The sequence below is a fragment of the Amblyomma mixtum genome, chromosome 2 (genome assembly GCF_055824585.1).
Source record: "Amblyomma mixtum isolate Tamu chromosome 2, ASM5582458v1, whole genome shotgun sequence".
In the NCBI taxonomy this organism is placed as follows: domain Eukaryota; kingdom Metazoa; phylum Arthropoda; class Arachnida; order Ixodida; family Ixodidae; genus Amblyomma; species Amblyomma mixtum.
Genome location: NC_143013.1, coordinates 149,045,799 through 149,117,253, shown reverse-complemented (window position 1 = coordinate 149,117,253; position 71,455 = coordinate 149,045,799). Strand labels below are relative to the sequence as shown.

The following is a 71,455-nucleotide window of genomic DNA, read 5'->3' as shown; positions in this document are numbered from 1 at the left end:
TTGAAATTACACCATACACTATTACATTTCTGCCTGTTGGCAAAAACTCTGTTGTGCCTTATGATCTGTTTGTGTTGATGGGACTATTCAGTCTTTGGAAAAGCCGTATGATGGACAGACATGCCGAGCCACCAAGATCGTCCAAATCTGTGTTTCGTGAACAGTGTGCTTTGGTGAGGAGTGTATATCCTGCACGCGAAGAACCTCCAAGCTGGCTGCCGTGCCTAGATACATGTGTGTGCCTCCCTGAATTTTGTTGTTTTGATGGGGATGCAGTGTTGAGTTAGGGCTATTGCGGGCTCGTATCAAGCAGCCCGGCAACTTGAGACGCGAACCAGTTTGATTGAAGTTTTCCCCCTGTTTACGGAAGTTCTTCCACAGAATAAAGAAAAAAAATGTTCTGTGGCCGTGTGGTCTAACGCGTCGCTCCGTGCAATGGGGGTGCGTGGGTTCTAATCTCGGATGATGAAACTTTTTTTCGCTAATTTTTTTTTTCATCGCAAGTTGAATTTCGCGTGACTTGAATGAGAAAACTCGTTTTGTTCAAAATCGCTTGAATATAATGGAGTGTTGTGAAATTAACTGCATGCATCTGTTCATTTGATGCATACCGCGTTAATGTGAGCTGTCCGAAATTCGTTGTCAATGAGCTCGCACCGGCTTTTGGTCAGCAGTGGCGGTTTTCATCCCGATTCTGCAGGATTGTGACTATACTTTTTAGATGCAAGCGAGAGGTTTGTGCGAAAGATGACGTTCATTCGTTGGGTTTAATTATTTAGCACAGTCGTGAGTGTTCCGCCGTGGCCCGATTAATAAGTGGCCGTCTGGCATGTTATGAATTTCTCCGTGCAACCGGTTAGCGGCTGATCCAGATTTCGCCAAAAGAGTCTGGGACCAACTTTGGCAGTGCTGTAGAGTAGCACAAAGGACTTGGCGAGAGCAGTTATTTTTTACTGATCGCAAAGTTCAGAAGCAAGATATCTGTTAATTTAGAATGCTGTTTTATCACGCAGGAGCGCAGAAAACATATTGTAGACATCTTAATCGCCTATTTTCCGACTGTATATGTGTAACATTCGCGTGGATATCTGCAATTCTTTTGTGTTTGTTAAGATATCTTTCGTTCTTAAGCAAAGCGCGTTTTCCTTTGTCACTGAAGAGTGCTCTATAACTTGGCTATTATATTCGGCAAAAGAGCAGCATATTTAAACTTATGGGTCACATTATTTTTACAGACACCACCTCATGTCTTACCACCTCATGTCTTACCATGACACCACCTCATGTCTTTCCCATGTTGTCTTAAATTCAGAACGTAGTGTTGATTCACACAGTGACAGAAAACAGTACTGCCTCAAGAGTTACAGATTTGTTGTCATGCACAAATGTATATGAAGGCAATACAGAAGCAAGTAAGCTTGTTTCGATTTCCCTGCTCTCCTAGAAGAGCAGAAGCTGCTCAGGCACGATTTTCATGCAGTCAGGTAAAAAGAGTTCCAAGCTGTGGGAGAATCAAGTAAGAATGCAGAAAAAGTTGCAAAACGCTAGGTAAAAACATTTCGAAAGAGCAAACAATAAATGAGCCAGAACAATAAAGAATGCTGACCCCGCAGTGTTTGCGAGATATGGTTTATTCTGGAAACAGCCAGTGGCATGGATTACAGTGCATACAAATTAAAGGACATGTGCAGTGGATGTACACCAACACACAATAAGTAAAGTGCTCCAAAACTGGAAGAAAAAAAATGTGCAGCCTTCAAACAAAACTATTTGATAAAACGAAAACCTGACCAATGTACTAACAAAGACATGACCCAAAACAAACAAATTCACACTGAACTGAGCAAGAGGCGGCTTGAAATCATTCACACCTCCGAAAAATTAAGGACAAAACATACAGTACTGGCTACCTCAACACTGGCACTGCGTAACATGTCTAAACGACCAGATTGACAGTAATGCAAGACAACACCAAACTAGGGCTCCCTTTTCAGGACATAAAGATCAGACACCCGTACATACCATTCCCAACCCTCACACACAAAATGAGGCCCATTCCTAGCGGTTTGTGAATGTTCGAGCTTTTTGGAAAGCACACTGAATAAATTTTTGTGCAGTTAGTCGAACGAATCAAACAGCACATGTTGAAAATTATTTTAAATGAATCCAATTTGCTCTCAAATTTTCAGATACTTTTCGAATAATTGACACAACGCTTGATTAAGCTCCACCGTATTTTTCTGCAATGAATCTTCCAAAAACTGCACACATTGACGACGTGTACCAGTACTCATATTCTAATTGGAAAAAGTACTATTTGCACTCCCTTACAAATTCTACTCCTATAGATCTTTTTCAGTTTTAGCCTCGCTCCCAGCGCGCCGAACACCGCCTTGTTTCTTTCCTCCTCTCTGGCTGGCTCGGAAAGGCGGTGTCCGTGCGTCCCGTGTGTTCTCTGCGGTTCTCCGTGTTTACTGTATGCGGTTGCTTAGCTGTAGCAGCCCGGTTTGGGTGTATGTGCGATTAAAGCTGCAACGAGGTCTTCGGGAAACCACTGCGCAGTCGTCTGCTGTTTAAACAACTACAGGAAGCGAAGGCGGCTTGAAGCGGAGCAGTGTGAAGAACACAGAGAGCCACGGCGGCAGTGCGGTTGAGGGCTTCTTCAGCTACACATACCTTACACGCGAGCACCTACTGCTGATGTCGCTAAGATATGTGTCGTCTGTGACCCTTGCAAAATCAAAACATAAGTAATAATTTGGGTAAATGATGCAGCAGCACTGCGGGTTACGTGAAAAATTTCTGCTATAACTCCCGACACTGACGACTGATTATTAACGACAACGGCACTGTAAACATAGCTGTTTGACAGTGCTTGAAAACCATGATGCATTGCACAAATGCCACAGCTGTTTGCTTGCAGTAAATATCCGATAAACCAGCATGACTTAAAAAACTGAAGGCCGCAGCTTTGACGTGTCCACCTTGCATCGTGACACCTCATGCTTCGACCAAATACTATTTTCAACTGACGTCATAAAAAAAAAATGTGCCTACTAGGGACGTGCAATCAGCAGGCACGCTGTGCCCACCCGACCACACGCAAGCGCTTTCTAGCTCTTTCGGCATTAAGCAGCGGCCGCACCCGAGGCGGACCAAGCAGATACGCCCCTCAGGAACTGTCACAGCAGGTGCACCAGTTTCGAGTGTATAAATTACATCGCGTTCGAAGGCCAGATGGCTCTCTACTGCATCTTTTTCCGAGTTTAGCGAAATGTCAGACGACGCGAAGCTCTACATCCAGTTTCCTCTGTTCCTGCGACATTTTACTTCGACGCGCGGCGCCGACGGATGCACTGGCGCTCCGAAGAGCGCTGCCACACACTCGCATATGCACGCTAAGAGTGGACCACCCTACATTTGCACACTTCACCAGTTAATCAAGAAACTTGTGCAAAGCCAAAAGCCGCCACAGAATTCTGTGCGCTTATGCGCTCCAGCGGTGCCTTCTGAATGTAGCACTACAGAAAGTACCGTTTTTTAGGACAGTGCACAGGGAAAATGTGGTGAAAGACGCGGTCGAACGCAGTTTCAATCTGTTCGTGTCACCGGCGCAATGCAGAGCAGACCGCTTGAGCGCTTGACAGCAGCACTGCTGTTAGCTCGGAACGGAGTGGTTTTTCTTTTATAATTGTAACTACAACATAGAAGCGCTCAGCAAGTCTCGTGCTCGCACTAATAAATGTCTCCATTATAGATACCAGAAAGCCCTTAAATGAGTTGCTCACACTTGCGTAGAAGCGCACCTCCGATGTCGATTTCGGCACAACTTGCAGGGAAACATCCGCGTCGCCGCTCGCCGAAGCACGGGCCATTTTGTTCACAGTTGCTCAGTGCGTACAGTGCAACACTTTGCAGATCAAAATCATCCAAAAATCAACACTCGGATCAGGCTGAACAGAGCGGCGAGTACTCGCTGGCTGTATTGCAGCGGCGGCCACCCAAGCCAACATGGCGGAGAAATCGGCCAGACGCAAGACGGCGCTCCTGTCGCAAGATGGCCGCGCGCAACTGAATAAGGTCTATACAGACACTATTAACACGGCCACCTCACCACCTACACTACAAGTTACTGCCCGATACAATTTGATGCAATGAATTGCAATGATGCAATGATTTGTCGGAAATGTTACAATTTTTGATGGAAATGTTACAATTTCCTCGTTAGACTGATCAACACACACACACCCACATGCACACATATTTCACCTTTCCTCCAACACACGCACAAAGGCGATCACAGCATGCCGATGAGTCCTCTCTCTTTCCTTGGTAGCATGTGTATTACACATCAATTCGAAGTCAGACAAGTTCCTTGATGCCACTTAAATCTTCATCACTGAAATCAGTACTCGAATCATCACAGGAGGAGTTGTACGAGTCATAAATGCTGAAGACAACCGGTTCAATTTCAGCGTCAACAATCATATCGCGTTGGCATGCTTCATCCTCAACTTGCTCCAGTTTTGCCAGTTTTCGTGGCTTACAGACGTCAATTCTTCCGGCAGGAGCTTTTGCACTTCAGCCTAAGTGAAACATTTGTGGCGACTTGCGATGTATCCTTTCACCCCGCTCCGAACAAGTTCTATGGGATTGAACTTGCAGTGGTACGGTGGTAAAGGAAGCACTTCGCGGCCATGGGTAGCCACCAGGGTGTTGATGCGGTACACAACGCTGGGTATGTTTACCTTTTGAGAAAGCTCCGGCAGTTCTGCCCTCACCACGTCCTGTGACCACAAAACACCTTTCTTTGTGAGCCAAAGCTGAATGTCAGATTTGCGCGTAGACTTGGTAGGTGCTTTATCAAGAGCCACGCTATGATATGGAACATTGTCCATGACGACAATGCTACTGGCCGGAATGTTTGGAAAAAACTTCTGGGTGAACCATTTCTCAAAGTAGTCGCCATCCATCTCGGAGTGGTAGTCAGTGTGGTTTCCTTTTTTTGCTCTGAAGAAGTCAGCAGCGTCTTCCACGAGTTCTGTTGCACTGATCCCACCATGTACAAGGATCAAACGGGCCCATTTGCCCGAAGGCGCAGCCAATCCTGTTGTTAAACCTTTCAGGAAGGCATCCTGAGACGACTTTAGAGTCTTGTCCTGTCAGACGTATTATTTTGTGTGCCCTGCGTTGACCCAGGTTTCATCTAGGTAGATGATGCACCTGTAAATGCAAAACAAATGAGCGCACGAGTCAATGCTTGTACGTAAACAAACACACTGCAGCATGTAAGTAGGCAATGCACGGCAACAAACACACTGCTGACCCCTGTCTGACAAACAGCCGCTCAAAGACACTCAAGAAAAAGAATTATATCGGCTTAATTGCTCCCTTGCTCGGGCTTATATTTCACGCCCAGGAGGCATTTGGTAGCCAGTTTATATTCACTGTATGTTTGCATAAGGTACTTGACTAATTCGGCAACGTTTGAAATCTGCTGACTCACGGAGACTGCGAATAAATATTGCCAACGCTCGCAGTAGTAGCGCCAGTAACTCGCACCACCGGAGCAACTGGCAGTGTACAGTGGGTGTCCATTCGTTACGGTGACGACGAGATGGCACTCCCCATTCAGTGCTACATTTTTGGTAGTTTTGTTGCTTTTGCTTGCCGCACCATTTGGGATTTAGCGATTAAATCTGATCCATGCAGACACGTGCCCCACTGAAACGTCGCGCAAAACTGGTCGTGAAACGTCATCTCTACGCAAAAGGTCGGCAACACCAACGTGGTTAAGACGATTTCTTCTAAATGTGTTATCCTGAAGTAACACTCACTGTTACGACTCCGAGCTTGCAAAGCTAACATCAAGCTCTATGTGAAGGCAGTCTAAATGTGCTGCGTAAGAAAATAAGCAAGGAACGACCCATACCTTCCTTGTCCTCTGTATTCCTTGATCGCCCCCAGGTACCTGCGACTTGGTATTGATGTGGTATTTTCAGCTACCTTCAAGCTTGCAAAGCTTTGCGCTCTGGCAGATCATGACAGCGTCAAGAATTCCGGGTGTAGCACAAAACACAAGAAGCCGCACATCTCATGCGCCACAGATATTGTTTATCAGATCCCTCTCCGCTGCGGAAGTGTGTACATTGAGCAGACGCGCTGATGCCTAAACGTGAGGCTGAGTGAACATGCATCATCGTTTCGTCAGCAAACTGATGAGCACTTGCCAAAGCATTGCAAGAGCTGCACAGGTTGCTTTCCCTCTTTGAACCGCACGAACATCTTAAGAAGGGGTAAAGATCAATTGGGGAGAGAAATCTTGGAAGCTCATGAAATATCACAACGCAGTAGTGACACGTGCATTAGCACACCATCTATTTACCTAATGGAAAAAGAAAGAAAGTTTCTAAGACGCACTTAATGTTTGTGCAGCAGTCTTCATGAGCGGTGGCTATTCCTCCCCTTTTCGACTCTTTTTCTTTTACCGGATTTTTCTAGATTACCACAGTTTTGCCATTCTTTCAAGTTTGCGCATGCGTGTCTTTGCTCGAGAAGGGATCTGTCTTTCGTTGATCGATTTCATTCAGTTGTAAGTTGCAGCCCCGTCCTGTCCTCATGTTTCTGTGTACTGTTTGAACGCTACGTTTTTTCGTTCAGATTAAGTACCTGCGACGCCAGGCAATGATGTCACTTCGCTCGATCAGTGCAAGGTTCCGTTTGCTTTTATGAAATCTGAATCCGATTTGCTTCATCAACCTCCACAATGTGGTTTTCTTGAAGTTCGGCAGGTCGTCGTCCTCATTGACAGCCTTTAGCACACTGCCCAGTGTTAGGACTTCCCTCTTTGCGTACAGGTGCCCCAAAAGTAATACGCAGCATGCGAGCGGTGGCCGAAATGGAAAAAACTGCATGCCAGCCCGCTCTATCAGCAGATCCGCGGCAAAGTCCGAAGGGGCGTCGGCACATCCGGCTGACCCATCTCGATAACTTGGTGCTCGCGTTATCGCCGCCACGAGCGAAGTTGCGCTGCTACCATCAGTGCTCGCCAGGGGCACTTTCAATACATCATACAAGCGTTTGTTGTTTGTCCGCGCCGCGTAGAAAGTGGCATCCGGCTGGTTGCACTTTTTGCTTTTTAAGGAATGCCGCCATTTTCAGCCTGCGAGACCGCCGTGTTTCGCTGTTCGCTTCGCGGCGAGTTTGTGACAGTGAAAACTGAGCAAACTTTACGAAGGACAGAAAAAGGGAAGACGAGACACAGACGCTGATATAACCATGGAACGTCATACCCTGATCGTCTTCCCTTTCTGCGTTCGTCATGAAGTTCGCGCTGCTTTTATAGTGATGAACAAGCTCATCATGTGTTCGTCGAGTTTGTGCGCGAGCTGTAGAATACAGATGCTTCGTCCGTCGGTTTGACAAGTGTGATCAACTTTTTCTTGGTTCAAGGAAGTGCACGAAAAAAAAATAACATTCATGTGATGCCCTCGCTGCTTACTTTATAAAGATAGAGGCTCAGCAGTATAGCAACTGAACTAATTAAGGATCACTTCCCTTGGCACAAATTTGCTTTCTTAGAATGGAGGAAAAAAAGACAAAAAAAAAACGAGCTTGTCTCTCATTTAGTCGTCCCCTATCGGTTATATTTGCAAACCTGCAAAGGAGAAAACGGCAACAGGGTGGAGGCGATTAAAAAAAACAACTTCCAATGGCACTTTTCATGCAAACTCAAAGTTTAATAACGGGTGAAGCCCTCGGTCACGTTAATGACATCGACCATGCGTCGAGGAAGGGACTCGTATAATGAGTCGACGAATCCGGGTTGCTGTCGAAGGTTGTCCAGTGTAAGAAAGTGAATTTGTGTGGAAGAAAATGGTCTTGAATGGCCCACTTACTATCCCATTGAGCACCTATTTTTATCAAAGACAGCACATGCATGTTATTGTTTTTTTTTAAACGTCTTTATTTCTGCATTTAGTAGGCCGATACCTTGCGGCAGAACTAAGGTGCTTCATGGAGGTTGGGGTGGGGGAGTGGTTAAGGGTGGGGGTGAGGATGGGGGTGGGGGTGAAGGTCGGAGTGCGGGTGGGGGACCGGTGTCCGCTTCTTCCTCGAGGTAGTGTCGTCCCGAGGTCGGCTCCGCGAAGTGATGGCCTGGCCCTTCATCTTCCTTGAAGTAGGAAAGAAAAGTTCGCCATAGCCGGAGTGCGTCTGATGGCCCGATGTGCGATGGCGGATCGACCCATTCCTGCAGGGTTCCAGGTCGAAGCCCGCCCAGGGACTTGAGTGCTCTCTCCCGTAGTGCGTCAAACGTAGGGCAGCTCCACAGGAGATGTTCGGCCGTGCCTCTGGCAGGGCACGTCGGGCACTGAGGAGTCGGGTATGAGCGCGGGTTTATGAGGTGCAACTTCGCTGGTGATAGAAGCTGGCCGGTCTGGGCTCGGCGAAGGAGCACTGCCTCCACTCTCCGGAATGCGCTATGTGGACGGCGATATAGTTGCTCAGGGTTGACCAAGTGCTGGAGTATGCTGCGACGATAGCGTTGTGCGCGATGCCATGTCTCCGCCCTATCCATATGGGGCGACGACGGGTGCGCAACGTCATCAGGGGGCCAAGAAGCGGAAACGAATGTGGATCCAGGCAAAGGTGCGGAAAGAGCTACTGCGCGCGCTGCCTGGTGTGCCTTTTCGTTTCCAGTGATTCCTTCGTGCGCAGGAATCCATTTGATAATGACAGTGTAGTCCTCCTCTCGCAGGCGACGGGCTTCTGTTCGAATAGTGTTGAGAACGGCATAGTCAGCTCCCCCTGCGCGGCAGGCGGTGTACGCTGCTTGTGAATCTGTGTAAACATGGTAGGTGCAAGGAGCCGGATCTTGTCTTTCTACTATTCGAGTAATGGCAAGTCGTATGGCAATGAGTTCGAGATTGGTTACAGTGTGTTCCTCGGAAAGCCGTTGAACTACAGAGGTATCTGACACAAAATCGTGACAAGCTATAGCGGCGCAATGTTGAAACTGAGCGGCGTCTGTGTATAGTTGGATGGCTCCTTCCTGGGCTAACTTGTATGATGTCTTCTCGTGCCGTTTGGCGGCAGCTTTGCGCCTTTGAGGATTAGCCGAACTCATATTCTTTGGTAATGGCATACCATCTACTAATTCGATCAGTTCCCATGGCGGGGCAGCGGACGAAAGTGGCTCTAAGTTGTCAACGTTGTAGCCTAATGCCCGCAGGATCTGTCGGCCAGCCGCCGTTGTGGAGAGACGGACTCGCTGGGCTAGCGATTGCTGCTCTGCCAGATCCTGTAGGGCATTGATTTTGCTGCATGCGTGTAGGTTCACTACTGGGCAATACTGCGGCAGACCAGTAACCAGACGCATCGCCTTGCGATTGATTCGCTCAAGCTGAAGGCGTTGGGTTGCGTTAAGCCGCATGTACGAATATGCGTACAGGATTTTTGATGTTATGAGTGCCAGGGCAATCTGACGGAGCCCCACCTCCTTGATTCCCCATCCACGCGCAGAGACGCGGCGCATAAGGTGTAAAGCCTGATGACAGCTATGCATCGTGTTATGAAGCCAGCTTTTGGCTCCTCCATCCTCGTCAATAAGCATGCCGAGTATACGGATTGTTTGTTTCTGGCAGATAACTGAGTGCCCTAAATGAAGAGAGATAAGTTTGCGTTCGGCCTCGGCCCGTACCCGCGAACCATTTAAGACAACCACATACTCGGTTTTTTCGGGAGAGGTTTCCATTCCACACTTCTTGATGTATTCATGGACGGCATTAAGGCCTGTTTGTAGGGCTAGTTCTTGCTCTGCAGGGGACCCTGAATTAGTCCACAACGTTATATCGTCCGCATACACGGCAAAATTAAGACCGGGTATCGACGACAACATTGGCGGGAGACCTGACATAGCAATGTTAAAAAGAGCCGGTGATATGACAGCGCCTTGGGGGACACCTGTTTGGTTATGTTGCCATTCACCCTGAGTATCTCCAACCCTTACTGAGAACGTTCTTTCTGCAAGAAAGGCTTTAACGAAGCGGTAGAGGTTGCCGCCTATTCCCACTTCCTGTAGCCGGCGAAGTATGGTCGAGTGGGGCACGGAATCAAACGCCTTTTTGACGTCTACCCCAACAACCACTCGGAGCTGTGCGCTGCTAGGGTATGCGAGAACGTCGTTATAAAGCCTTCTGAGAATGTCTTGGGCACAGAGCCCTCGACGAAAACCTACTTGCATAGGAGACAGGACGTTGTACTTGTCTAAGTACCATTCAAGTCTTCTTAGAGCCATACGTTCCATGACCTTACAAAGGTTGGACGTCAGTGATATTGGCCTGAGGTCTTGTAATGTTCGACTTGGCTTGCCAGGTTTTGGAATTGGTATTACCACTGACTTCTTCCAGGCAAGAGGAAGATCACCGTTGGCCCAGTACTTGTTCATCTCTTTCAAGAGGGCAACTTTATGTGACTTGGGAAGGTTCAGAAGTGTTGAGTAGCGTATATCATCCGGCCCTGGGGCGCTATTGTGATTGGAGTCATACAGAGCTGCCTCCAGTTCGTCTAATGTGAAGGGAACGTCGTAATCGTTTGATGTACCTGATACGGGGTCCGCAGGCAAGGCATCTGCATTTTCAGGTTGGAGAAAAAATACCTTCCCTGCTTGTATAGCTAACTTCTCCGGGGAGACATTCAATTTCAAGGCCATGCATTGGGCAGGGGAAATTGGCTTCTTGCGTCCAAGGATAGCTCGAAATATGTGCCAGGCCTTCGATAAGTTAGCTGCTCCATTGAGTGAGTGGCACAGCAGCTGCCAGTCTTGGAGAGCGAGCTGCAGAGTATACTTCTCAACTTCTTGACTGATGCGAGTGAGAGCACGCCTCCGATGGGGTGTCCGGCCTGATCGACGATACGCCTTGAGAGCCCGAAGCCTACGATACCACAGATTCAAAAGGTGGGAGTCCGGCTTTGGGGCATCAAACTTGACTGAAAGCTTCGTTGTAGCTTTCTTCTTGGCATCGCTGATCTGAGTAATGAGCTCGTCTAACCCTGTGGGAGCGTTCACCGTACCCAGCATTCTACGAAAATCGTCCCATGAGACGTGCTCCTCTATTCGACGGCGTTGTTGCCGCTGTAATGACTTTCGCCCTCGAGGAGCCCATGAGACAACCACGGGATAATGATCACTGCCCATGACATCATCAGCCCTCGACCACAGGATCTCACTGGGATGAGACACTAGTGTCAAGTCTGGGGAAGTGTCTTGTTGACCTTTGTGCTGGCCTAGGCGAGTAGGTAGCGTGAGGTCGTTGGCTATGGTCAGTTTCGCTCTGACAATTTGCTGCCAAAGGTGCCTTCCCCTAGCATCTGAGTGATGATATTCCCAGCTGCTGTGCATGGCGTTAAAATCACCCCCAACGACAACGCGATCCTGGGGATATATCCTTAAGAAGTGTTCTACAAAAGACATATCTACTCGATATGTCGTAGTACCGAATGATCGCGCATAGATTGAAAAAACTAAGGCTTGTTGGTCGCCATCTAAGCTAAGGCGTACTCCCGCTACCTCCTGCGTCTGCGTGCACCATGTGGAAGTATCTAGTTCAGCGTGGGCCGTGCGCGACAGAACAAGAACGCATGCTTGCCCATTGGCCATTGGAAGCGCAGATCGCGATCCTGGCCCGGGACGCCGGTGCTCTATGGAAGGGGTGCAATAAGGTTTGTACCCTATTAGATTGGGCTTATTATTGCCAGTCTCCTGAAGCAGAACAGTTAGAGGAGGCATTGGCGTGATGGACAGTCTCCTCTGAAGTTCAGCTTGTTTGCGACGGATTCCCCGGCAGTTCCATTGCAAGAACCATATAGGAGAGTCCGAAGCAAAAATGTCATGTGGTTTCGCGCTAATTCCTGCCATTATTAAACTGAAAAGTACGCGGAAGTGAAGATGATGTGTGCCCAATTTCGGGCTCTTGATTCGGAGAAACCTGTGACATTCCCAAGAGTGGGAGCATACGCTTGATCACCTCGGCAGTGACCAGTTCGATAATGCGCGTGAGCTGGTTTTCATCCAAGTGTAGCGTACGCGAACTATCTTTTGCAAGATTCGTTTGCGCGCCGCGTTGCGTATCACGGAGTGTATCAGCGTAAACCCGATGAATGCGCGCTTGCTTTGGTGCCGTCGCGGTATGCTCAAAAACTGCGGTTAGAGATGAGGTGGCATTCCTTTGACTATTGCTCTCAGATTGTGTGGAGGGCTTGTGCGCGCTTTGCCGTTTAGTTTTATTTTCGCTGTCTCGTGTCTTCTGCAACGGCTGACTTTGTAGTGGAGGGAAGTCCTGATTAACAAGCAGAATTGACTCCGAGGCTGATTGCTGTGTACTGACAGGGCTCTTGTGCGCCGTCGTCGACACCGTTTGGTTACCACGTAGAATCTCGGCTTGTTGTTTGCGTTCTTTTCGTCGCGATACTCGGATACGACGGAAAATGCCATTCCTCAAGGTTTTTGTGGCCTGCCGCCGAGCAGGGCACTTTGGGTCCGTGGCTACGTGGGGACCTCTGCAATTGCGGCATAGTGGTTCTATCGGACAAACCTCGAGGTTTCCATGTGCAAGACGACCGCAGTACGAGCATCGACGTTGGTCGACTAGTGGACACGAAATTGCCCTGTGTCCGATTTTGTGACAGGTCTCACATATGATAGACTTCGGGTGATAAGGTGTCACCGGAAGGAGTATGCTGTACAGATGAATTTTTCGGGGAAGTCTGGAGCCCTCAAACGTGATTAGAGCTGCTCCGTTCTTGCCCATAGGCCTGGCGTTTATTATCCTGCACGAGTAGCACGTGAGGTTTGCCATGAGCTGTTCGCTTGATAACCCGTTGGCACGATAGATGACCCCGCGGATCTGGCCGGGGCGTATGGTTTCATAAGCTTGGATAGGTGTCTCCTTTCCAGAAATTAGGAGAGACTGCAGTCCAATCAAATGGTCTCTGGCATGCATATGCGATATGTCGACAGCAAACTGATTGCTTCGTTCAAGAGGCCGTACTTGAAAGCCAGAGTGAAAATGAATTTTCCGAAGCTCATTAGCAACAGCTTCGTGCAGCCAGTGTGCGGGGAGTGTCCCTAGTTGTCCAGGTGAGGTTAGCTTAATTATCACAGTGTATTTAACACTGATTGTATCGGCGGCTGCGGCCTTGTTCTTTCGCCTAACAGGCTGCCAATCATCTTCTTCAGTATGTTCATTATCAGCCAAGTGATCGATTCTGCCCATTGGGGTGACTATGGACGCTGAGGCACAGCCTAGCGATCGATAATGCGCATCCGTGAAGCGAGCATTTATAGCTATCTGCGAGTGGGCATGTTTTACGCCGTGTCGTTTGTTCTCAAAGCGAGTGCTTTCTTGAGTCATCCGCGAGGTGCCTGACCCCATCCTAGGTTGCTTGGCAAATTTCGAAAACGGAAAAGTGCAAGATCCTACCTCGGAAGGGGCGCTTCCCGGCTTGTTTTCCGTGGAAAGAACAGAGAATGGGTTGGAGACAGGTATCGTCGCAACCACTTGAATGGCTTCGTCATCTGCCATGCTTTCGTCGGCGCCGAGCACGGCGTCAGGTTGGGCCGCGTTATCTGTGCCGCTGCAAAACGATGTTACCGCGGAGTCTTGCCGAGGCTGCTGCGAAGCCATGTTGGCGGCTTCGGCGGTAGGCGTATCCGATGCATCCGGATGATTTCCTGGGGTAGTCGTTGACGCGGAAGCGTTGAAACCGTCGTCCACAGGCGGCGAGGAACACGATGGGGGTGGCCCATTCATTTTTGGGAGCCAAGCCCAAAAACGTCCGGGCCAAAAAGCTTCAAAAAGTCGGAGCGATGCGACCGTGCGTCTGTTCGAGACGGCTGCTTGCAGCGCCCCCCCCCCCCCCCATGTTATTGTTTTTGTTCGTCATGCGTTCCCTAGAGCGAAGCAAAGTTGTCACCGCATTTGCCAAAACGTTGCTCGAGTGCTTATACTCGTCAGCGCACAAACTCGCCGCCATGTGTAGCACGAACTTCGGCTGCTCCACAGACAAAGATAATGCAGGCCCTGGCGAAGCATAAAGCGCACGGTGCTGATGGCAAACATTTCTGCACGGCCTCGATGAACAACAAACCAGGAGGTATTGAAAACGCCCCTGGCGGGCAGAGATGGTAGCAGCGCAGCTCCGCTCGTTGAGGCGACAACACGAGCATCAAGTTATCGAGATGGGTCAGCCGGATGTGCCGACGCTCCTTCGCTCTTTGCCGCGCATCTGCTGATAGAGCGCGCTGACATGCAGTTTTTTCCATTTCTGCCACCGCTCGCGTGCTCCGTATTACTTTTGGGGCACCTTTACATACTGTGCACTTTCAGACGGATGGCATGGACTGTGAAGCTGTCATTCATGACTATTCGCGAGCTTGAAATCTTCACGCCGCGAGGTCTTTTCTTCGGAGACACCACAGGCCCGCACAGAAGCTCCGCCTTGATTTGGGCAACGCTACGGGGAGATACTCCGGTGTCCTCGCTCACAGCACTTCCCGAACAGACTTCTCCGGAAAACGGATCCTGGTACGGCAGAACACATTCGCAATTACTTGCTTGGCGTGCCTTGAGAGCTTGGATGCACGAACCTTCGGGAAAATGCGTACAGGAGGGCTGGCCGCGGCCGCCAGCTGAGCTGGACGCCATTTTGTCAAAAGTGAAAGGGAGGCGGACGGAAAGAGTAAACACTGCGGCCAGCGGGGACAGCGAAAACGTGAAATGAAAAGAGACGACAAACGCAAAATACAAAATCACAGATCTCGATCGATTCGCTCGCAATAACATCGTTTTTTGTCACGCTGATGACAAATGTATTATCTACGAAGCCTGTCGGCAAAGCATTTGTTATTCTTCGCTCACCACAAGCAACGCACTATTTTCTTTCACAGATGCACGCTGCGCAAAAAAAAAGAGCGCTATGACAGCGTTGCACTTGATGTATGAAACGGAGTATAGATTAAGGATCGTGTTCATGTCGACAATTGAGATAACGTTTGAGTTCAAGCAAAGGGCACCATAAATAACGGTGACGACAAGCACTGAGTCTACGATCTGTTTCTTAAAGTAATTTCGCCTGAACCACCTAAGGAGGGCGAAAAATAACGCGCCCACCAGTGACGAATGATTGTTACAACTTACAAATCACTACGTAGGCCTATATGTACGCCTGCAGCTATTCGTTCCCGGAATTTAATCATTTTGAGCTTAGACCATAACATTCACCAAGGAGCTGATCAGCGCAAGAACTGTTTGCGAAATCGCACTTGTCCAGTCTTGCGTGCATTTGATGCCATGTTCCATGTCAAGAAGTTGAATGCACCAAGGGAGAGCAATTTTAGTAGCTGAGTCTCTAAATCTAGAGATCAATTATGACAAAGCAGTAACTGTAGATAATGTTTGTCGTCTGATACGTTTTATTGACTTGTTTCGTACGCAAATATAGTATTATTGGCAGTTTAATTCTAGAGCATGTTGCTGATCTTCAAAGTGGTAAGTAGCAAAAAGTGAAATTAAGATATTTTCGAGCCTGTTTCTTGGGAAGGCTTTGAAGCTCGATGAGGATAACGTGGCTTTGATTGCGCAGTAAACTTTACATATCAAGTACTAAAATGTGGAAAGAAGGTATTTTTTGTGGCGTCTATGTTGGAAGTAACCTGTTAGAAAGCATGCAGCGCAAGGCTGTTCGATTCATATTCAATAGATACCACCGCACCGATTCCCCAACTGTACTACTGCATCGCGCAAGCCATTCAACGCTTATTAACCGAGCCAAGGTACACCGCTTGAAGTTCTTATTTCAACTGCTTAACAATTCCTGTAAGATTGATCCCTTACCCTTTGTTAGCATCAACCGTTCTAGAAACACACGCCGCAAACACGCTCTCACGCTTCAGGAATTCTCGTGTAAAAACAACGCCTTTCTCTACTCCTTTTTTCTTTTCGCAGTGCGCGAGTGGAACAAACTTGATCCAGTAATTGCCCAACAGAGCTCGTCTGATAAGTTTAACCAACTTGTAGAAGAAGCGCTATTGTGGCCAATCGCAGAGTAAAACTATTCTATAATAACTGCGTCGTTATTACATTCATCATTTTGCTTTCAGTGTTTGGTGTTTCATTTCGCGCATGTATTTTGTGATCCGAATTTTACAAATTGTGTACTTACTATTGTTATATAATTTTGTTATATACCATTGTTACCATTGTTATATTGTTACCATTCTTATATACCATTGTCGGTATAATTCTGCGCAGCTTCGGTTTGGCGATTACTACCAAAGAGCCGACCCGTATAACTTCGAGTTCCGAAACACTTCTTGATCTATTTATCACCAATATCAATCCTTCATCCATAATATCCGGGGTAACTTGTTGTGATTTGAGTGACCACATGGGAATCTATTTATTCTGTCAGACTGTGAAACCCAAATTCAGAAAGCAGAATGCATCTTTAATCCAAGTCATAACAGCAGCATCCATCGACGCTTTTCGTGCGGATATGTGCGGTGTAAACTGGAAAGATGTATATAACAAAATCAACGCGAAAGACGCTTATCAAGCCTTTGCAGAAAAGTTTAACTCTATATATGGCAAGCATTTCCCTCTTAAAAACAAACGAAAAGGTAGGAACGTTCGGAAACCATGGATATCACTAGAGCTACTTGCGAGTATAAAACAGAAGAACAAACTGTACAGTTCTTTTATTGTATCAAAAAACATTTCTATTCTTGAATAATTCAAGAAATACAGAAATAAGTTAAACAATGATATCCGCATTGCAAGGAGACATTATTACGAGAATTACTTTGGCTCAGTCGACCGTCCTGACATACTTTGGAAAAAGCTGCGATCCCTTGATGCCAAGTATGTCAACGCTGCCATTGATAAGGTGACTCATGACGGAAAAGATTATGCAGGAGAAAACTTAGCCGAAGCATTTAACACTCATTTCACACAATATGTTCAACCTGCATCTGAACTGCACCATAGACGTATCTCTAGGTGCCCTGCCACTCTTTTCCTTGCACCTGTTGATGAAAGGGAAATTATACGGACGTTCTATGAATTATCAAACTCCACTTCTTGTGACGTCAACAACATCCAGATTCGCCCTGTGAAATATATCATTGAATACATCTCTACTCCTCTTGCTTATATATACAACTTATGTCTAGAAACCGCAACCTTCCCCTCAGATATGCAAATAGCAAAGGTGGCTGTCCTGTATAAAAAGGGTAATAAGAATGATTTTCGTAATTATAGACCAATTAGTATTCTTCTAGTATTTTCTAAACGTCTAGAAAAAATCGTGCTAATACGAATGGAAAAATTTCTGCAATCTCATAACATAATTACTAGTTCACAGTATGGATTCAGACAGAATAAATCAACAGAGCTTGCCGTTCTTCACGAAACGGAATATATATTAGAACATTTTGAAAACAAAATGTTAGTACTAGGCATATTTGTGGATTTCACGAAGGCGTTCGACAGGGTTTGTCACAGTATTCTTTTAGAAAAGCTTGAACTATACGGGATACGAGCACAAGCTTTGCAGCTCTTGAAATCTTATTTATCATCTCGAAAACAATATGTTCAGATTAGAAACTTCAAATCATCACAACGCTCAGTTAATAGCGGTGTCCCTCAGCGCGGCATCCTTGGCCCTCTGCTGTTCAATCTCTACATTAATGACATTGTAACTATTGACACTTCCGCCCGCTTTATTATTTATGCCGATGACACTACTATCCTTATACCTGGTGATACCTGTGACGATCTAAACATGCATGCTAATCGCATATTAAAGAATTTAGAGCAATGGTCAGACTCAAATTTTCTTTCAATAAATGTGTCAAAATCCAAAGCTGTAATTTTCCGTCCGAAGAATAAAACTTGTAGTGCAAAACTAGCTCTCCCTTATAAATCACAAGAAATTGAAATAGTAAAATCATTCAAATCACTTGGTGTTTACTTCCCGAAAATATGCTGTGGAATGACCATGTCAGTCATGTCATGTTGAAGACATCCAAGGTTACAGGTTTTCTATCACGCCACAGACATATTTTACCACAGACAGTCAAACTTCTTATATAATTCCCTATTCTGTTCACACCTAAATTACTGCACATTAGTGTGGGCAACAACAACACATACTAACTTACACAAGATATTAGTACTTCAGAAAAAAATCCTTCGTATAGGTTATGACTTGTCCGTTAGACACACAACTCAGGATTTGATAATTAACCTCAACATTATTACCATATTCAACCTCTATGCTTACAGACTGCGGCGCGTGTATACAGTTGAGCAAAAGCGCCAATTGACACCATTTCCTCTATGGCTCCTTTGCATCAGTCCGATTCACCATATCCGGATCGCCACAAACCACAATGGGTTTTACCATTCACAAGAACTAGCTACGGTCGTCAAAGAATTAATTACCAACTACCGTATTTGCAAAACCAGTTAATTGAAGCAGGCGTAAACCTCCGTGAAATCACCATCTCCTCTCTGCGTAGTATGATTGTTCATTTGGTTAAATGCTAATACATCAACTCCTGTTTCATGAATTGCTCTCCATCCTTTTTGTTATTTGATGAATGGTCGTCTACTGTGCTGATATCCCTTTTTCGTTGCTGATACCCCTTGTTGATTTCTGCGTATTCTGTTCGGTTACAGACATTGCTTATATTGATGTTTTTATTCATGTATGACTTGAGGTTCAATTTAGTTCCTCGTTGATGTTCTTAATGACTTGATGTTCAATTTAGTTCCTCGTTTTCTGTCACTGCCGTCTGAACAGGAGAGGACAACTCCGTGAAGTGGATAGCCGCTTTTTTTCTCCCCTCCTCCATCAAATTGTGTTTGATTTGGTGGAAATAAAGTATTATTATTATTATTATGTATTTTTAAACACAGTAAGTATTCTGCGTTGCCTCTTCAATTCCTTTTACATATCCTTAAACGCGTCCTGTAATAATGTGACCAGTCGATTCTGCTGCTCTTTCTCTGGTATAATTCTTTGTTAACAATACAGTAAAAAAAAATTTCTTGTACCCACCCCTGTTACAATCCCTCTCAGGATTGACAGTATATTTAAATCAATAAATAAATAATTAAAAATGGAGCGCATATGGAAATTAAAGGCTGGAAGTAATTGGGAGCAATATTTCGAGCGAAAATATTCTGCATATACAAAGCTATGCTACATTGAAAGCAGTAAAATTATTCATGGACTATTTTCTAATGAAATAATAATGAAGTACTTGGATATATCCACTGTTTACGCTCTCAAAACTACACCTACGTCCTTCAGCATTACATTCGTCCCCCGAGAAGGATGGGTACAAAATCTTTAAACTAATTCGATTCTGCACCGTTCTCTTCCATTTCGCAGACTGGAGTCAGCTACCACTGATATCGTTCCAAGATGCAGAATTCTGCAAACGTCAGTGCAACGCGAGCAGCCCGCAGGAACAAGAAACGCAGAGCAACCATACATTACCCGACATCTGGTTTATTGAGAGCAGCCTACGACACGGAATATGCCTCAACGAACGGCAGGCGTGCGCGGTGGAGTCGGCAGCCCTGCGTAACCCAAACCTCACCGTCAATCTGTTGTTAACCGGTGTAACGGCCAAGCAATGTTCGACCTTGCGCACGCTATCTACTCTACCTAACTTCCGAGCAGAATTGTTTGATATACGGACGCAGTTCCGGGATACTCCGCTTGAGCCGTGGTACAAAAAGGGCACGTGGAAGACTGCGAAAAACAGGGTGGAAGACATGAGCGACGCTTTACGCTGGCTGATTCTCTGGAAACGCGGAGGCGTCTACCTCGACCTTGATGTGATAGTGCTCAAACCTCTAAATGAGTTAAAAAATGGCGGCGCCTACGAGAGCCCTGGATACCCTGGCACAGCGGCGTTATTCTTCGACAAGTGGCACCCTTTCCTACGTGAAGTGCACCAGTCGTGCATTCGCGAATACGATACCAGGAAATGGGGTAGCTGCGGACCGATGTTGTTCCATCACGTCCTCGGCCGATGGACTGCCGCTCATTCGTCGCCGGCCGTGCACATGCTTCCGACAGAGATGTTTTACGCCATACACTACAACGACTGGGAGAAGTTCTTCAGCACGAATTACACGGCTGAAGTCTTTCACGCCGTACGCAACAGCTTCGGAGTACACGTCTGGAATAAGTTGAGCGGGGTAGGGTCGGTGCAAGTTGGCTCTGGAAGTGCATACGATGTGCTCGCACGCTTTAACTGTCCGCTTATATACAAAGCCATGGTGTCTAGGAAAGTGCTGTGAAACATTATGACAAGCGTCGATTTTGCTGCGGATACGTGGAGACGCCGTCCAAGAACGTTCTTGGCGATCGCACGCACCGTCTCAGCACAAGCCCAGGCATGAAAGCAGCGGTGGACAGTTGCATGGCTGCTCCAACTGGGCCTTGTCTGAGCCTTTTCAGGCACTTTAGTCGCGCCTTCTGTGGTGATAAGCTCTGAACGTCTAGAGTGTGTGCTACCGACTCCGCAAGTAAACGTGTGCACTAGGTGACCCTTCTCGTGTGCCACTTGTCGGAACAGCTTCGACATCTGCAATATGCCAGGAAACACAAGCGAAATATAAGTAGCCACTAGCCCCAATGCGGTGGCACCAATTACACCCAGTGATATCTATCACTTTCAAAATAAAATTGCGAAGTTGCTGGCATTTATTACGTGTCGATGCAGCCATTCCTCTATTTCGTTAGCGGATGTGAGTCAGCGTTGCGACCAGAAGGAGACACTGCCAGAAGCCGGGTCTTTTATCGCCGCATTACATTAACGCCATTGAGCAGTTGTCGTCAAAGGCTGATGACGCCAGTGATGTGCCGGGAGGAAAGGTGAGCCGGTTCTTTGCGAGCGCTTCTTCCTCTACCGTACAGTTTATACAGGGCAGTTTGCCGCCCGCGCTGCGCTGTTTCTGCCCGTCCATGCACCACGCAAATGTGCACCACGCACAGGGCATGAACGACTTCTGGAGTGGTACAAAAGCACTGCTCTCAAAAGACAGGGCAAACTATAATCATCATCCTCACCTGCCTGACTACGCCGACTCCTGGAAAAAGACCTCTTCCATATATCTGAAATAAAACGTTTCCTGTGCCAGCTGCGGCCACCGTATCCCCACAGCTTCTTGATCTCATCCGCCCACCCACCTAACTTTCTGCCGCCTCCAGCTATGCTTACCTTCTCCTGGTATCAAGTCTACTACCCTCAACTACCACCGGTTATCTTCCTTCGCATTACATGCCCTGAACAAAAGAATTTCTTCTCCTTAATTTCGACATGACGTCATGATATCAAATTAACAAAGCAGTCAACAATTATATAGAAGTGTTGTGGTGTTTAAATTAGCATAAACAAAGCACGAATGAAATAGAAAAGAAACATATGTTTAGTTTCTTTTACGTCTTCAGCTGTAGTATGTGAAAGTGCTGACTTAGCCTATTTAATGTATAAAACGTGAGAAATTAAAGCATTTTCTGACCATACTGCATAAATGCGCAACCACAGGAAAAAAGAAACAGTTGTAAAGAAAATCCTGGGGATCGGGATGAAGTGAGCGAGAGAGAAAAAAAAAGATGAATGAAAGGTCACAAATTCTACCGCATGCCCAAAAAGTGTAATATATTTTATTCCTGATACCTTAAATGTTTTATTTTATTTATATTTTTCAACAATAACGTACTTTTTTCTGGTTTCAGACATTCCACTAGTCTACTTCTCCTCCTGGAGCTTTTTTTTCCGCAGAAATATTGCCATGTATACTGAGGTAAACAGCAACATTTTGAATCGCAGCCCGCGGCATGACAACGTTGTCATTAATCTGCAACAACAAGGCTCCCACAGCAAATTGCAGACCGAGGCTCAAACCTGTGCTTGAAGCGCATTGATGGCTTTTCTATCAGACGAAGGCAGCGATCAGGGTCCTAGAGGGTTTGCCTCCTTTGGAAGGCATAATTCAATCGGTGGAGAGCTGCCTCTAAGACACTAGAGGGAATTAATGCCGGTTACTTTTCCATACCAGTTGCACTGGAACTATCTAACTCAGTAGGAGGCGAGCGTTGATGTCGTTGCGACAGTTCCTGATAGAGGGTACACCTATATATTAACCTGGAGCCTCTAATGTCAAACTCAGCCAGGTCGACCCACATCTAGAAGCAGCTGAGAGGAAGCGGTTTCGGTTAAATTGTCGAAGTTTTAGATGCAGTGAGTACCAAGCAGCATTACCTCGTGGAGAACAATATTTGTATCCGCGGGGTGAAAGGAGAGCAGGTCAAAAATAGCCTTTCATTCAGTTGTGCTTTTGTAGCAAACAATTACTTTGATTTTATATGTGGTAGAGAGAAAGCAGCGAAGGTAGCGTTCCTGAAAAACAAAAGGAATTGAACACGTGCGGCAGGAAAGCCTCGACCACATACGAAGGCAAGCCGTCTTGTCGAAACGTTGCCTGCCGGTACACCTGCCGGATTGAAAAATATCTTCCGCCCTTTGTTCCTATTATTTTCTCTTGCATAACATAGATTTATTTTGCAAGTACTAATAGCAGTGGCTTCAAGGATTATTGTGCCAGCGCCAAATAAAACTATAACATTAATTGCATTCCCAGTTGCAACTTCAGCACCTGCGATATCTTTTTGAATATCAGCAACGCTAATGTATCGAGAGCGAGGTACTGTTTTATACATCATCACGGTTTCCTCCTAAACAGGCCATTTTCAGCTATCAGACTGCATATATTGATGCGGAATTGAATGAAGGATTCCTTTATGTTGAAGTGCAATAGCTTTCTTTTTTTCTATGCTAATTTTCAGTGAATATGTAGTCCAGGTCAGTAAAATCTCAAACGCTTTTCTTTACTAACTCATGAATTGTGGATGCAATGCATAATCATTGTCATGTCATCCGCATACATTATATCTTTAGGACTTTTGGAATTGAATATCATTCTTGCTTCAATAAAACACCAATAGAAACGGTATACTGCCTGGAAAAACTACAACACACATGGTTTTTTATTGTAATGCAAGGTAACTACAGAAACCTGCTGCTTCTGATGTTAGAGATTGCCCGAAGAAGCCCTAAGAGAACAATTCAAAACACGTGTGTTCAAAGCTTAGAAGAAGTTCGTGATTAATCACTTATGCATTTCTAACACTGCACAAAAATATCTAAATTTAAAAACATGTTTCCATGGGAATAAAATATTTGTTTTTATTACTATCTACAAACAACCGGAAACCAGAAGGAAACCACTGAAGAAGATTCATTCTGAACAGCACTGCTGAAAGTGAGGGTTCTTTCAAGAGGATGCTCACGATGGGCACACTGCCCCATATGTTACTGGGTGTTTTTCCGGTTTTTCGATAAAAAAAAGCGAAGCAGGATTGTCGTACGATATACAACGAGTGACAAATATTTCCACATTTAATCCAAATGGCAGCGCTGTCAAAGATGCAGCGGCACTGCGCCCGCACGTACTTACAGAGTTCCTTCGGTTCAGGCAACATTTACGGATCCAGCTTTAGATTGCTTGACATGGGGGAAGTCGACACTCACGAAACTTAAATGTCTCGTTGAACAGAAGGAATTAAGCGGCTTTTTAGCCACGAAGGCGACTTTGGCTTGGCAGGAAAAAACTGACAGGACCTGGGAAACGTGGTGGCTGCACTGGCTTCAATCTACGTAGGCCATATTTGACAAAAAAGCAGCAAAAAAAAGACAACAGACCAGAAGGGCGGAAAACACAGTACCAGCGCTACGTGTTCCTTCTGGTCTCTTGTCTTTTGCGCGCTGTATTTTTTTTTCAATCTGAACTTATTTGCATTGAAAAGTAAACATTTTGACAGATTTTCCGGTGTAGTTGGGTTTGAAGGCTTATAAAGAACTCTCACACATTTCCAACCGAAAACTTTAATTTGAAACCCAACGTTTCTGAGTCGGCTCTGCTCCTTTTTAAGGAATGGCAGGGGGCAATAGCTAGCGTATATAAGTGTTCATGGAGGGCAGCATGAGGTCAAAAGAAAAGAAAGAAAAACTTTCGTTATTTTGTCCTCTTGTTCCCCTTCATACATTCTTAATGACGCTAGCTATTGCCCCCTGTCATTCCTGAAGAAGGAGCCGAGCCGACTCAGAAACGTGTTTCAAATTAAAGTTTTCGGTTGGAAATCTGTTACAGTATATAATGAGAACTTAATAACAGCTCGCCCAAATGTTCTACAAGCCATATAGCCGCTGCTCAACTCAAGAAACCGAAGTTTTCAGTACTCAATTTCTGCATCATTTGTATGAAAGTCAGCAGAGAAATATGTAAATTAAACGCCTTCGACACGAGTAACACAGGTGCTGCGATGAAAAGCTGTGGGTAGCTGCTGTTGTCGTTGTTGCGACTGAAAGAAGGATGAAAAGGAAATTGCACGGGCCTGCCAACTGGCTCCAGCCGAGCCACAACCGCTGCCATGGGCAGATAGAGGAGAACGATATGAGAGAAAAAAGCGAAAGAACAGGCGCGCGTCGCAACAATCGCGGTCTGCAAATAAATAACTCCGCAAACGAGACGCGGACGCCCGTGTCTCGCCTCTTCGCCGTCCGTGCCTTGTTTGCCCAGTTCTTTCTTTGCATCTATGCACTAGTTTATGTAAATTCTTGCTACAGGTTATGCATGTGTGTACCTGATTTTGCTGTATTTTATGGCTGTTCCGTGTTTTTGAATGTCTCATCACCTGACTATAGCACTTATAGTGCTTGATTTCGTTGTACGCCCCCTCCCCCCCCCCCCCTTCCCCGGCAATAATGCCTTCGGGCGTTGCAGGTATCTGTGAATAAATAAATAAATACCAATTAAGACCCCTGTATTCGTGGACAGTGCGCCGTCCTTGGTTTTAAGATGTGGCATAGGTATGTGAAAAGGGCGTATATTGAAATCGTGGCTGCGAATATTTGCAGCAGGTCGACGTACCTCGTGGCAGCTACCAAACTGGTCACGGTTTTTCGGGTTCATACAAAATCGTGCATCTCTTTTGTCTAGGTGCACATCACCCAGCAAAGAATTTTTCGTATGGGCAGGGCCAAGTCGCTTCACGGCTGAAATGAGAAAATATGTAGACTTTTTTGTGTATAAAATTATCGTGGTGATAAGCGATAGTTTATTTTGCTAGTGTGCTGGTATAGAAGCGTCCTCTGAAGCTATCACTGTAACCTCCAGACCGTGGCGTAAGCTACACTATGTTTGGAGACTCAGCGACCCACGCCGCGGAATGATAAAGTCCCCTAGTTCTACGAGGTCCTACGAGGTGAGTTTTCACTCTTCGGCCCGATTTCAAGCTGTTAGGGACGAGGTAGCAACACCCCACCGCTGCCACCAGTTTGTTAGGGACGTGGTAGCAGCATCCCACCGCTGCCACCAGTTTGTTACGGACGAGGTAGCATGGACGTGCCCCGGAGAGCAAAATGAGGGACGCCTGTGACGAGGCTGCTGGGAAAAGACAATGAAGAGGAATTTATACATGAATATTTACAAGTGAGCTGCAGGAACGCTGCATCGTGACAGCTCAACAGGAGAGCATGATGACAAAGAGCTCTTCGGCCGTGCCGCTGCCGGCTTTTTAAGAGTTCTCTTCCCTAGGGTCCCTAGATGGGGGCCGGGTTTCACTGGCACCAATCACCGACACGCACGCACTCACTCACTCCCGAGAGATCACGCCGTCGTCACGCGCTGGGAGAGGGGAACGATGCCAACCACGTAGCGCAGACGCCGAAATGTCCATGAGCGGCGTTCGCGCGCATTTCGAACGCGCGTTCCGACTCGGTGTACGGGAAACGCTCGCTCAACCGGGCAGACGGACGCGGCTTCCGTGGCCATCCAGGCGTTCACCCAACGCGCGTCTCGGGGTTTGTCGGCGTTTCGCTGCTGCCATGTCGTCGTCTTCCCCAGGACGAAGGCGAGTCGTAACAGACTGCCCCGCCGGGGGAAGGAGATCCCGATGGACAGGGGACAGCATCCGCTGTCCGGAGGGATGTCGCTTGAGGCTGGTCTCAACTGCAGTCGGTTCTCTCTCGGCGGTTCCGGAGCTCAGCGCACCCTGAAGTCTTCCTTTGCAGGTGCAGGTTCCCAAAGGGCACTGCAAAGTGACTCGTGCTCCGCTAGCGTTAGAACCACGCCGAAAACCCAACCGCTCAGTCCGCAAGCACGACACAATCCCCACTTAGTAATGCCAGGCTCTTTCCCTCTTACAACCCAATCAATCCCTGGGAGTAGTCCAGCAGCACTCACAAAACTCCCACAGATCGGCACATTACACCACAAAGCGCATCTTAATTAAAAAAAAAATAAACAAAACCAATAGGCTCAAAATCCTATATCAGGAAAAAAAAAACACCAGTAAACTGCAACTATGATGCTGACTCTTGCGCTAGGGACCTCAACTTAAGCCATCGGCATTACCTTTGAGACTCCCCTTTTTGTGATGTATTCCGATTCGTAATGACCCCGACATTATTTCATTCTGCATAGCAGCATACTGCCTTCACCTTGCATATCCCCGCAAAGATTCGCTCAACATCGGAGCCAAAGTCACATTAATTTCCCCAATTCCAAAAAAAATCAAGCGACTCCAGGCGCTTATGCTAGTCGCTTACAATGGCCCGTCTGGCTAGTACTTCCGCGTGTCAGCGGACGCTGCTACACATAGGCACCACTAGTGCATGTTTCAAAACAATTTCAAAAGAAACGCTTTCAATGTAAACAACGCGTCGGGAACCTATTCCTGCTCAAACTTTTTTTTTTCTACAAAACTTTTTGTCTGCAGGAATGGTTTAAAAAAAGAAAAAGCAAACAGCAGAGACATCCTCGGAATCCGCTGCTAGCGAGCCACGCCGCGGCTCAAAGGGGTCGCCTATTCTTCAACCGCGCCCTGCGCGGACGCACACCAACAGTGGCTTTAGCAGCCGACAATTCACAAAATTCGAAGGGCTTAACTGCGCTTCGACACCTGCGAGCCTCAGACGCCACGCGACATTGATTTGTTTCGCACACCGGCCGCGTGTCTCCAACACCCAAGTAGCGTCTGAACATTTGAATGCGAGGGGTTGACGGACGCGCATGAAAGAAACGCCTACGAGAACTCCTTTCTCGATTCAACAGTGTCCTTCGACTGGAACGCGTTCTGCGGCGTTCTTTCATGCGGTAGCTGGGCGTCCTCTGCGACCCGCTGTGAGGTTCCACCGTCCTGCAAGAACTACCGCGGGGTCGCCGCGATGGGTCAGGTGGCTTTCGTTTTTTCTGAACGCGCCCACTCAGTCTGGCCCTTTTTCGGCGCCTGTCGCGTCTGGAGTACTCGGTTGACTCGCGGTCAATCTCTTTAAAGCAAAACGACGACTCCAAATTTGGGCTGCTATTGTTCGCCGGCCGCATCGAAGAAATGTCTCCCTTGATTCCCTCATTGCGCCGGCCGGTGAGCTCACTATTCTCTTCCTGAGAGAAAACGCCAGCCTCACTTTTCAAAATAGCCTCGGCCTCAAAGTTAGAGACGGCCGCTTCTTTATTAGCACTGACAGTGCTCTCGAACAAAGCAGGTCGCTCGGCTTTGTTTTCGATGGGATTCCTGCAACTCACAGTTTGCTTTTGGTTCCCATTACTCTCTGCTGAGAGCAACAACTTGCCCTCCTGAGGCTTGCTGTTCGATCCTACTACCCTAACGCTCTTGCCCGGAACTTGAACTATGAGACGCTGTTCGGCTAACGTAGCGTTATTGTCCTGGGTACTACCTTCTCGATCGCAGCAATCAGCCTCCCCGGAAAGTGCATGCATCTCTGGGCTCAAAACCAACGCATTGCCCCTTTCATTATTTTTAGCAGTGCCTACATTATCGCCCGAGCCCTCATGGCTGGCGGATCTGCACTCTTCCTCGTTGCTAGCCTTAGTGCCTACATTATCGCCCGAGCCCTCATGGCTGGCGGATCTGCACTCTTCTTCGTTGCTAGCCTTAGTGCCTACATTATCGCCCGAGCCCTCATGGCTGGCGGATCTGCACTCTTCCTCGTTGCTAGCCTTTCGACCGAACTCATCGGTCCTCGCTGCCGAAGTGGCCTTTCTTTCCTGGACCAAACCTGTCCTATGCCGCCACTTCTGAACAGCACTCGTGTCATCCGGCGACTGAGCAGAGCTTCTAACTCTGTCCCTGACACTATTGCGGCGTAACTTACCACCGTCAATGTGGCCTTCCAAATCTGCCTCCGCGGGAATACGAAAGTATCGGAGGAGCGCACTTTTGGTTATCGCGTAGTTGCGGGCATCCTCGTCAGACAACCTCGCCCAGACATTTCCGGGTTCACATGGGAGAAATCCCATCAACACAAGTGGCCAATAATCCTCGTCTAGCTGCTCCTCCATGCAAATTCTTTCAAAATTTTCCAGAAAAGTTCTGAAATTTTCGCCTTTTCTGAAAACACTTAAGCGAGATCGCGTTCTAATACTTCTGAGCGTGTTAAGTTCACGCGTGAGTTCCTGCATCTCTCTTTCGTATTCCTGTTGCCGCTGCTCTCTTTCGCGTTCCTGTTCCCGCAGCTGTCTTTCGCGTTCCTGTCGCCGCTGCTCTCTTTCGCGTCCCTGTTCGCGTTCCTCTTGTTCTCTTTTTGCCAATTCCCTCTCCTCAATGGTCTCAAGGCATTCCGCAAGCTCGTCATCTTCAGCCTCCAACGCAAGAATAGCCTTCAGCAGTTCTGGTTTTCTGAGTTTGTCTGATACCTCCAGACCCAACTCTTTCGCAAGCTCCAGTAACTTTGGTTTGCGCAGCGTCTTCAAATCCATGGCTGCTCCGAGTGCTGCTTCTCTACTGCCCGCTATTGTCTTGCTGCAACTAACCCAGCAGCAACGACAACCCAATTACCAGCTCTGTTCCCGACACTAACAAAAGCCTGGCAAAACTCAGCAGAAGAAAGTTCCGCACTCACCAAACCTCGCAGCCAAGAATCCAGCGCAGTCGGTCCGCTGCAGGCAACCAGTCAACACACAGGGCTGTTGCACCGCCCCCGACTCGCCGTTCTGCTGCTCAGCGTCCCGTTGTCCGCAACTCTCCGCCGGCGTCCGATGTTTCGCGTCCCACCGCTGCCAACCAGTTTGTTAGGGACGAGGTAGCAACACCCCACCGCTGCCACCAGTTTGTTAGGGACGTGGTAGCAGCATCCCACCGCTGCCACCAGTTTGTTACGGACGAGGTAGCATGGACGTGCCCCGGAGAGCAAAATGAGGGACGCCTGTGACGAGGCTGCTGGGAAAAGACAATGAAGAGGAATTTATACATGAATATTTACAAGTGAGCTGCAGGAACGCTGCATCGTGACAGCTCAACAGGAGAGCATGATGACAAAGAGCTCTTCGGCCGTGCCGCTGCCGGCTTTTTAAGAGTTCTCTTCCCTAGGGTCCCTAGATGGGGGCCGGGTTTCACTGGCACCAATCACCGACACGCACGCACTCACTCACTCCCGAGAGATCACGCCGTCGTCACGCGCTGGGAGAGGGGAACGATGCCAACCACGTAGCGCAGACGCCGAAATGTCCATGAGCGGCGTTCGCGCGCATTTCGAACGCGCGTTCCGACTCGGTGTACGGGAAACGCTCGCTCAACCGGGCAGACGGACGCGGCTTCCGTGGCCATCCAGGCGTTCACCCAACGCGCGTCTCGGGGTTTGTCGGCGTTTCGCTGCTGCCATGTCGTCGTCTTCCCCAGGACGAAGGCGAGTCGTAACAAAGCGTAATTCGAACCTACTACCCGAGTGAGCGCTGTCGCCTTGATGGCAAAAAAGTAATACCTAGTCGCCATGGACCTTGCCCGCGAAAAGCAGGCGCGTGATCGTGCAACCCAACTCGCATTACAATGAACGTTCATCGCGCTCACATCTTCCTCCCATGAACGGACAAGTTTCCAGGCACGGCCACGTGGGTTGCATACACCAATGAACAAGTGCCACCCTACATGATCCTGTTTGCACGAAAAAGCGTAAAAGGTGTAAGCAATACTTCCCCTACTGCACGAAAACCCGCCTCTCTCTCTCTTTCTCTGTTGACACTCGATGGTGCGCATAAAATATGGCGTCTTCATGCAACCCCGCAGGTAGCGGTTAAATTAATGATTGGTCGCGTGAATGTGATCGGGACAACGTGAAATGCACAAGTCCCACCCGTGCAGCACCTGCCATCCCAGACCAGTGGCGCACCGCTTAACCAGTTCGGTAGCATGTTTTCTTCTCTATAATGATGCGGAATACTATACTATATACGAATCACAATGTGGTATTCGCCTATGACCATTATTAATTTATATTCGGCTTTTTCTGCCATGTTGTGTCGGTTTCAACAGCCGAACGATGGCTTTGACGTCAAAGAGAGGTTATAGGTCGATGTGTGGCTTGCAAGAACTGCTACATAATCACTGATTTAACGTTTTAATTAACTACAGTGCTGAAGCCAGCCTTCATCAAGAGCTGTAATGACACTGTATGTACAAACACCGATTATATTGCAGTTTTTTATGACTCACGTTGCCTATAACTTCTTCCTGGCGTCGTAGCCATCGTTCGGCAGCGGAAGGGATAGTACCTGTGGTTGATGGACTCTGTCGGACACCGTCGGACCTCCGTCGCACGAAATATTGCGGTGCGGAAACAGGAAGCCTTCCGAATCGACAGCAGACGATGAGAGAACACTGCGGATACCAAATTTTCCGAGGTGGACGCTTTTTCTTCTGTCATTTCTGGGATTTTTCCACGGCGAGCGTCCGCGCCTAACACTAAGCCTAGTGAGGTCCAGCCACCGACTGCGGCCCAGGCCCACCCAGCGGCTCAGGCACGATGATGGAAACCGCCGAATGGACGGACATTAAAAAGACGGACGGACGATACGGCGTCCAACTCGTGTTTGCGTCGCCGTGTAAGCTAGCTAAACTGTGTGTAATCATGAACGGAGATGATAGACAGCAAAGATGCACCTCAAATCACGGACGGACATTGTTCCGAGCGAGCTAAATGGGCCCAGGCAGTGGTACACTAGCAAGAAAAAAGGCGAAGCGACGCCGAAGGAGGCTAATCCTAACCTTAGCCCAAACCAAGAGACGCGCATCGTGGAGGGGCGGAGGGCTGCCGAGAAGTACGCGAGAAGGAAAATGGCGGCGAAGTCGGCGGAAAGGCAAAACACCAGGCTTCCTATGGACGCCGAAAAGATAATCATGAGACCCAGTGGCGGCGTCACGAGGCTGACGAAATACGGGGACGCGAACTTGGCGGACGCGATAATCCGGGCTGCCAGAGTCGACCACGACGCAGCAGGAGAGGACACCGTCTCCGTAAAAACACGCCCGCAGTCCATTCTCGTGGCAACGAGAGACGCCGGATGAAAAAGAAAACATGCAGAGCTGAAGGACCTCACTTTCGAAGGGGAGCGAATAGAGATGACCACCTACGTCTCCATGCCGGTGGACTGCGGAAAGAGCGTAATTCACGACGTCCCCGTGTACTTCTCGGAGGCGGATATATTGCACCGTCTCAAAACACGCGGCAACCCCCCGGTGCTGGGGGTTCGAAGATTAGGAAAGGACTCAAAGGCAGTCCTAATACAGTTCGAAGACAGCAAAGTCCCGAGGTGTAAGTGCGCATCACGCCATTCGCTCAACGGTGCGCGCTCTAACGGAAGAATACGAGTGTGCAACGCATGCGGAAGAATGGGCCACCGAGCCGGCGTCTGCCCGAACCCTAAGAACGTAAAGTGCCACGGTTGTGGGGCGGAAAGCCCGCCCGAAAACCATCAATGCGAGACCAAATATCAGCTTTGCGGAAAAGGACACGTGCTCGGCTACAAATTATGCAAGGAGCTCTACCACACGCCCTACGAGATGAAGACGAGGTGGTGGGAGCAAAGCGGCGGCATTTCGCCGAAACACGGGACCCAGCAAACATTGGAGGGGATTTTCCACCCACCAAAGTCACCCAGGGACAAGCGCGGCAACAACTGTGAGGGTTACTGCGCCGAAGATTTCCCGATCCTGGAAGAGACCGCGGGAATGCACCCCGGGCAGCACCAGCGTCGGGGCAGCTAGCGCTCCAAACAGCAGAGGGCGCTCCGGATCCAGAGGGCCTACGTCACCCGCTAGAGCCAAGGAGGAGGAGACCACCGGAAGCAAGCAGCAGCAGCGCGGCCGCTCGAGCTCCCGCACCAGGGGCTGCTCCGGATCCAGAACCAGAGTGTCTTCAGGCAGACGGTTTATCAAAAAATCCGGTGTTATTAAGCATTATTTTTAACTGCGACGGCCATAATTAGGCTCATTATGACATCATGCATCTCTCTATAGGCTCGACGCATCGCGAGGTCATCGTACAAGGCCTGGGCGAGGAATTCGTTTGAATGCAGTGCAACAGTCAACTTACAAAAACCGAAAAGTAACACATTGTGCTTTTTTTGTGTGCAGGCATTAGGCCATTGACTAGAACGCCGTCGGGTAGATTAGAGCCGTACGCGGCCGTGTTCCGTAAGACCACCTGCTTCCTGTGTGCACACCTGTTCGCGGTTTGGGTGTTAATACGCAGCGACGTATAAAGGTGTCGTAACTGACGGGCCCATTGGCGGCCTGCGCTACCGTTGCGTTCGGGTCAGCATACGATAAACTAAAAGTGCTCATGCGATTTCCACTCCATCCTCCCGCTAAATGCGCTCATACGCTATGCTAAAAGTCTCTAATCGCAAGGAAAAAATAGTGTTTCAGGGAGTGGGGGTTTAGCGCACTACCTGGAAAAGGGCGCGGCCCGGAGAAAAGGTGATATGGGACCTGAAAGAGAGAAGAGACGAGGGCCGAAACATGTGAAAGGGGTTTGGAATTCTCGGAGGATAGTCATGGGCAGTTCAAAAGGCAAGACGTATAAGAAACAATTGGATGCGATACGCGGAAGCGTCAAAGTATTGTTGCAAAGCCGCAATAGTAGCATTAGTAGTAGTAGTAGTAATAGTAGTAGTATTAGTAGTAGTAGTAGTAGTAGTAGTAGTAGTAGTAGTAGTAGTAGTAGTAGTAGTAGTAGTAGTAGTAGTTTTATTAAACATAAAACAAAAGAAGGAAAACATTTTTGCTAGACCTGGGATCTGCAATCGCTTCAGGACGCACCTGAGCTGGGGCAGCGGAAATAAAAGGATAGCAGGCAGGGTGTTGAAATGAAAGAAAGGTGAGCGGACAGTTAGAAAGGATAGGGGTGAGAAGTGCCCTATGCAAGAAATCTATTTACATATTCCCATATTAACATATGTATAGATCGTAAGTCCGTGATGGTCTAATTAAGGTAGAACACAAGCACACGCGCACGACACGATGCACAGGACAGCTGTAGTGGGGTAGCCAAAAGACGCAGAAAAAACTTCATGTCGGGCGCCCGGAAACAAGCGAAAAACGTTGAGCTTCGAGATGGATATCGCCGAAGCGACTTCAGACACTCCAGCATTTTGTGGGGCTTTGTGATGTGGCTTCTGTTAGTTCAAAGTGGCTTAAAATTTTGAACAACAAAAATACAAAACAAGAAGTAAAATATTATGGACCCACAATGCGCGTGCTTTCATAGTTTCAGATATACTAGTACATGTGCCAAGCAAGCTAGGTTAAAACGTGTCTAACTAACACGAGTTCTCAGTAGATTTATTCGCTGATCGTCGAAAAATCCTCAAAATTTTGTGAAAAAAAGCAAAAACGAACAAAAACGTGAATTGTGATTCGTAACTACATCCGATGCTTTTCTGAAATAAAGGTGACGTTCGAAAGAAAAATAATCGGCGATCAAACAAGCAAAGACATGAGCAAGAGCTATAGCCCTCAAAGCAGATTACATGGCAAAACAACACTATGCACAAAAATTAACAGTAACATTACGACTTGCAAAAAGGGAAGGAAATACCAAATCAGGAAATACGGGGAAAGACGCAATCACAGGGCACGACGTAAAAGCTGTGGGGATCCATGTTGCCCCTCGCCCGCCGGATGCACCCTTCTCTCTCTCGTGGCCTACCGCGGCTCTTCCTCTGGCGGCCCCCGACTAGGCGCAGCGGCGGAGGGAGCGGAGGGGAGGCGCCCGCTCTACGCGTCGTCACGTGGGCAGCCCTCCTTGCCCACCGCTCTCGGTTTCGGCGGCCGCGCGGGCCGCGCCCACGGGACAGTCGGATGGAGAGTTGACAGCGAGCCCTGAGAGAGAGCGGACGCGACATCAGCGGCGGCCCAGGTGACCTGAACTGCTCTGTGCCTGTCTCCTGTGCCTGTTGCCTGCCGCTGCTGCCTGCCGCTGCTGCCTGCGCGCGACCGAGGAAAGACATTGGGAGATCCCAATTAAAGGTTTTGCCTGCGGGCTTATTCCTCGGAGGTGTTGTTCTTCGCGGCCACAGGTGTGGTCGAGCTAGCGGAGTGGCGTTGGCTCTGAGTTCAGGGTCCAAACCGTGCCAGTAACCCCACAAAGCTTAAGAACCTCTTAGCGCGTGGGCGTGTCTGTTTATTTAAGAAGGGTCAGCCATGTATTTCGCACGTGCCAAAAGTATAATTCTAAATAACGAGGCCACAGTTTAGTTTCTGGACGCTGCTAAAACTGCGCACAAAGTCGGCAGTACATGTCACGCTTGATTAGGGACCTCCATTGGGCTGAAGCCCGCTGCGCACTACGGCTGTAAAAGCTCTAGAGTAAAGCCAAAAAGTGATTTTTTAATTTAAAAATTTGTCGAAATGAATCTTATTTTATTTTTATTGGAAGCACGTTTAGGCTGCTTTCCACATACTCGCGCTGGCAGTGCGTGCAAAAACGCTTTCAAATGCATAATGTTCCATGACAAATAGGCGGGTTTTTATGCCCACAAATCCAACAAAGGCAACAGCGTGAGCTCTGCCTGTGCACTTCTCGAACAAAGAATATATTTTGTTGATTATCGGCTTGGCTAATCAGCAAAATATATTCTTACGTGAATCTTAAATATAATGACACAAATCATTTCCACTTGGTCATGTGAGAGCGCATTCGTTAGTGTATTTACAGACCTTTTAAAAGAAATTTCACTTCTTTGTTGCAAAAATTTCTAGTTGCCCAGTATTAACGATAGAATTCTGTACGTCTGTGGTCGTTGGTCTGAAGGGTATCGCCGTCGGTCTTATGCGACAAACCGGTTGCTCTGTGGCGGAATGTGCACAGTCCACTGGCCGCCACCGAAGTCGTCGTCGCGCCTTTGCACCGCTCTAAATTAGTGATCGGACAAAAACAAACCTCGACGGCAGCAGCGCTATTGCTATGCAGTGAACGAATGCTTTAGAGTGCTTGCGATTGTGTTCGGAAATTGTTGTGAAGCACCGCAGAACTCCACTGGGTAAGAATGCCATTCGAAGTGTCCAATACCATCTCACTGAAATGCCACTTAAATGCCCGCGTAGCTCTGGTATTATGATAGAATTGCAGTAGTAGTAGTAGAGTAATAGCACAATGCTAACACTGCTCATATTCTATAATGTGCTCCAGGAACGTGTGTTTTGATATCAGGGATAAACGTAAAACGTCTACTCTGGCACCGTACACATGCCAATTAAAATTAAACTTAGATGATACAGGCGTATACAGGTCTCACACCCCTTATAGAGTTCATAAGCCAGTGTTTACGTGTTCAAAAAAATATAAACTCTCTCTCTGTTGCGGCAAACGTCGCCATATCATTTTAGCATGTAGGCATAAGGTTGACCAACCTTTTCCAGTATACTTTTAACGCTGGATTAGTGATGGCAAAGCTAGGCCAATATAGGAACCTTTATACGAGGGGGTACCCAAAAGAAACCGGACTAATTTTTTGAATCGGCACAGCTTCTGTGGTACCGCGTTTTGCCGCTAGGAGCGCATAGAACGCACATTTCAGAGTCAGTAAGCCGAGTGCCGTCGTTGAGGGAGGTCAGACTAGTTTAGGCAGAGTTTTAGAGTGACGACTGTTTTGTGTGAGTGTCGTTTTTGCAATGGCTGATGTTCGTGAACAGCGTGCGCCGGTGAAATTCAGATTTTTTCTCGGAAAAAGTGGAACGGAAACTCTTGAAATATTCAGAAAGACGTTTTAGGACGATGCTATGGGGACAACTGAATGTTCCTGAATTAAATCTTGAACAAAGCAACAGTCATGCCAATGGAAAACTTCAAATTCACCTCGCCTCAAGAAAGCTCGTCAGGTGAAACCAAACCTCGAAACAATGCTGATTTGTTTTTTCGACGTGAGAGGAGTCGTCCATTCAGAATTTATTCCGCAGGGTCAGACAGTGAACCAGGCTTCCTGCTTGGATGTTTTGAAAAGAATGGGCAACAGTGTTCGGTGGAAGCGGGCTGATTTGTGGCAGACTGGTGACTGGTTTTTCCACCATGGCAATGCCCCTGCTCACACAGCCCTGTCCCTACGACAAATTCGGACCAAAAATGGCATGACCTCTGTTCCTCAACCCTCATACTCACCCGACCTTGCCACGTGCTACTTTCTTTGTTTCGTAGAATGAAAAGACAGGTGAATGGAAAGCGTTTCGCTGATGTTGCTGAGGTGAAAAAAAAAACGACGGAGGGACTTTCAAGCATCACAAAAGATGAATTTAAACAATGTTTTGAAAAATGGAATGAAAGATTCGACAAACGTATTATTGTAAGTAGAGAGTACTTTGAGGGATATTAAAGGTCTGTGCTGAAAATGTGAACAAATAAGTTCAAACAAAAATAAGTCCGGTTTCTTTTGGGTACCCCCTCGTAGAATGTCATAGCCAATTCTGGCCTGCAGTGGGGAACTCTGGCTAAGATGGCCCATGATAACCATGACTCTAAGGTGGCACAGCCAGCGATGGCAAAGAGTGGGAGAATTCTCGCTAATCCGAACTATGATAGCCAGGATTTTATGCCACGATGAGGGCTAATAAGTGCTAAAAAGTGGTACTGCCAATATCAGATACTCATTCGGAACTCTGGGCCTATTTAGGGCTATGATTTGCCAATGAGCACTAATATTTGCCCGTTGTCATCTGCTACCTGGAATGTAAGTATAATTATTTCTGGTAAAGGGGATCTGTAGTATCACATCGTTTGCTTTTTTGCGGAAACCATTCAGAATAAATTTTTAGAATGTTTCTAATGAATTCTGCTTTATGCTCGGCTTGGTTTCTCAACATGTTCGGCTTCAAGACCGGTGCAGTTTCCACGTCACTGTCATAATAATTTGCCGAGAATCTGCCTAAGATACCTAATTCAACGCAAGCATCAGTAGTCAAGCATGAATTGCGCAACGAATTGCGCAATTATATAATAGGAATGAGAAGTGTCATGCGAGGCGGCGTAATCTCTCATTTCCTAGCAGTGTCATATTTCATGGCATTCATTTTTTACTTAATACGGCCGCAGCACGCAACGCACTGCCGCATGATTCCCCTTTGACTGGTCTAAATGATTGATTTCAACCGTTTGTCAGTTGTCGCCGCCTATATGCGGTATTATGTTAACTTTGCGCTTACCTTTTTTTATACTCAGGACTCCTTATCGGGACAAAATCTTCATTAGTATTGTATAAAGAACGGTTGTTAATTTTTTAGTGCCTGCTTTGCCATTACGAAACAGTAAGTTTCAAGGTTGCAGATTTCCGTACCAGATTTTCTTGTCCCCTTCTTCTCCTTGAGCCGTATTTGTTGATCAACATGTGAAACATCAAATATATAATTAATCTGCTTACCACGAACTATGTATCCACTGTTTCTGAATGCCTACCACGCATGGTCTTACTATGCCGCAGAAACAATTTTCTTTTGTTTAAAAGCCCATTTTTGGAAATACTGCCGCGGCCTCCGAGAGCCTGCACTGAAGGAAACAAAGAAAATTAAAATTAATTTCAATCTACGTTTATAAATGCAGCAAAGCTTAACAAAACCTGAAGATATTTAAATTTCCGGCGTTTTCCTATTTGATGGCTACTGGGAGCTTTTCCTCTGAGGTGCAAGCAAGATTACGGCCAGCAGTTCCAGCCGGCACCGCTTTTGAGCCGGCAAAGTATTATTCAATAGTGCTCGCGCCAAGAGCATAATTTCGCACTCGAGGGGCTCTCCACCTGGCTGAATCACCTCGAAATTTGTCGTACTTTATTTTTATCTGAGTATTCGTGGCTCAAAGTTCAGAATATGAATAATTCTCTGCAGTGGTGCCGCTAAAAAACAATTCCAGGGCCAGTGTCTGCAACCCATCAGCGCATATGCATTGGTGCGGTTCTCCGCTACATATGACGAACTAAAAAAAAATGGCTTCAGAATCTGGGATTAGGCAAGCTAAACGGAATGAAGTTAAGCGGAATCAGCACGGCTGTGCGTGGTCAATCATAACATTGTATTGCTTTCGCAACCAACCAGGTTTAACCAAAGCTAAACAGCCCCAATTTTTTCCTTCTCAGGCGTATGTTGAGCAGGACTTTACAGCAGTGCCCTGCTGAGACTTGGTTGCCTAGGCTGTGAGGTAGGGCCTTCGAAAAGTGGCTGCGGGAAGCTTGGGCAAGCTGCCATGCTTCAGAGGTGATGATGATGATGACGATGTCCTCAGGCTTAATGGCACATACACACGGCGGGGGATTGGCCAGAGTGCATAGCGGTTACAAACGCACTCATGTACAGTGTGGCATCATTTGCCGGTGGCTTCAGCCTCTTTTAATACGCATGCAGTATGATTGCCATTAGGAGAAGATGACGGCGTGTGTAGACACACAGGCCTGTCCGCTGAATGAAGCCTGCTGTGCCTGCAGCGATCCGAGTGTAATGATCACCCTACCCCTTTCCCCACAAGCGTGGGCCGAAAGCGACAACGTCCCCCGACGAGTGGAAAGAGCTAAATTGGCCGAGACTTAGCGGCGAGCTCAGAAAAAGCAAAGCGGTGCCGTTAGTGAGTGCGCGTCATCGGCTTATTCAACGCTGTGCGAAAAGTACGGAAATTTAAAATTCGTATAACATAACAGGTAAAGCACAATTTGTGAGCCATAAAACCAGCAGCGTAACGCGAAATAAATTGGTTCGTTATCCACCAAGTTTCTGCCCCATACAGGCGAGTGCCGGTAAGATAAAGCAGTCAAATACTTTTCTGTTTAGTGATAATGGTAAGCCGCCATTCACGATCTGAGAGAACCGGCTAAGTTTTATCCCTCTAGCTATTTTACCCTCGTGATTCAAATCTGCGATCACTACCTGCCCTAAGCAGGAGTATTGCTTTTTCTAGCGCCTCGCTACCAACTGTAAACTGATGTTCCCCTCGGAAACTTTTTTACATTACTTTGGTTTTCTGCACAATAAATTTTGGACCCACCGTTGTTCTCTGCCTGACTCATTCAACGCCTGACAATTCCGCTGCCAGCAGCGGCTGTCATCGCGCAGCCAAACTTCAGTCTGGGTTCGCTATCAGTGGGCGCGATTTTGCTACACGAACCGCCTGCGCACGCCGGGCGCTCTCCGTTGCACTGTACTGCCTTCATGCCCTTCACTCATCGTAGTGGCTTTGTGCAGCCTTCCTCCATTTGGTTACCTTTCATGCCGAAATGGCTATGTCCTGGATGCTTGGGGAGGAGCGCGAAGGGACGAAAGCGCGCTAGGCCAGATTGGCGACACGGGAATTTTGCGCGCCCTCGGGCTGCGCCTGAAAGGTCAGGAGCGCACAGGTAGCTGTAGGCAAAATTAAAAATATAGAAAGACTGAGAAATAGCTAGAAATGGCCACACTGACACGCCACCTGCCAAAATGCGGATGCAGGCAATGCGCCAGTGCTGCGCCGCGAAGTTGACCACTGCAACGCCTGCCACAGCGCATGCGCGCTCCCTGAGAATAAACGGAAAACGTACGACAGTAAACATCCCGAAGTCGCCGAAACAACGGCGCGGGGGTAGCGTTCTCCAAGCGCCGATATCAAATCCGAGTGCCGCCTACCAGATGCCCCACCAACCACTCTGGGATGTGGCAGAACTGATCCCCTCTTATCAGCGGAGTCGGCGCTCCTTCTATCTTAATCTGTGATGAATACTTAGAGACATTCGTACGACCAAAAATAGGTTGAATAGAGTGGTTATGACTATTTAAAGGGGTGGAGACGACTATTTAAAGGGGTGGAGATGACTATTTAAAGGGGTGGAGACACCAAATTTTGAGGCTATAAAAAGCCGGCTATGAGATTCTTCTGTACGCAAGGGCACTCACAGCCAGGTGTTGAACACAACAAACGTTTAAAAATATTTTAATTCGGTTCCAAAGATTACCTAAGTGCTCGCTCTCTCGCTTTAGACTCATCGCTAGCGCTATCAACGCCGACGTGACTACGCTGATTGAGTAACCAACGTTTTAGTGACGTCATACCAAAATGCAGTGACGTACGATAAGCGGGACACAGCCACAGCCGCAGCTGTGAGGCACGAGTGCCGAGCCACGTGAGCGCAGTTGAAGCACCTGCGAGCCGCATTTGCTGCAAACCGCCACTCGCTCGGTCAGTTTTTGTCAACGTATTGCCGAACTAGCCATGCTTACTGGTATTTTGCAAAGTGCTTCGCATCCTCACGCGGAACCGCGAGGGCGATATCAGCATGCGATCGTGCGATCAAAAAAAAAAAAGTCGATGTCTTCATTGGAATCAGATTCGTCAAAATCCCAGCTGCTGGGACTAGCCATGCCATTGTTTGTTTTCATACGCTGGTCAGCACGTGTCTGAGAAAGCAGACGATGCAGCAGTAGGTGCGTCACAACTTTGTGGGCCACGTGACCAGGCAACGTTGTTGTGCGTCCTAGATAGTGACGTCACTGTCAAATTCTGCGTTCAGAAACTGAAACCGAGAATCGTTCACCTAAAAATGCTATATTAAATTATTCACTGTAAATATATGAATCTTCGAGTGCGTATCATGCTTCCTGGAGCAATAAGAAACGTTTGAAACAAAGAACGCGCCAACCATGAATTTGAGGTCTCGACCCCTTTAATTATAATGAAGGAACAATTACTCATCAGCGTGTACATGACGCCGCCATCAGCGGTGGTCCACAAGGGCAAGCAGGGTGATTCTGTACCTGCAAATAAAATATGCGGTTAACATGAGTGACACAATGCAAGTAGTTAGTACATGATTGTGATTTGAGCATAACCTTACAATGCGTACAATATACCTTTGCTTGCTCTCGGGAGAATCGTCTGCATGCTACGAGGGGACAACCCACTGCCTGACACTAGCAATGAAAACGCGTTTCGCTCGCAAAGTTGAATTGACACTCACGCCAGTAGGCACTTGCAGAGAACCTTCACCGAAGGTTACTAATACACAACTACGTCGAGGGTTTACCATACTATTGGAGGCATGCACTACACAAGGGGACAAATGACAAACGACACAAACAAAAGTTCAGTGTGTGTTTTGCGCATGTGTCTGTTTCGTTTTTTATTTGGTCTGTATTTTCTAGTAGCGCATAAGTCCCCGATATGATCAACCAAGTGGTCCCTGTGTTAGCATTGTTGCTTACTATCCTTTGTGGTTTTATAGCCCGCGGCGTTTTCCTTGGGAGTCCAACTCTCCGACCGCTTGCAAAAATTGGCACCCTGCGTTTAACTCCCTGATGTGTTCAGGCATGGTGTCAAGCGTCGGCATCTTAACCCAGTCACCTTCCATAAGCTCGACAACGGCCTTGAACAGCTTGCGGTAGGCTTAGTTTGCTGTCAACCGTCCGACGGCGAACAACTCTGCGATGCTGAGTTCTTCGCTAGAAGAGCACAGCCAGTACAACCAGATGGCGACTCGCTTGTCGAAAGGGATATCTTCCCTCATGTTCGTGTCTTGCCGCTCGAGCAGCGATCGCACAGTTTGAACAATGTATCGGAAGGCAGCAGGCGTCACAAGAAAAGCGCAGTTAAAGTACCTCTCGCCGAGCTGCGCCAGCGTCTCCCCAAACCACTTTGTGTTCCTGTCAAAACACTACCATTCGCGGTTCACGGTACTGCCGCATGCGAATATGGACGCGTTCAATGCACTGGCATACACCACATCTTCTCCAAATCCGATCAGCCTCGGCTTTCGACGCCTCGACGTTAGCGTCAAGCTGAGCAATGGCAGCGAGAAGCGCCATAACCTCCGTCTGTGCATCCTGAGTGTGTTGTGCTTCGTCACCCATGGCGATGAAAAGGCGCCAGCACGCCAGGTTCCAGTGATTGCAACCGCTGTACGCGAGAACACGAAAAAACATGACCTTTGCACGAAGCAGAAGGAAACAAACAGACCACGGAAACGCCAGCGGTGTCAGTGTTTCCAGAGCGTTACAAAACGTCCACAGCAAATTGTACAAAAGATAATGTCTTAGAGGAAAACGTAACAAGCCTTTAGTAATAGCTACAAGCTTTCTCTGATTACAATAAAGTTCATTACTGCATTATAATCTGGGTTTATAAAGACATTTATTTGCGCAAAATCGAAAGTAGCGACTGTGGCGCCTCACATCCTTGGAGTAAAGCACGGGAACCATCTCAAAGGTTATCGAGATTTGCCGTGTAGCAGCACAACTCCCTCGAGTTCGATGGCGATGGAAAATATCGAAGGCCCTCCAAACTGGCCGTGTGACAGGGGTATTAGCCAATCCCCCATGTGGGTATGTGCCATGTTTTAAGAGGAAGAAAAAGAAGGTTCGCGCTACTCCTCCGTCTCCCCCGCCCTGGTCAATCCCCCGCCGTGGGTATGTGCCATTAAGTCTGAGGACATCATCATCATCATCATCCTCCGTCCGGAGAAGAGCAGGACACATGCCAAGAGTGTCTCAGCGAACAAAACGGGGAAACTTGGATGGCGCCACCTTGTGCGCCGCTCCTATAAAAACACTGGGCATGCAATTGTTTGCACTTGTTTTGTGCAAAGAATGGGTTGTTTTATTTGGTCTCGAAACAGCCTCTAACGCGGTAGCCAAAGTTTCATTCCCCCTCTCCCTACAGAGAGACACTGCATTCTCCTATTGAACAGTATATTGCGTTAACTGCTTTAATTGGGCAGGTCCGTCGATTTGAAATAAAAAGGCTCAAAGCCGGCTAGTGCCGCCGCAGGAAACTTGTAGCAGGCTCAAGATATCAGTGCGTATACATTTTTGTGTGCGTAATTGCCAAAAAATAAATGGCTGCCACGACGAGGACCATGGGACGGCTTGAGTTTAAATGCAGATCTTGACGCACGGGTGGCACGTGCTTCGCTGGGTGAACCGCGGGCGTGTGCCTAGGAGGGCTGGCCTCCGTCTACCGAGGCGATGGCCAGGTTGCGGTAGTCCCCGCACGCAGTGTACTCGCCGGGGCTGCTCCTGTGTATCGCCACCACGGTGCCTAGCCACGCGAAGGGCGACAGCTTGTGGCCGCGTTTTTTCAACGCGTACAGAACATCCTGCGAGAGATATCGGAATAAAGTGCGGTTCCACTTTCAATTCCTTCTGTTTTAGCAATGCACCTGCACTGTGATCCCTGTCCTCGTTCCACTCTCCGCTCGTTGACGAGCAGAAGACCTTTCAGGTACGTTTTCTTGGTCGCCTCCTGTGACTTAAAGCCCTCTTGTGAGGTTCTGAGGCACCGCAGGGGACTGCGGGAGTTTGCTGCGACACGCTGCTTTCGTCAATGCACAAGATGTCAGATCAAGGCAGAAGAAATTCGGGGGACACTTAAGATCCATCTTAAGGTACGACACATTATCGTTAATGGGTCCTTTCAACGGCCCAGTGTCCTGTTAAAGATTCACTTAGCAGACACGGGCACTTCCGGACAAGATGCAAAAATCCTCCCTTAAAAAAAGTCGAACGAACGTCCCTCGATTATCTGGAGGTAGGTTGTTTGACTCGCGAAACGAAGGTGACAGGTTTGATTGGAATCTAATTATCCCAGTTTTCTTTTCAGCGCAATTAATTTGCTTTACATTCTCAAACGCCATAATAATGTACGAATCATTTTGCAAATTAAACTGACAATTTTTATAATGTTCTATTAAAGGGCAGCTGCAGCACTTTTTTGAGAATTTCGCGACATTCAAGTATTCAAATCTATGCAGGCTGGAGGTAAAGCATGCCCAGTGTTTTTGCACTAGCATTTAAAATAGTGATGTAATCGACGATTGCATTTTGCGCTTCTTCTCAATGCACCGGAGGAGCGCAGGGAAACTTAGCTGTGACGTCACGGAAGGTATGATTTCAAATTACCGCTGTCATCCCCCACACACTGCCCTGACGCTTTAGACGCTGCCAAACAACTCTCGGCAAGGTTCGCCTTCGGTGACGCTGTCTTTTTTCCTTCAAAGCAGGCGTTTGTGCATTGGAAATGTACCGATACCTTCAATTACGTCATCATGCGCCCCCCACTTGGCGTTGTGCACTGCAGAGAAGCTTAAAGGGCGTCCATATTTTAATCAGCGATTAGTTCACTATTTCAAGTGCTAGCCCAAAAAGACTTCGCATGCTTTACGTGTAAGTTTCACACATTCGACCCTCTTAAGCTCGTTGATTTCTAAAACCTATGCAGTTTCCCTTTAACCTTTCAATTAGGCAGCTACCCGTGTGACGTCAAGACCTTCCAGACCAATCCGTATTTTCTGGACACACCAACCAGGACGCCAGGTTGTACGCTTAACAGGATCCTTCTCGTTATCGCGTTAAAACTACAGCTCTAAAATACCGCAAGCCGTATTTTTAGAGAAAGACATTTGCAAGAAACTGTCAACCACATTGTACTGAATTCGCTTGCAGAAAAAAAGCCAGGTGTGTGCATAGTTGTCATAAAAAACGAAAGAACTGCATCTCCTGGGGCGTATTACAGAATACAAAGCCTAATCGCTATTATAAATGTGAAATGGCATCACAAAGCTGACTTTCACCACTAGCATCGCACATATGGCGTGTTTGCGTTCACATACACCAGTGTGCACTTAACTATATTTTTTTTTTTTTGCGGCCCGAGAGACCAAACCACATGCCGACGACTAGGAGCGCTGCTTGACATTTCAACCTGCGTCTCACTAGGGAGAAGTAGCGCGCTTTTTCGTCGAATCTATGGAGCTGCTTTTAGTCTCCCGGAGTCCACGTCCACCCAGTCTCTCCTCGCACTTGGCCTTCACAACACAGCTCGAGAGATCACTGAAGCTCCCGCTCTCTCCGCATCTGTACGACCATTTCTCGCTCACCTCGGCCTTCGGTCCTCCGCCCAGTTTTCTCGCTTCCCTAACTACTCGTCTTGCTCCTTGCGCTCATCGCTGGTCGTCGCTCCCATCCCGGTCCGTATGCAGCCCGTCCTTAATGCTGGCCGCCGCATGGCCCGTGTTCGTAACTGCAACGTCGCTAAGGGTCCTTTGACACGGTCACATACGCAGACGCTGGCGCCTAACCCGCCCTACCTGCTTTCAACTCGGGTGTAATCGATCGCCTCGGTCGCCTACTCACGGCTGCCACCATTCACTCCTCGAGTCCTCATGTGGCCGAGGAACTCGCAGTGGCCCTCGCCATCATCCTCCATAGCTCCGCTCCTGTGACTATATCTTGTCTGACCACGTTTCTGCTTGCAGCAGCGTCCGCGATCTCACTGCAGACCGCACTGTTGTGCGAGTCCTCCGTCAACTAACTCCAAATCCTTCATATACCACCCTTATAGGGAGGCCTGGGAGACGGCGTTGCTCAGCTGCCATGACCGACAGTCCCAACGGACCTTGGTCGTCAGGGTGCGAGTGGCGTTAGACGCCATTGGGGCTCCGGAACAGGACATCCACCTAGAGTTATGAGGACCTGGGCCAATAGGGCCTCAGCCTAAACACCTCCTGGCACATAGTCAATGAATCTTTAGCACCATCACCACCTAGCTGCGCGAGTTTCGCCTCACACTCTGGTCTGGAAACCGCGTCACATGGCTCTTGAGGGAGATCAAAAGTCGCATGTCTCGTCCCGCGCTCTTTATTACCGGGCTAACTTCCCTTCGGCCGCCTCCTCTGAACCGGAACTTTTTTCGACGCCATACCCGCGGTCTGCTCCGAGATTCTGCAGCATGTTCGCTCCCAACGCCCCCAATACCCCTTGCTCACCCTTGCCTCCGCCGAAAGGAGTCCACTTCCCTTCGCCAACTTCAAACGGGCACCGACACTAACCTCCAGCGCTACTACCCCCTTTACCCTGATTGATCAGAGCCAGCTGGTCGCCCGGGCTGCAGCGACCACGAGGGCCGCTGGAGCCCTGGACAAAGGGCTCCACTCCCAGACCGAACTCCTCCGCAACCTTACAAATAAATATATTTTCCACCACCATCCCACTGTTTTTCGCACTAACGGCGACCAGGCCGCAGTTGCTACTTCCTATTCATGCGAAAGCATTACTATTCCCATTAAAAGCATAGCCGACGGCATGTGTTAGTTTGTTCTTCTGTGTTAATGTGTGTGCTAGCAGACGTAACAGAAAATCCCAGCAATGGCAAGAAAAATCGGGTGACGTCATCAAGCGGCCGTAGGACGCACACAGCAAGCCTAGCACCGTCATTTCAGACAATCATAAACATGTTCCCAACTGGCGGACCTAAGTGTGTCCCCAGTTTTCCCTACTACACTCGCACCAAAAGTGTGGGCAACGGTTTGTCGTACAGCTTACATGCGCTAGACGGACGGGTGGCGCTTACCAGATCTGCCGTCTCCTCGTGTTGAACGACGTCACGCGGGAATAGCTGGTTGTGCAGGCGCCCCGCGTCGATAGCCTCCTTCACGGTGTGCTCCATCCACAGGCTGCGCGTCAGCACCTGCGCCGGCAGCGTGAAAACTACTCGCACATTCTTCGCACGAGCTGCTCTTGCGGCAACATTCAACTAAAAGAGAACATAGTTTGGCCTCTCCGGCATCAGTTTTTAGCGGCCATCTCTTTGCAACAAGGTCAAAAAATTCAAGGGGGCACTTTGTGTGACCTAAAGTGCGGTGAGGCGGAAGCCTTAAGCGCGGTGTTGCTGCTTGTGTCACTGATGTGCGGTTAAGACGTAAAGCTTGGCCTCTAAGAGTGGAACCCGACAGCGTCTTGCAACGCTGCCAGGGAGTCCAAAGAACGCCATCGCTCGTTCGGCTGTAAGCCTTGCTCGTCGGTGAAATGGTTTTTGAGGAGAGGAAATCTATCTGTCTCGCATATCTCGGCGGACACCTGAACCTCGCCGTAAGGGAAGGGAGGAAGATGGGAGTGAACTAAGACACCGTATTCACTAGGCGCGCCTTTGTTCATTTCAAACCTTCATGCGTGCAGGCATGGCGGAGCAATAAAGACAAAAAAAGAAAATGCTGGCATGGCGGAGTCGTTAGCGTGCTCGTCTCGCAATCCTGAGACCCTGGTTCGATGCCAATTCCTACACTGCTTTTTTATCTTTCTGGTCTGACTAAAAAGGCTAATTAGGCTAATTGGTTAATTAACTGATTAACTAAACTAAGTCACACTTACTTGGAGCATCACTATACCATCCCTTTAAATGGCAGCATGGTTACTAGGCAAAGAACAATTGGCTCCCTTTTGAAATTCGCGCACTGTGACGTCACGACCATTTCGACCAATTGAAAAGCGTGATATTTCTGTCGAAAACTTCTGCTTACAACGATGAGGCATTAAAGGCTTCGGCCTTAGTAAGCCTGTTATTGTCAGCGCAACTGCCACTGCTCCTTGTGGGAGTTCACGTGACGAGCAGCGCGAGTTACATTGTTCCCATATGGCGCACTTGGGTTCTAAAAAGAGGGATTGATGTTCTAACTCCAAAACCCCACATTTAGGAATTTCAGGTCGACTCAATGGCGTCACTGTCTTGTCCATTAGTACGTATAGACCTTCGCGTCGTGCTCTCGCCGCGTGTCACTGCATCGTCAATGTGCACCGTTCGTCAACACAGAAACAGTTGCACCAGCCTTCACCGCGCGTGCAGCGTAACTCATCTGGGGCTAGTTCTGCCTCGCCGTAGCTCCGGTAGGTACACGAGTTGACCACTGCTCAACCTTGTTGGGTAAGACGCAGAACCCATGACGGCCACTTCTAGCTATTGCGCTGGCAACGCGAGAGGCAACTGCTGTACACGAGAGGGAACGGGGTGGCCCATGTGTGACGTGACTGTGTGTTTTCACCCAGCAGGAAACGCTGTCCCACCTAAAGTAATGTCACATATGACGTAGTTACTTGATAAAATCGGAAGCGTTGACACTCACTAGTGTTCAAATGGCCTATAAACAGTGCTTCCTGGAAAAAATATCAAAATCTACAAAGGTCGCGCCCAGGCAGTACTCCAATTCTTGTGACAACGTACTACCGGCAGAGCCACTACATGAACACAAGCCACCTGTGAGACGCCGCAACTCTTCGCCGGCGTTCAGTGGTGTGAGCCGCCTTCCAGCCTAAAACTACTGCACTCCGATTTCGATCTCGGAACCTTCCGCTATATCTACGAAGAAGTGTTAGTGCTGCAAAACGCAACGTACAACAACTACCGAAAAATGGGAGAGCTTTGAAATGGAAAGGGAGGGAGCTGCACATTTTGATCACGTGGCAGTCCCACGACCCACACAACCTCGAAGGTGCAGCATGTGGGACGTAAGAAGTGAAGCAGCTAGGAGTAATGCGGAGTGAGGGGAGGGCCTAGAGAAAGAGCCTCCTGCACCTATCGCACTAGATGGCGTCAACACCTGCAGGGGAGATCTCAATGAAGCAGCGAGCATTCATTGTTATGATTACCTCACTATCCATTGCAGGACCTAGGCTCCTGCCACTTATCGCAAAATAGCCGGGTCCCCCGCCAGCTGCTGCCTTCTTGTCTCGGAAACAACCCCAATCACACCCGACAAACAGACTTCCTGCCGCCCCCTGCTATGTTCGCCTCTTTATGAGACCGTTAGAAGTCTTTGATCCGGATCACATTCCTCGCCCATGCCGATATCTTCAGGTTGACTTTGTCTGGGATGTCATTAACTGGCCTTTCTTTCAGACCCGCTCTGCTCTCTTCCTGGCCCTTTGCGTTACACCCACCCTTTTCCTTCCCGTAGCTCACTGCCTAGGTCTCGTCTCCGTTCTTTCTTCTGATTTGCATGGTTTGGCGCTATTTTTTGCCGAATGAAGTATCCAACATCTAGCCCAAGAATGTGTTAATGCAGTACGCAGTCCTTAATTTTCTTTAGAACTTTTTCGTTTCCTTCCAAGTTTCCGTCCCAAAGATGAGCACTGTCAAGATAAAAAAATTGGGGGACGCTTGAGCTTCACCATTAAGAGTGGAATGCGACAGCGTGTTGCAGCGGTGCCAGGGATTCCGCGGAACGCCATCGCCCGTTCCGCGCGATGCCTTGCCCGTTGGACAAATCGCTCGGAGTCCTTCGAAGGCCACTCAAAACAGCCCATCCGCCTCCTGAAGAGATAACGAATGGGCTGCAGGAGCGCTGCTGCCTGAATTGGCCGTTGTCCGTCTCCGTTGGGATTGTAATTATAGATGAAATGAAAGGCGCACTAGCCTTCACACATATCAGTGGACACCTCAACCGTGCCATGAGAGAAGGGAGGACGTTTGTAGGGAAATAAAAAAGAAAGAGAAGCCGCAGTGAAGGTTTTCGTCTTCGTTGGCATCGCATTCGTTGACCACAACAACACACAGACACGTAAACCACAGGCGCTCGGGCGGCATGAGTTCCATGGCATCGCAATGGTTGACACCCGCACGAAACATGACGCGCACATGTCTGGTCATCGTTACCTGCCCGTCTGAAGCCCGAAGAGATCGCGAAGGGTTGCACCCGCGCTGCCGGCCGCAGGGGTGAAACCGTCGTGTTAGCGCCGGGCTTCACGTTCGGAACAGTTGACGCCTTCAAAGGTTTCCTCCAAATTCTAATCCACAACCCCTGTGCGTTGTCAGTGCACGGAACTTCAGGTCACCGAAATCAACGAAGCCCTCCACTACGGCGTCCCTCATAGCCTGAGTCGCTTTGGCACGTAGAACTCCATAAGCCCAAAATGAATCAGAATAGTCATTAGTGACCCTAAAACCGAAAACGGTCATAACACCACCTATCGCATGAAAGTAGAGATGAATGTAGCTTAGCTTGCGCTGAGCTACTTTCATCTCTACTTTCATCTCTCTTTCAGCTTTACTTTCATCTCTACAACATAGACGGAGCTGCTGTGCTACAGCTCATGGCCACTAATTGAAATGCCTTGTACAGTAGAACGCGATTGTTATCGGGTCGCGTTTCAAGATTCGCATACTCGTAATTACTCTCTACGCATCAGTAGACAAACACACTTCGCTAAGTCAAAGACCTCAACGCATTACCTAGGCGCACTTTTATTCCGTTCGAACCAACGAGCCTTGTTAGCATGTCTCATCTTTTCTTTATATAATGCAGTGTACGCTCCAAGGCACAAAGATTCCTTTCTGATCCAGCCATTTTTTTAACCCTAAAGTCCCAGTGTGAAGCTTAAATAAGAACGTTTTAACCCCTGCCGGAACCTTCATCCTCCGCACTCTCTTTTTAAAGTACATTCAAGTACTTTTAAGTACATTCTACATCCCTGATGTTGAAACACAGGTATTTGTATTTCTGTTTGCATTTTTGCCTGGTGTGGAAGAATACAGTGATCTGTACAACGGATCGGAGAGAATTACATCGCACAAATCCTTGTACAATTTTTTCCTCTTCACATTCAACAAGTAATCTAAAAAGAAACGTGCCGTCAAGAAATGGCAAGCTAATACCACTTCTCGTAAAAACCCGTGGGTACCTACTGAAATGCGGTCAGCAGACACTACAATACCCGGGAGAGATTGCCCTAGGCGTAAGTGATAGAGAATATGGAGGAACGGATCTCTTATGTCTCTGAAAAACATGAAACATTTTATTAATTGGCGCAAGAACAGACGCGCTAGACCAAGTCCTCCACCACCCATCCTCCGAAAGAGGTTGGTCCTGCTTGTCCGTTCCCATGAAGATCCACACACAAAAACAGCGAAAATTCTATGCAGCTTCTGCACATCAACCCTTGAACAATGTAACATTTGAAGAACATACATTTGCAGAACATTTGAAGAAGATTACATACCGCGGCTTAAGCAAACATTGACCACTGCCATGATTTTCAGTTATCGGCTTTCTCTTTCAGTTCACAGATTTGCTTCCTCCAGTACGGGCCACTGTGCGGGTAGAACTCAAGAGGGGCTCCTAGGTAGCTGACAGGGGTCGTAACAAATTTCACGCCGGCGAAAGTGAAGTACCAGGTGTCTCTGGCCAGGCCTCAAGCCACAACCCCAGGCACTTGCTCCGGTTAACAACGCTCTCACTGACAGAACGTCAACTGGTCCGAACATGGAGTCCGGTGCTATCACGACTGCGGGCTGCAGCGTCGGTGCAACCTTTCGCGACCTCTTCAGGCTAATCTGCATGGCCTAGTCTGCAGCACTTCTACCATTCTTCAAAGTTAATCAATGGGTAACGATAATTAACGCTTTTTATTTAATGACTGCAGGAATGAAGCTTCGATTTACAATTCGTATACCATTTTGAAGTAATGTTCAACGGGCTCGGAAGGCAACAGCAGTTTAGGATAGATAGCCAAGCAATGAAATTGGTAAGGTAAAACATATCAGGTTTTTCTTTCTTTAACCTGAGATTTTTCTTTCAAATTCCGTGGGAGATACGACAATACAGTTCGTGCAGGTAGATTCTGCAGCGTAACGGACATAACTTACTGAATAAACCTCCCTAATCAAATGAACAATTAACAAAAATTAGTTCGTTTCGCCTGCGGATAGTCCTCCTATATCGGATGTAGAGATCAGTGAGGAAGGGGTCCTGAATTTGCTCTTGAATATAGACACCGAAAAGAGTCCAGGCCGAGATGGAATCCCGAATGAATTTTTATATAGATATGCAGAGTGGACCTCCAAATTTCTAGCTAAAATTTTTCAGTCGTCTGTCAACACTGGTTGTGTTCCCATTGCTTGGAAAAATGCGAAAATAGTGCCTGTGCCTGTGCTTAAAAGTGGTCCTACTTCGAACGTTGAGAATTAGACCTATTTCCCTCATTTGTGCTTGCTCTAAGATACTTGAACATATAGTCTACAAACATTTATTAACTTACCTTGACTGTAATAATTTGTTATTTGCTAATCAGCATGGCTTTCGCAAGGGACTTTCCACAAACACACAACTCACTGAAACTGTACACGACATCTGCTTGTCAATTAATTCCCGTATGCAAACAGACATAGTATTTTTAGATTTCGCAAAAGCGTTTGATAAAGTCTTGCACCCTAAACTGTTACTTAAAATCAGATGTATATTTAAAAATGAAACGATAACTAAGTGATTTACGTCCTATCTTTCCTGTCGAGCACAGTATGTTCAAGTTCATGCTCATAAATCCAGCATTAGTCCAGTAGACTCCGGCGTTCCGCAGGGCAGCGTCCTGGGCCCGCTCCTGTTTTTGATTTTCATCAATGACTTGCCTAACTAACTCAGTGTACCGGTCCGATTGTATGCAAACGACTGCAGCATTTAAAAACAAATTGGTACTCTGGAAGATCATGTTGAACTAAATCTAAATTTGCAAAAAATCAACGAATGGTGCAAAAGGTGGCAGATGGTATTAAATCCAAATAAAACAGTTTTTATGACCATTACAAGAAAGAAAACAATCTCAGATTATAGTTATAGTATCACTGATAGAATAATAACCAGGGTCAATAAATACAAATATCTTAGATTAACACTTACTTCTGACTTACGTTGGAATTCACACATAGATTATACATGTTCCAAGGCCTCAAAAGCACTCTGGAGCCTCAGACGAAATATGTATAGTGCAACCCCTTCAATCAAATGTCTGGTTTTTAAGCGCTTGATAAGGCCCATTCTCGAATATAGAAAAATTGTTTGGGACCCCCACATTGCATTCAATTGCTCTAAGCTGGAAAGAATTCAGCGTCTCGGTGCTAGGTTTATATTTGATAGGTACCGACATTCTGATTCTCCAACGTCTTTGTGTAAACGTGCTGATTTGGAAGCGCTCGATTTTAGAACCAAATGTGACAGGCTCAAGTTTCTTTTTCAGATTATTAATCGCAGCTTGAAAATAAACCATTCAAAGTACTTTGAAATTAAAACTGGAGAAATATCACGCCATCGTCACAGCTTGTACATACCAATGCCCAGAGTCCGGAATGATTGCTTTAAATTTAGTTTTTTCCAAAGAACCATTAAGGAATGAAATATGCTACCAAACTCTGTTGTCACCACACAATCACTTAGGGAATTTTTAGATAAGCTGCATGATGTTTTATTGTCTACATGAAATATATGCCAGTGTTTTATTTTTTGTATAAGTGGTGAACGCTTTATGTACCGAATTTTGTGCCCGTTTCAATGTTTGTGTTTTTGCAATTTTTTATACCTCATTATCCACTCCTGTTATAGCCCGTAATCTGGGCAGACAGTATAAATAAATGAAGTGAAAATGAAATGAATGAATTTCGAACGTCAAAAAAATTGTTTGAAAGCTCGTTGAGTTGTCTATCCCACATTTACCATTTTTAAAATAGTGCCGCTGCGCACATTATCGTCGTGGAGATCACGTTCCCGGCTTCTACGTCACAAAATACACAATTGTCGTCTGCATTTGCTGCCTTCTAAAGGCAACAGACGCCATTTTAAAAACGTTCACAGAGGCAGAGCCATCTTATCGAGCTTTCAAATGCGTATTTGTGACGTTGGATAATTCAAACCACGTTGCCTATAAAGGAAGCTTAAAATTTTGGCTCACTCTCGTGTTAAAATCCTTCAATTTCGCGATATAATCTTGGCCCCTAAGATATTTTGGGCTCCAGGGTTCCTTTTTAGCCGCTGAAACTGCGCGCGCTTTCTTCAGGGCGGCTGGGTGCGTACGGGCGGTGGTGGTGGTGAAAAACATTTATTGCGTATTAAAATTTTAGACAGGTGATTGTGGTAGGGTACTATTGGCGCTTTCCACTCAATACTAGGTGCAGCCCCTATTCCGGGGACCCACTAGCAAGCAACACCGCCCGCGTTCTCAGAACCAAGGCCTTTTGAGTCTTTAGGTCTTGACAGCCGAGCAGGGCACATGGGTCGGCGCACTATGAGTGCACTCATATCGCCTCACTCACACTGACACTCACGTCTGTGAGTGTGAGTGTTGGTGAGCGGTTGTGAGTGTGAACGGACGTGAGTGTGAGTGCGAGTCAGTTGATGTCAGCATGGGTGGTCATGAGTGTGAGAGTGGATGTGAGTGTTAGTGGAGATGAGTGTGAGTGCGAGTGGGTAGATGTGAGCGTTAGTAGAGGTGAGTGGTGAGGTTACATGATTGATGAACAGATGTGAGTGGACAGGTGTGGCAATGAGTGGTTGTGAGTGGATGTGAGTGGCAATGACTGGATTTGAGTGGTGGGTGGACGCGACAGCGAAGTCGGTCGCGTGAGTTTCGCGACGACGATACCCGCTTAGCTATTTTCATGTTGTTGACAGCTGAGGGAAGCAAATATTCACTACTGAGGGCGCTCGAGGCAGCATAAGGCATCATGCCGGTGTCTTTGGACAACCGAAGCAGAGGATTCCGCTGGCACAGGAGCGGCAATCTTTCGTTGCTTTTGTAGTTCACCGTTGGCACGGGAGCAGGCTCTTCACGAATGCAATGAGCCGCTACGAGTTTTCTGAGATCTTCTATCAAATTTCGCTTTGCCAGTCATGAAAATATAGATAGATGTCTCTTGCCACGCTCCCCGCACTGCCCGATTTCATATACACAAGAGTTACAATGCTTACTACTGAAACAACGACTATCCGCTTCTCGGCAATAACTACTGTAAGATGGAATTTCGAGTGCTGCAGTGGACTCAGGTTTGTTTCCTGTGCCCAGGTGTCCGCATTGCAAAGCTGTGCTCTGGCCGTAATTTGTTGACTGGGCCGGACTCGCGCGAAAACCTGACCTACTTGGCCCAGCTCTTGAACTGCACAAGCCCGACTCCAGCCAGGAAAGGACGCGAAAACCAAGTGCGCTTTTCGGTAACGCCAGAGGATTCTTGTTTCCGTCATGTACTTGAAGGAGGTCAGCGTCGCAAATCAAGGATGTGGTTTTTATTTTTTTTCATGCATAGCATCAGACATGGTGATGCCTTTGACGCCCAAGAAGATATGCAAGCTAACAATGCGACAACTGGGGCTAGTTGGTATTTCATTTTTTGAGCTATAGTAGAAATGAGCTGAGTATAAAGAGAACGACACGAGACAAGACCGGACGATGCGCTTCGTACAGTCTTGTCTCGTGTTGTTCTTTTTATTCTCGGCGCATTTCTATTACAGCTCAGAAAGAGATATCCAAAATGGTAATATTTGATGTTTTAATTAGCGCGAGAAATGATTGTTCCGTGCCGATGGTGATAGTGAAGCTCATGGTGTTGTGCATTGATTGGCGCGCCCGGGTTCATGATAAAGGAATGCCCATTGGGTATTTTTTCTCCCCTCCGCACAACTGCAGAGAAGGGGGTGAGTCTCACTCGCTACCCAGCGGGATGAGAGGAGCCAAACAGCGGAGGATTCTGAGAATAAGGGAAAGGTCAAATCCCCTCCAGGAACGTATACGTCAGGTCGCATCCCTCTGTACGTTCTTGCGGCAAGGCGGATCCGCGTCGCGTCGCGTGGCTTTTGTCCTATGTCTATGGCGGTGCGCGTTGACAGCTTGAGGCGCGGTCAACAGGACATTGCCACGCTAGCTGCAGGCATGAAGACTGTTTGTAAGTGAGGGTACTGAACAGATGGGCCTTGAGGTGACTTTCCTAGAACCAGGCTTTACCAGAGGTTGAAACAACCTGCACTGTGGGAAAGCGAGAATGTTCGCGAAGCTTGCGGGAGGAAGGGAGAATCCTACGAAATCTTGATGATGGAAAGTGTACGTATTTTTAGAGTGTTTGTCGAGATGAGTTATCCTCTTTCCAAAGTCATTTATTGGCTGTGTTGTTCTCTCCCAATTGCTGATTGGTGATGTTTTCCTTTCCCCAATGATTTATTGGGTGGATGCTTGTAGAGTTACCTGATTGGTTACTGTCCCCACCGAGGTCGGGACAGATTTTAAAACCAGCTGCTCTGGTGGGACCGAGGGCTGGTTTCGTCACATAAAACTACGAGTCAGTTAAATGTAAGTTGTCTGCTTGCTTGTATCTTTCTTTATTGTATTAATTGTTAATAAAAAGCTTACCTTTCTAGAAGTGTCCTCTAGCAACGTGATTGAGCAATATCGAATCGGCAAGACGTCAAGCATTCTTCAATAATCATCATCAACGTAATTTCCCTCTACAAGGCTCAGAGGGAAACTCAACTGTGATGAAACGTTGCGGCGATTTTCGGCAGTGGATATTCGGCAGTGAAATTAGCCGCATCATTTTTGATTGGTTGGACGCACAAATCGCACTTCATATTTATGTACTCTCGAGACGATATGAAATATAATAAAATGGAGAGTTGAGCTAGTTGAGCTAGTCCTGTTGTCTTCTTTCTTTGTCCCTTGTCTGAGCGCTGTTTTTTCCCAGCAATATAAAATACAGTGTCTTTGAGCATTGCCACCGTTTCACTCGAAAAGAAACTACAAAAGAAAAGCAGTACAAGCGAATGAAAGCTAATAACAATCAAGCTAGGGTGACAGTTTTCATTTCGCCTAAAATTATCACGCCAGCGAGTGCTGCTGGGCAAAGTGCCAGTACCGAGAAGACAGCGAAGAAAAAAACTCTCGACTGACGCTACAGTCAACATTGTGACCAGAAGAGAAAAGAACACTGAGGGCGGCGAGCGGAAGGGGGAAAGGAGCTTTTCATAAGCAGGTCGAAATGTGCCGGCATGCTCAACACTGGACTGTGCTCGTAGAACAGGAAAGAGTTAAAAATTAGGCTCCCCCACGCTCTCCCCCGAATAAAAAAAAAAGCTTTTTTGTGGTCACGAAAACGCAACTGTTAACTTCTGTTTGCACGCACCGATTTCAGCAACCCAACCCGCACTGATATCTGGACAGCTTGAAGTATCCTTTGAACCGGGTTCTACGATTTCTTCCTAAAACTTCTAGATAGCGCTTTTTCCCAGTAAATTGTGTTGTGTTGGGTTTAATGGCACATAGCCAGCTAAGTTTTTCCCAGTAAAGTCCTATTGTTTCAGAAAGGCGTCCGCTACAAAATGGCTCACAAGTTAGCTGCATACGCATCATCCGTGAACGGCGTCGAGAAGCAATCTGGTTGAATGTAAACATCCCCTAATACCACGCAGATGCGCAAGTGGTCTGGGCACGCACTGGCCTCAAACACACCGCGCTGGCTTGTAATACCTCCTTCAGTCAGCATTATGTGCAATGCAGAAAACGGACTGCACTGCAGACATGTCCCTAGATCGGTCACACATAGTAAACTTAGGAGGTGTTGTAAATGGATTGATAACGGCAACGCTCCCTAGCGTCCTTATTACGCTGTGAAATCCTCGATTTGCGGCCTATTCCAGCCATTTCCCTTTCCGTGAGGAAATCACACAATCGTTTGAAAAGCATGCTCCATTTTCAATGCCGCGAAAAGTATTCGTAGTAGCCACTTGACTCCAATATGTTCATGCGGAGACACGGAACGTCGCTGTCAAGACCAAATATTGGTAATTAGACACCATCCAAGACTATTGTCAAGGCAAACTCATTATTGTTGCTTAGACACCATCACAAGCGCGCACAAGGAATGTGTGGTGTCCCCTTCAAACGTCTAACCCCCTAATCGCCAAGTCTACCCCATAAATTTACTCTCTCGGAGCTGTTCCGTCATTGTTTACAGGGTAGTGCTATGGCCAAGCAGGTATTTTAACGGCTGAAGACTCATGATGTTGCGTTCGAAGAACTGCTTACTGGGCGGGTAATTTCGAGGCAATCTTTTCAGGTTCTTTTTTGCAGTGACAGTAGCCACAAAACAAATATGTCACATTTTCTGGGGTCTAGAGAGAATGGAAATCACTCTGGAAGCGCGATGTTACATTGATGCTTCAGCGACGCCAGCTTCAGTGACGCCTGTTTTCACCCTTACCAGGATGAAAACAGAATTCGGAAGTGGCATCCCTTAAGATGGAATAACTGTTTTGCGTGAGTGGCTGCTAAGCGAGTAGCCGGGTCTCTTGTACCCCTTCGTCCCATTCGCGTCTCAGTGTGATGTTGTTCTGCAATGCTTAGGTGTAGGCTCCCGTTCTATTGTAGCCATAGCATTGCTCTCACAAGAGCTTTGACGGCATGCTGTACTCCGCCGAAACGTTTCTTGTTGTGCCCCTTTGAAAGCATTGATAAACCGCTGCCTTTTATGACGAGTGTGGTGCGTCACTGGGCGGGCGGAACCCTTGCTCGCGGACCCCGTTTCCTGGAAGGCGAGGCCTTCAAATAAAAAAACTGATGAGTTAATTTTGTTCACTCGCTAATTATTTATCTCTACCAGGTATCTATGTCCGCGATGACGTATAATCCATAAGCTTAAAAAAAATTGTGCAGATAAAAAAAACACCTCGTATTCTGAGGACAGGTAGTGGCGGCAGATCCGTGTCAGGAGAGATTGACTATAAGAAAAAAATAAGAATTTAATTTTAGTGCAGTGCACTTAGCAGACACTCTTGATCACGAATAGCGGTTGAACGCTGTCCCTCAAATGAAAAATATACGACAGCTGTATTTTACCGGTACTTAAGGGAGTTGGAATGGAGGGGCGGTGGCGGCGAGTGCGGGAACGTGGAGGCTAGCGACAAGGGCTGAACTGAAATCTAGGCAGTGCGAGCCATGGAAACGAGATATTAGGTGTAACGTTAATAAACGGGGAAAAGGCACCGTGGGTTAGGAAAAAAAACGTGAGTCAGTGATAAGCTGGCGGAAATCAAAATCAAGAATTGGCCATTGGCGGGCCATGTAATGTGAAGGCAGTATAACCGGTGGTCGTTCCAAGAGAAGACGGACCGCATTCCAAGAAAAAAAAAGCACAGCAACGAGCGGAAGAAAGTGAGTCTGTCGGATGAGATTATGAAGATTGTGGGGATTAGGGGGCAGCAGCTGGCATAGAACTGAGACACTGGAGGGATATTGAGAAAGGCCCTTGCCGTACAGTGCGCGTAGTAGCCAGGCTGGTGATGATGATAAATGCAGTCTTGACTGATGCAATGACAGGAGGACAATAAAGACAGAAGCTAATCCTAATGAGATGCATATTGTTACGTAGCCGTTGGGGCTCGTAACCGAAAGGCTTTAATGGTTGACGTGGACGGCACCGGAGAACAAGCCAAGAGCACCCAGAGGAAGCCGGAACCGATCTTCTTCTTCTTTCACTCGGCGGTGCACGCGACATGCGAAGAGCAGCCGCCTAGTGGCTGCTTGTGGAAATGTGGCATTACCCCCCTCCCTAAAAAAAAAACATCGACCCGATGCATGCGCAAGAAAAGAAGGTAAGAAAAGGAGTTCAGAAGAACATGGCAGAAAATAAGCAGTTCGTAAGCAAGGATGGTGAGAAAATGAACGGTCACAAGAAGCATGCGGTTATGGCGTGGTGGTAGGCTGCTAGCGGTGCTCGCGCGAAAAGTATGGCTTCATTCGCACGACGTGGACGACTTCGGGCTTCTGCTGGCGGCGATGAGAAGTAGAAGAGCCGTCTGGAAGAAGTTCGTATGTGACGTCACTGAGCTGACGGACCACTCTGTACGGACCGAAGTACTGCTTTAGCAGTTTCTCGGAAAGCCCTCGGCGTCGAATCGGAGTCCACACCCACACCATGTCGTCCGGTTCGAAGGTCACTACTCGGTGGCGGTGATTGTAACGCCGAGCGTCTCGGCCTTGCTGGTTCCGGATGCGCAGTCGCGCAAGCTGCCGTGCTTCTTCGGCGCGCTGAGTAAAGTCCTCGGTACCAGCTTCGGAGTCACGACCGTCATGGGGCAACATGGCCTCTAGCATGGTGGACACCTCGCGGCCATACAACAGAGAGAAGGGCGTCATGCGCGTTGTCTCTTGTTGTGCCGTATTGTACGCGAATGTGACGTACGGTAGGATGTCATCCCAAGACCGATGTTCAACGTCCACGTACATAGACAGCATGTCGGCGAGAGTTTTGTTGAGACGTTCGGTAAGGCCATTCGTCTGTGGATGGTAGGCGGTGGATTTACGGTGGGTAGTGCCACTCAGCTGCATGACGGATTCCAGCAGCTTGGCCGTGAAAGCTGTGCCTCGGTCCGTTATGACAACTGACGGGGCGCCGTGCCTGAGGACGATGCGCTCGATGAAAAATTTCGCTGCTTCGGCTGCCGTGCCTCGTTCGAGGGCCTTTGTTTCAGCATAGCGCGTGAGGTAATCGGTAGCGACTATTATCCACCGGTTGCCCGAGGAGGAAGTTGGAAAAGGGCCCAACAAGTCCATGCCAACCTGCTCGAATGGAAGTCCGGGCACTTGGACAGGCTGCAGTAAACCAGCTGGTCTTACAGACGGTATTTTCCGTCGCTGGCAATCGTGGCACGTTCGTACATAGTGGCGCACTGCCGCCGCAAGTTTGGGCCAGTAAAAACTCTTTTGAATGCGAGCCAAAGTTCGAGCATAGCCGAGATGACCGGCGGTGGGCTCATCATGGCATGCCTGCAAGACTTCGTCGCGGAGAGTGTCTGGCACGACGAGGAGATAATCCCTTCCCGTGGGAGAAAAGTTGATCTTGTAGAGCACGTCGTTTAGGAGACAAAACGAGGAGTGCGTTCTGGCGAAGGGACGGGGTACTTCCGTAGTACGCGCTTTCAGGAAGTCGATGAGTGGAGCGAGTCCCGGGTCCTCACGTTGGCGCTGCGAAACAGTGACTGCGTCGACAGTTGCAATAAGAGGGAAGTCGGGCTCTTCGTCTTCGTTCGTCGACTGAATAGGCGAACGGGACAAGCAATCGGCGTCGTTGTGCTGGCGTCCGGACTTATACACGATGGTCATGTCGAACTCTTGTAGACGTAAACTCCAACGTGCAAGGCGTCCGGAGGGATCGCGCAAGTTCGTCAACCAGCAAAGAGAATGATGGTCGCTCACGACCTGGAAGCGGCGGCCATAAAGATACGGGCGAAATTTCATCACTGCCCAGACAACAGCGAGGCACTCTTTCTCGGTGGTGGAATAATTGGTTTCAGCACGAGACAAAGTCCGGCTTGCGTACGCGATTACTCGCTCAGCGCCATCCTGCCACTGTACGAGCACAGCGCCGAGGCCTACGTTGCTTGCATCCGTGTGAACCAGGGTCTCGGCATGGGCATCGAAGTGGGCAAGCACAGGCGTTGTTTGCAAGCGGTGCCGTAATTCATCGAATGCCTTTTGCTGTTCGTCTGTCCAGGCGAAGGTGACATCATCTCGGGTGAGACGCGTCAACGGGGCAGCAATTCGTGAAAAGTTTGCAATGAATCGGCGGTAATAGGCGCAGAGTCCCAAAAAACGCCGGACTGTCTTCTTGTCGGATGGAGTAGGGAAGTTGGCGACGGCTGCAGTTTTGGCGGGATCGGGCTGAACACCTCGACGGCTGACGACGTGGCCCAGGAACAGGAGCTCTTCGTAACCGAAGTGGCACTTTTCAGGTTTTAACGTGAGGCCGGCAGATCTTATAGCCCGTAGCACGGTGGAAAGGCGTTGGAGGTGTTCCTCGAACGTTGGGGAAAACACAATAACGTCGTCCAGATATACTAAACAAGTTTGCCATTTAAGGCCGGATAAGACTGCGTCCATCATTCGCTGGAATGTCGCTGGAGCGGAGCACAATCCAAACGATATACTCCAATCCAGCACAATCCAATATGATATACTAGAAAGCATATGCAAAGCAAAAGACGGACCACCTCAGCTGCAAATCAGAGTAAATCTAAAACGACTTTCAAAGACAAAGCACCGGCTTTGTTACGGTGCTCTGGGTGTTTTATCTACAAATCTCTAAGTCGCGTTCATCTTATGTGCGTTCTACAGAGGTAGGTATTTCGACCCCGGCAATTTCGGAGGGGAAAATACTGCCATCACCGCCGACGAGTTGCTATGGTTCTAAGACACGCGCGCATCCAATAAAGAGCTCGTATGAGTGCTAACTCAGCTATCCTGCCTGTCGTTTCAGACTGTTAACGCCTCTGATTGCAGCCACCAGGCTGATAAAACTTGCACATCCTTCTTCATTTCCCTTGGGAGAATTCCAAGGAGGAAAATCGAAGAGGTGGCTCATAGTGCTCGATAACTGTGCAAGCCCTATTTCTGCAGGAATATGCGATCGTGCCTGTGCAAGTGCGGAGATGATGAGCTGCCCGCCCGTGGCACTGGCCGCGAAGAGGACATCTCCGTGTGCGTCCACCACCACGACGGGGCAGAGCGACGACACGGGCCGCATACCGGCCCGGATGTAGTTGTTGCTGCTCGCCGCTAGGCCGTACACGTTCTTCGCGTCCGGTGTCGAGAAATCGTTCATTTCGTTGTTGTACCAGATGCCAGTCACCTTGGACACCATGTTGGCGCCAAACCTGAACAAGGCACGCAAACGCCACTGCCATTCAAAACCGTGGCTCTGCATAGCGGACTCGCATGCATGTACGCTGTGAACAATAGGTAAGTCACAAATATCACACTACGGCACGGAACACCGGTTATAGGTTTAGCTGCAGGTTTTAAATTCATCATAAGAACTTCGCTTGTAGTGAGTTCAACAAGCCATCTATATTGACTTCCTACGTTTTGTGCTAAAAAAAAAAGTAGGCATTAACCCCGATGGACCACTGGTGGCCTTTTGCTGTGGGAATGCAACCTTAAAAAGCGCTCCCTTGGCGTGCTAACGGAGCCTAACTCCAAGCTCTGTGATTTAGCTGTCATCGCATCATGGCTTTTTATAACGCTTAAATGGGCAGCTGCAGCTTGGTTCTGCACTCTTCACGAAACAACATTTTGCTGAATTATTGGAGGCTTGATTCCCCGGTGGTTACTGCTAAAGCGGCACTGCAGTGCCTAAGCCTGATCCTTGACTGGTGCGTCTGATCGTGCGCTGCATCAACACGCTTCATTTCTTCCAAAGCGTGAAATGTCTTGCATATCACATCTCCTGTGAACAAGGCACCTACGTAAGCAATAGCTGGTCGTGTGGACAAGCAGGCATCTCAGCCTGTGTCCTTTTTACTCGGCACTTTGACAGTAGCCGTAAATGGGATATAATAACTACCACCACTTTTCAAGGGCCTTAGGTGCCGCCGCGGTGGCTCAGCGGTCATGGTGCTCGGCTGCTGACCCAAGAGACGTGGGTTCGATCCCGGCCGCGGCGGCTGGAATTTCTTTGGAGGAGAAATTCTAGAGGCCCGTGTACTGTGCGATGTCAGTGCACGTTAAAGAACCCCAGGTGGTCGAAATTTCCGGAGCCCTCCACTACGGCGTCTCTCATAGCCTTAGTCGCTTTGGGACGTTAAACCCCATAAACCATAAACCATCAAGGGCCTTAGATTTTTCAGGCTGATAACAAAACGCCAGCTGCACAAATAAAACTGTCTTTTGCGGTAATACATTCCGCAGGCCCTTTTAGAGAGCCCGCTACCCACTGCGGATATAACGAAATGAATTTTTAAAAAACACCTGGGGCGACTGAACAACCGCAGCTCGAAAGATTAACTAGTGGTTCATTTTCTTCCTCTTTGCTTATTCCCTCCCCTGTGTGCCACCTCGTCCTCGTCGTATGCGCTGCACCGATAATGTTTACCCAACATGCGTAAGCGTCTACCTTGCTTGTTCCCGCCGCGATCACTATGCTCCGCTTCGGTTTTGCGATCACACCGCCCGCGCGTGTAGGGCATACATATATTACTGCAGACCATTGTTAAGTTATTTTAAATATTAGCGTTTACCCTTCCTGCGTAAAACCCCTGCCTTCCTGCATATCGCATATCGCTTCGTGCATCAAAGGAGATAACAGTTCTCGTTAATTCCGTCACACGATCTCAATTCTTGATCGATTCAGTGTTACACCTGCATCGAGGACATTTTACGGGTGTAATATAATCCCCACTGTTAGTTCAGTCATGTCGCCACTGACCTAGAAAAGGCACATTTACCGGCTGGCCAGCATGAGCAGGGGTACGAGTGCGTAGAGGCTTGGCGAGCGATGCGGGAAGCGGACATGCGATGAAACTATGGCTCTAACTTTAGCCCGGAACGGCATTTCAGACATCGGGGGCCATGGACGAAATTGCTGTTCGAGGAACTCGTGGACAGCCTGGCTTTTTCCCAAAGAGAGGAGTCCAGAAAGGCAAATGCATCGTGTCCACTCCCCGTGTTTTTTTAACAGAGCACGTTGATATTACATTTTCAGAGAAGTCACATTCTCGGGTATAACAATCATCGAAGTCGGACACAACTCAAGAACGAACTAGAAGGTGCCCCTCAAAGGCAGCTCTTCCGCCAATAGCGTCAACCGATTTTTATGACGCCAAGGATAATCCGATTAAGCACTGGTTAATTCCCTTTCACCTGTAACACCCTGCGATGTCAGGCCAGCAGATCCAAGGCGATTATCATCAACAACATGACCAATGGTCCACGCCATTGGTTGGAGGGCTTTGACGGTAATTTTCCACTTCTTTCTTGAGTTTTGCCCGACTGCAGAATTCATTGCGCCCAAGTGGGAACACGGGCGCGCCCAAGCAGCAGCTACAGCGAATGGGCTCCGGTAATGAGCAGCCCACCTAGCTTTTGTAAGGGACGGCCGCTTAAGGACAGCTCCACTCGTTCCCTGTACTATCGGCAGCAAAAGTTTACGGGACGTGGGCATGTGGAAAAAAATTTATTCCGCCGCAGTTGTCCCAAGCCAGTCGCTGAAAAGTATGAAGATGTCAAGAAACATACGTGTTCCTTCCTCTGGTAATAATACCAGGCGATTTGGTCGCGAGGTAGAGCTGTAATAAATGTTCTTCCGAAAACTCGCGTCCCGCAGACTTTTGCTGCCGATAGTACATATTTTAAATATAAAGTTTTGCAGTCAATCAGTCACGGAGGCCTTCGGTTCCTACATACGTAGCCGAAGATGACGCTGTTCACGCACAAAAAACTTTCGTCCAATAGATGTAGAGAAGTGATTGTTCGATGATAAAAAATGGTTGTTATGCAAGACATTTTTTTTATTTTGCGCCTTTTCTTTTGTACTTTGCGCTTCATTGGCTAATTTCACTGTAAGTTCGTTTTGCAGCATTCTCATACATCTTTTTGATAGAAATGTGGCTAATTTTGATCGAATTTCCTCATGCTTTTTTCGAAGTTCACTTTCATGACTATGAATGAGTAAGAAACCGTCTGTATAACTCTTCTCTGACTATATCATCAAAAAAATTTTATTGGTTCGACTGTAGTACGCATAGTGTTCCTAGAAACGAACGAGGACCATGCTGTGCAGGCTCCATTGATGCTGAGACTTCCTTCCGTGTTAACCCCTCGTTGTGTTCCCCATGTCTGCGTTTAACTGTATAGAGGCGACATTGGCGGCCACGTACTCTGTATTAATGCTTGAGACAAGGCAGAGTGCGTCACCGTCGGCCGCTACGATGCAGACATGTCCCGAGCCATGGTCCTCAATGGAGGACAGCTGCAGGCCGTAGTAGCTAACGTCCTCGTGCGGCGACGCCGTGATCAGGTTCAGGGCCACCGCATTCGACTCGTTCATGCTCAGTAGCTTCTTCAGCACGTTCTCCACGGACTGCACGAGAAAGGGCACAGTGTGCTTGGTCACCATCGGAGAGTTTGCCACCAATCAGAAACTTAGCGCGCTGAAAGTAAAGTGAAGCACGGAGCCCGAGACCAAGCCATCGATGCTCTGTATATGAACTCTCGGCCGCGATGGCTGCACAGCGGTTTTTCACATATTAAACTGCAAGTGCGCTGCCATTATTGTTGGTACTGGCGCCGCATTTTGTGATGGCAGAAAAGTAACTGTGCTCGCATGAAAACTGAAGAATGTCTGGTGTAGGTAAGCATAGCCAGAATAGATTTCAGCTGGTCATGTGGTTGCTGCAGTAGGTGTTTTGAAATAGGTAGCACTATTGTAACACTGAAGCCGCTGCCATTTCGATAAGACGAAACGTGATAAATCACAGGGTTTTCGTGTACTTTACTGCTATCAGCAAGCACATCGAGGCCGCCTTCTGTGAAAACCATAGTGGAAACGAATCGCAGACTCCAGTCGTCGTCGGGTCACCACAGATATATTTGGCTGGACGCGCTCAGCCCGGCGGGAGCGGGACAGCGTGCCGCCGGCATGCAGTTAAGCAGCCACGAAATCCAGTCTGCGCGTGCTTGGCACGTGTGCTGAAGCTGTCATCGTCTTCTGCGGCCGGACCACGATGACTTGTGTCTGCGATTCGTCTCCACGAATTTGGTGACTCTGGACTTCGCGTCTTCGTTCTCTGCTTCTGCCCTGCGCTTGCATCAGCAGCTTCGCTAGGCCTACCACTTCCCGGAGCTCGAGACCCCGCCTACCTTCCATCGTGTAAACCCTGGCCATGGTTCGGGCAGCACTGGTCCCTCTTGCTCGGGTGGAAATACAGTACTGAACAAAAAGGTATGATATTTGAGTTTTTCGAGGTTAACTTCTTTAGCGCACTAAAATTTGCGCAAGAGGTTGATGGGATGACGATGGCAGACTTTTTACACAATAGGAAAAAATGTTTATCACAACATTCCGCGACAATTTGCTCCCATAGCAAATTTATTGAACAGCTGCTTTCTGTGCTGCGTGAAGGTATCGGCGATTACATCTGTTTTTATTACAAAATGAGGCAAAATTTTCAATAATGCCTTCTCACAGGGACCTAATGCACAGTATTTCCCAAGCAAGTCTTTTACGCCAGGCACTGCATGTTCCCGCTCAAGCATGTAGTGCAGGAAGCTGTCAGTGAACATCTGGCCCAGGGTACCCGCTTGCTGCAGCTTCTGAGTTTTATCCTAGGCGCTGCTGGCTTTTTCTCGTTCAGACAGCAGACGACGCTTATCCAAATATATTCGTGTGAACTAATATTGGTAGGATGGCTCAACCACTTTATAAGGTACACCGTCATCAGCTTCGTCCAATCTTTCACAAGCGCAGAAAACTGCTTTAGGTCGTAATTCTTTTGAAGCTCATATTGAAATCAAATATTGTTGCGTGTCTCTGGAAGCATAACCTTTTCTAGAATGCCCTGATAAAGCTCTTCGCTCATGGTTCCTTGAATACACTCAGAGACAAACTCTGCGACCAGAGAATCAGCTCTCTGCCATTACGTTCCCACCTCTGCAGTTGAACGTGGTAAACTGAGAACGGGATCCATATATATATTGCATTTCAGGCGACGTATAAAACGTAATCCCGCCATTCCCGCAAGACAAGAGCTTCAATTCGTCAACATAAATCACTCTTTTCCATTCGGGACCTATCCACACCGGGTGTTCCTTTACCTACATCATCCTGGAAACCCAATTCTTTTCATAAATGTGCAGGGTTTAAGCTGGGCTCCTGTCGTTTACTTCAGCAAATTGCACATGACGTCTTAGGGTCCATGCAGTTACTGTAGAGCCTGATAACAGGTCCAAATCTCCTGATATGTCGATAACAGTCATTCTAGAGTTTTAAGGCTCACGCGAGCAACGCCTTTCTGAGCAACTTGGCTGGACGTTCTTGCTCGTCTCCTGCGAAGATCGAGAAACCAAACCACCTATTAACTTACATCTCTTCAAAATTTGTGAAGACATGTACTGTGCTACTCTCACATCCAATGAAATCCGTTGGTGTCTCATCGCATAGTTGCTGCAGCCGATAACTGCTTTTGGAGGAGCCCTGATGGCGTTATGTTAACCGCATACTCAGCCCATTTCTTATAAAGATACGCAGTAACGCATGTAAGCGCAGAATATGCCACCTGAAAAGGACAGAAAGTTAATAATAATTTAGAACAGAGAGCAAATGTACGCACTGAGTTGCGCCCATAAAAGGAAAAATGTTGAAAACGAACTGAAGTCAAACATTTAGCCCCCAAAACCTCCAGACGGAAGAAGAAGGCATTATTGCACCATAATGTATTCAGATATAAGAAATAGGTTTTTTATGTCCATGATATTTTGAATTTATGCGAAAACATTGAAAATATCATATCTTTTGTTCACTATACTGCATATCGCCGTTGGGTCCTGGGGCATAAATAGCAAGCTGGTTGCTAGTGTCGTGCTTAAATGAACCATTGGCTTAGTCCTCCCGCTACTTCTGTGAAAGATTCGGTTGTAATACATGAAATACAGCCCTCGCACGGCTTATTGATGACGACGATGGGTTTCCTGGAGAAAGGGCATCTAAGGCATAGAGTTAACATACAGACTAAAGAAGGAAAGCGGCACATTGAGCCCATGCAAGCCAGCGGGCAACGCCTCAACGCCGCCATGATCCAACGGTTTCTGTGTTGCCAGCTGTTTCCACTTGCTAAATCCGGACAAAGAACCGAGTTGGAACCTGGCAATACGAGGGGCTACCCAAAAGAAACCGGACTAAATTTTTTGGTCGTCAAAGCTTCTGTGGTACCGCGTTTTGCCACTAGGAGCGCAAAGAACGAACATTACAGAGTCAGTAAGCCGAGTTCCGTCGTTGAAGGAGGTCAGACTAGTTTAGGCAGAGTTTTAGAGTGACGACTGTTTTGTGTGAATGTCGTTTTTGCAATGGCTGATTTTCGTGAACAGCGTGCGCCGGTGGAATTCTGATTTTTGCTAGGAAAAAGTTGAATAAAAACTCTTGAACTTTAAGAAAGACGTACAAGGACGATGCTATGGGGACAACTCAAGTGTTCCTGAATCGAATATTGAATCAAAGCAACAATCATGCCAATGGAAAACTTCAAATTCACCTCGCCTCAAGAAAGCTCGTCAGGTGAAACCAAACCTCAAAACAATGCTGATTTGTTTTTTCGACGTGAGAGGAGTCGTCCATTGAGAATTTGTTCCGCAGGGTCAGACAGTTAGCCAGGCTTTCTACTTAAATGTTTTGAAAAGATTAGGCAACAGTGTGCGGTGGAAGCGGCCAGATTTGTGGCGGTCGGGTGACTGGTTTTTCCATCATGGCAATGCCCCTGCTCACACAGCCCTGTCTCTACGACAATTTTGGACCAAAAATGGCATGACCCCTATTCCTCAACCCTCATACCCTCCCGACCTTGCCCCGTGCTACTTTCTTTGTTTCCTAGAATGAAAAAATATGTGAATGGAAAGCGTTTCGCTGATGTTGCTGAGGTGAAGAAAAAAACGACGGAGGCACTGTCAAGCATCACAAAAGATGAATTTAAACAATGTTTTGAAAAATGGAATGAAAGATTCGACAAGCACATCATTGCAAGTGGGGAATACTTTGAAGGAGATTGAAGGTCTGTGCTTAAAATGTGAAAAAATAAGTTCAAACAAAAATAAGTCCGGTTTCTTTTGGGTACCCCCTCGTATACTCTGTGAGAAGATGGCGGCATGGAATGTAGCTCTCGACTGCAGTAAACACGCTGTAAACAACGAGGAAATCATCGCGTTTGGAGCATTTCTGATGGTATGCAGTGTCGCACACCGACTATAACTTCTGCCCTCTTTCTTCTTAATTGTTATTTCAAGTGCTGCGGCTGTGACGCGCTTGGAGTGTATTTCGTCCGTCGAGCTTCCCGGATTTTTCATGTCCTGCGTTGCGGAGTGCAAATACATGTCGGAAATTTGCTTTGGCCCCAAGAAGACGAGCACAGTTCCCAAAGAAAACCTATTCCCAAAGTAAATGAGCAACTGCTCTGCCTGGTTTATGTTGAATGGTCAGCGTTTTCTTATAGTAAATGTTGTTCACCTACCGCGGGTCTCATGCATTTTTTTTCTCCTTCGCCGAGGAAGATGGTGCCGTTTATTCCGGTGCGGGACTAGCTCATAATGCGATTTTTTCGTACGCAGCAACCCTCACAGCTTCATCTCGAGCGACTGAAACAAAGTGGAGGCATAAATGTATGAAACAGCATGTACCGATCAAGACACCTTCGTTTCATTAATAGCATTGTGCGCACCAAATTGAGAGTGCTTGGCTGGTTGTTGTGGAGGTTTTTTTTTTGTTGTTCTTTGTTTTGTTTTTTTTAGGGGGGGGGGGAGTTCTGACTGCTTTGCTAAAGATTTTTGAAGCGATACTTCACTACGCCAGCCACTTTGCCTCGTTCAGCGTGGTCGCACCTGGGGCGTATGCCCGTGGCTGCAGCTGTGCGCCGGAGCCGCCGCAAGGGCGTTGCCTAGCAACCGTCGCACCTGCCATTCGCCGCTCGGCGGCGCCATCTGGTAGGACGTCAGCTAACCTTTGCGCTCGCCATCGGCACGAGCGCTATCCGGTATGACGTCATCTAGGCGCCCGGCGGGGGTACGTATATATAGAGGCAGTCATGGCCTGTAGCTCGCTAATTAATGACGCAGTAATTCTCTGTCATCGCGGTGTGCACCCGAACCGCACCGTACAGGAAGGGAGGAAGTGGGAGTGGAGGAAGAAACAGAAAGAGGGGCAATGAAGAAAATGAACTTGAGGAAAGGAAATTAGGCAGTAACTATCTCACATATCTCGGTGGACACCCGTCGTCCGTTTGATGACGTCATAGATTGCCCAAGTAAATCATCAGTAGCATTACATCGCTTAATCACAGCGAAGCCTAAGCGTAGTCATGGCCTGTAGCTCGCTAAATAATGACACAGTAATTCTGTCATCTCGGTGGACACCTGAACCGCACCGTAAAGAAAGGGAGGAAGTGGGAGTGAAAGAAGAAAGAGAAAAAGAGGCCGTAATGGAGAAAATGAAAATTGAATTTGAGGAAACGAACTCCCGCAGGCCCCGCCGCGGTGGCTCAATGGTTACGGCGCTCGGCTGTTGCCCGAAAGACGCGGGTTCGATACCGGCCGCGGCGGCCGAATTTCGATGAAGCCGAAATTCTAGAGGCCCGTGTACCGTGCGATGTCAGCGCACGTTAAAGAACCAAAGGTGGTCGAAATTTCCGGAGCCCTTCACTACGGCGTCCCTCATAGTCTGAGCTGCTTTGGGACGTTAGACCTCAATAAACCAAACCAAACGAAATCACGCAGTAACTGTCATGCATATCTCGCTAGACACCCGCCATCCTTTTGTAGAGGAAGGGAGGAAGTGGGAGTGAAAGCAGAAACAAAGATTGGCCCTAATGAACAAAATGAATTTGAGGAAAGGAAATTACGCAGTAACTGTGAATACACTTCCAAGGAAGCAGATGAAGAAGGATTGCCCAGCGAAACGCAGCGGCGAAAGACTGAC

At 47.8% G+C, this 71,455-nt stretch overlaps 4 protein-coding genes and 1 long non-coding RNA gene across 5 annotated transcripts in view; 2 read left to right on the top strand and 3 right to left on the bottom strand.

Moving 5' to 3' along the window:
* Positions 1 to 4,586: 4,586 nt before the first annotated feature.
* Positions 4,587 to 6,914, bottom strand: LOC149361235 (uncharacterized). The gene is given in 3 exon segments (XM_089568030.1): positions 4,587 to 5,223; positions 5,933 to 5,971; positions 6,670 to 6,914. Coding segments are annotated over 3 exon segments (921 nt in total).
* A 7,325-nt stretch (positions 6,915 to 14,239) lies between these two features.
* LOC149361234 (lactosylceramide 4-alpha-galactosyltransferase-like) lies at positions 14,240 to 20,787 on the top strand. Its single transcript, XM_089568029.1, has 2 exons — positions 14,240 to 14,243; positions 19,459 to 20,787. The coding sequence occupies exons 1-2, from the start codon at positions 14,240 to 14,242 to the stop codon at positions 20,376 to 20,378; spliced, it is 924 nt and encodes a 307-aa protein (XP_089424155.1). The 3' UTR covers positions 20,379 to 20,787.
* A 4,800-nt stretch (positions 20,788 to 25,587) lies between these two features.
* LOC149361233 (uncharacterized) lies at positions 25,588 to 29,921 on the bottom strand. Its single transcript, XR_016288925.1, has 2 exons — positions 28,106 to 29,921; positions 25,588 to 28,039 (listed from the first exon to the last, which is right to left on the bottom strand). It is a non-coding gene; the product is annotated as an uncharacterized LOC149361233 (long non-coding RNA).
* Positions 29,922 to 43,337: 13,416 nt separating this feature from the next.
* On the bottom strand, positions 43,338 to 65,896 carry LOC149361232 (scoloptoxin SSD20-like). Its single transcript, XM_089568028.1, has 4 exons — positions 65,658 to 65,896; positions 62,417 to 62,657; positions 46,781 to 46,897; positions 43,338 to 43,529 (listed from the first exon to the last, which is right to left on the bottom strand). The coding sequence occupies exons 1-4, from the start codon at positions 65,894 to 65,896 to the stop codon at positions 43,368 to 43,370; spliced, it is 759 nt and encodes a 252-aa protein (XP_089424154.1). The 3' UTR covers positions 43,338 to 43,367.
* A 4,620-nt stretch (positions 65,897 to 70,516) lies between these two features.
* LOC149361231 (uncharacterized) overlaps positions 70,517 to 71,455 on the top strand; it is a 6,175-nt gene continuing 5,236 nt past the window's right edge. Inside the window, exon 1 of the mRNA XM_089568027.1 lies at positions 70,517 to 70,543. Coding sequence (XP_089424153.1) covers positions 70,517 to 70,543 — 27 coding nt within the window. The remainder of the gene's footprint in view (positions 70,544 to 71,455) is intronic.

Bases quoted from the DNA above. Each gene is read 5' to 3' on its own strand.
- LOC149361232 (XM_089568028.1), bottom strand. From the start codon at position 65,896: ATGGTGACCAAGCACACTGTGCCCTTTCTCGTGCAGTCCGTGGAGAAC. The intron at 46,898-62,416 runs GCACGATCGCAT...CTGCCGGCGCAG, and splicing joins TCATCTCCGCACTTGCACAG to GTGCTGACGCGCAGCCTGTG. The intron at 43,530-46,780 runs GTAAGCGCCACC...TATCTCTCGCAG, and splicing joins ACGAGGAGACGGCAGATCTG to GATGTTCTGTACGCGTTGAA.